The 60,948-nt window shown below is 36.9% G+C and overlaps 1 protein-coding gene across 2 annotated transcripts; it reads right to left on the bottom strand.

Moving 5' to 3' along the window:
• Positions 1-1,030: 1,030 nt before the first annotated feature.
• Positions 1,031-37,388, bottom strand: glra4a (glycine receptor, alpha 4a). 2 transcript variants are annotated; one of them, XM_026280889.1, is made up of 9 exons: positions 36,900-37,388; positions 16,462-16,595; positions 15,948-16,015; positions 15,076-15,299; positions 13,621-13,703; positions 6,418-6,555; positions 6,023-6,090; positions 5,433-5,582; positions 1,031-1,986 (listed from the first exon to the last, which is right to left on the bottom strand). In XM_026280889.1, the coding sequence occupies exons 1-9, from the start codon at positions 36,965-36,967 to the stop codon at positions 1,693-1,695; spliced, it is 1,227 nt and encodes a 408-aa protein (XP_026136674.1). In that variant the 5' UTR covers positions 36,968-37,388; the 3' UTR covers positions 1,031-1,692. The 2 variants fall into 2 exon arrangements, with proteins under 2 accessions (XP_026136674.1, XP_026136673.1); XM_026280888.1 differs by having other exon boundaries at positions 6,023-6,237; positions 36,900-37,387.
• Positions 37,389-60,948: the final 23,560 nt, after the last annotated feature.

Raw genomic sequence — 60,948 nt, 5'->3', positions numbered from 1 at the left:
AAATTCATTATCTTTTATTATAGGCTACGAAGTCTAATATCATAAGCCCCCCATCCCGTTAATAAAATAGGCTATAATAGAGTACCGGGCACCTCTTTTGGGCCACTTAAAGCACTGTATATATATATATATATATATATATATATATATATATATATATATATATATATATATATATATATATATATATATATATATATATATATATATGCATTTTAAAAAAATGGGATGAATGAAATAGGATTGAATTTCTATTTCATTTGGACTTTAACAAAAATATTAATTGTAATTCTGTTGGTTAGGTGTTACAAACCAAGGTAATGTTTTTACAAATGGGGTGGCATTAATCGGCATTTATCATTTCCTGCACAAAGCATTTTGTTTCCTTTTCCACTTGCTCGTCTGTACATACACTCACTCACCCATGGGACACTAGCATACAGAAGTCTAGATTAGTTACTCCTCAGACAAAGGGCTGTGCACCGAGGTTGATGACCTTAATTCATTGTCATTAGCAAAGAACGCAGAGTCCTTTTCAAACTCATTAGCTGATAAAAAACACCTTGTGATTCCCATTAAAATCCTCATCCATCCTTCTTCAGCACGAAGGCTTTTCTCCTTCACCCTGCATCTCTGCACACCCTCCAATGGCTCTTCGGACAGGAAAATAAACGATGGCTTTTATGTTTGACTGAGGGACACATTTGGGGCTAGCAGTAATAAAGAATGGCTGTGATGCGTGATACATGTCTCTGTTTGTTGACAATTAAAGCCTAGTGCTTGCACAGTGACAGTGCGTCACAAATCATCCGTTTCTTACTGCCATTAGTTTAAGCAATTTAACACATGATGGAATGATTTGGATTTTTGCATTTTCCGAATGGAATGATTAATGTTAATGAAAAACAACAGAAGAATCACTCTGAATAGGGTTCATCATACGCTAATCCTGAAATAAATCCAGACTGAATACTTTTTTTGTGCTTTTGTGTAACATTTTGCACCACGGTAGAAAACAGCTCCGAGATTCCTGGTAGAATATCCATTTATTCAAATTCAAAAGACAAAAAGAAACACACATTTGTGCTGTCTGCAGTCTGTGAACAACTCTGCATATGTACACTTTATACAGTCATATATATTTATAATCTCATTATTTAGTAAAACAGTACACCATTGCCCTGTAACTGTTCTCATGAATAATAAATCCCAATCCTCCCCTTCACAGCCCATTAGTTTGGCATTTTAGGATGTAAAAAACACATTTGTTTTGAGGTTTTCAAAAACATTCATTCAAGGATGCGCCTTGTGGTAAAATTCAAGTCAATATTTTCTATCCAACCGAGAATCTTTCAGCCAATAACTCAAATGGAGCCTACGAAGTGAGGACAATAGCACTGGCTATTAGTGCAATCCACTCGAATGAAGACGTGAAAGAGAGGAGAGCCAGGTCCCCAACAGCAGCATTTGCATCTACGAGCCCCCTTTGCTCTGAGTGAGCTCTTTAAAATATTTTTGAAATCCAGAAGTCACACCTGAGCACATGGTTTTAGCACTGACGGCAATTCTGGGGTGAATAAGCCTTTGAAATACACTTCTAGTGCGAGTATGACAGGCGGTTTTGGATCAAATGAAGAGATATAAGAAAAGAAAAGAAGCAGTAAGATGAGCCAGTGGTGTAACCAAGAGCGATTACAGGTTAGCGTGGATGTCCTCGTGTCGCAGCACTTTGTAGGTGATCCAGTAGAAGACGTTGAATATGAGGAAGCTGAGAGGAAACACGGCTCTGGATATGGTGTCGATTCGCTTGGCTCGGTCCACAAAACGCTTCCGGACGGCCTCTCCATCGTATAGCACTTGCACTGGGGGTGGTGGGGCGAATACGGTGGACCCCTCCACAGCTGTCCCGTCTTTTGTTTGTAAGCAATGGCCGAGTCCATACCCACGAAAGTAAAAGCCACGGCTCTCCCGAACAATCTCCTCCTCCTTTAACAGAAGAAAGGCATTATTAGAAGCAGGCAACAAAGAAAATTGGATAAATACTCCTCTCGCTGCACAATAAATAGTGGCAGTCCATCACAGAAATTGCGTGGCACTTTCGAATAAAAGCACTTAAAAAATTGCAATTGGTGGTGGGCTATACTTTACTTGTTTTAGAAAGCAAAAAACATTGGTAAAGATGGACACAAGAATAATTCCTGCATGGTTCACTTACAAACTTACAAACAGAAGGCTTTATTTAGAAAGTATTCCCCTTACCTTTCCACTTTGGCTTAGTTCATTGCCTCTAATGCCATATAAATTAGTCATTTGGATCAGTTTATCTGTCAATCTAAGACAAATTACCCCTTTCCTCGAGAGGATAAGAAGATTAAATTCTCGTTTAGTTCTTCATTAAATTCTCTGCTTGGACCCAAAAACAATCCAGTCAATCACATGCCTTGGAATAATGATGTGTTTGGTTTAAGATAAAGACACCCTTTAGAGTGAATGAATGTCACCTGTGAACACAGTTTAGGTCAGTGCTTACCTTATTAATCATGGCCAGGGCGTATCCAGACTCAGAGTCTGAGTCTAGCATGTAAAAAGAACTCTGCTGCACAAAACGATTAAGTATAAAACAAGTCAGTTCCCTTTGTATAAGGACTAAGGGCTACTGCATACTGGGGTCACTCAACAAACTCTGAAGGAAAGAAAGATTCTGGGTGGAGGTATGAATACTTTACTATAAGCACATACTTGAGAAATATTCATTGGTGCATTTGCTAAATATACACTGAGAAAAATATTGTAATTTTATTGGTAAAATTCTTTAAAAATGCTATGGTAAAAAGTGCATAATTGATTAACAGTACAGTTCATTCCCTCACTTATACATAAATCTAATTAATCATTTCAAGGAACATAGTGTTATATGTACAATTTCAGAATAAAAAATTCATCACAGAATTTACAGTGAAATTTGTAAATGACAATTTATGAATTCTTTGTGGCACCATTTACATTTGACAGTTTTCCTTTGAATTTTTTTCTTGTTTCAGTTATGCACATTATGGTGTAAGGTTATTTCTTAGTAACACAATATATTATCATAGTACATAGTATGTATATTAATATAGGCTACAGTCTACAAATTTAAGTTGAATTCATAAAACCTACAATGTTTCTAATGTATTTTTATTTACATTATATTTCTGGAAACAACAGCTGCAGGTTTATATATATATATATATATATATATATATATATATATATATATATATATATATATATATATATATATATATGTATATATATATATATATATATATATAAAACCATAAAGTTTACATATTTGTTTACAATGTTTATATTTACTTCAGCATGACCACATTTGCTCTGGAGTATGGGACAAGCATTTGTAATACATATGTGCTTAAAGTAAATGTGCTTATATAACTATATAATCCAAGCTGTTTTTGTGTTAACAATGTATGCAATTAATGGGTTTAATAGAAATGTGTGGACAATAATGCCCCATTTTACACCTGGCATTAACATTCATTTCTATATTCAATAACATGTGATCACAGGAGACGCATTACTTTCAGGAATAAACGACAATTGTAAGCGATCACTTGAGAAGTATGTTAATACCAGCTGTGAACTGGGCCAGTTTAGGACGGAGGGGCTTCTGGGCTTATGGGACTCAGTGTTTGCTAGTGGGCAAATAAGAAGGGGACACAGATGGTATTTTTACCCTGGCACAGGTGTTACAGTGCTGGTTGAATTTGCTGGCGCTGTTGCCAGGGAGCTTGTTCACTCTCCATAGTGAGTCGAAGATTCCTGGCTGCTTTGCTTGATCCTTCATGAGGAAGAATGACAGTGAGCATGGAGCATTGTGAAATGCTCCTGTTATATAACAGTTTGAAACATCTGTCTCGTTCTTTCTCTAAATTAACTTCTGGGGATCAATAGAGCACATCCATCCCTCCATCAAGCTGTCATTTTTACGTATCTTGCACAGTTCAGTGCATTTTCAAGCATCAAGTTGTGCATAACATTATATAGGCAGGCTGAGCAGAATTATTTTCATTAATATTGGTAACTGTGTAAATACTTCAACGAGAATTTAAGAGACAACAGCTATCAAGCTGCTGCTCTCCAGCACCATCCAAGTTGCTAGGCAACACTACTTGTGAGTGTACACTTCTTGCAGGTTTCTGAGGGACACTCCAATAAAGTGCACACTCAACCTAAATTCGACCATTCTTTCAAACTCTTTAGCAAAACTTGATCAAGTTTTAAGACAAGTGGACAATGGTCATGCTGATGTTTAAGACACATACTAATCAGCAGATTATAGAAATCAACTTCATTTAGATTTTTTATTTTATTTTTTATTTGAAATGAGTTCTAAAATGACTAAAGTAAAAATAAATGTAACCACCCCCAAAAAAAGGCATTACATGCATCTGGAACCAGTCGAATTATACATCTGATAAGTGAACAAGTCTTTCAGGCAACACAACTAGTTAATTCTGAAAATATATGGATTTGTGCATCCCTGAACTGGGCACGATCCTCTCAGCACCCATCTGTTTGTGTTTTCTTGAGCAGGAACATGTGGCCTAATTTGTCTATGGTGTTATTAAGGCAGGATAAAGCCAAGGATTTGTTGTATTGATTAATACTGGCCAGTAGTTGGTCCATCAGCCTAACAGCTCTCTCAGCCAGTGACCCGTGCATCGATACCACCCAGATTGATCATTCAGACCAGAGACTTTCTTGGCGGGAGAGAATAGGACGAAGAGTAATGCCGCCTAGATCTCCAAGGCAGGAGGGGAGGAGGACTCACTCATTCTTAATAGGGGTTATTCTTATTTTTCTCTCATTATTGATTCAGATACAAAGAACACACTCGTAAATCTCCAGCACTGTGAGTTTGGATGTCGTACAAGCCCAGAAAGTGCCCTAGCTGTTTTAGTCAATATAGTTTTACATGTGATTGCTGGGCTTTGATCTTTATTATAGTCCAACATTTCAGGATTTATAGAAATTACATTTAAATGTGTTTAGACTGATTTTACTCTCCAAAGCCTTGAGGGTATTTCCTTTTCGTTTAGAAGCCTCTTTAGAATTTCAGTCAGTGTCTGTGATCTCGGATCAGGAAGCAGGTTGTTGGCCTTTGGAAATTGGATGTGGCTAGGCTTTACAAGGTGGCACAAACAGTGGCTTCAACATAAGGTTCTGTTCACTATGGAAACAGGCTGATCTGAATTCCCGCACACGAGATGTGACAGCCAGCTGTAGCCTAGTGTGGCCGTTGCCAGTGTTTGGATATGTGGCTGAGCACAATAAGAAGAGATGCGAGTCAAAGTGTAATCCAGGGTGACAAGACAGCCTGTATTTGTTTGTGTGTGTGTGTTAGTGTGTACGTTTGTCGCACTTACGATTCTCTGCCTTCGCTGCTTCTTGCGCATCCTGATGAACTCCTTGTGTTGCCTTGAGACGAAGTTGACTGCTGCGTACTCCAGCAACGCAGCAAACACGAACAACAGACAAACAGCCATCCATATGTCAATGGCCTTAACGTAGGACACCTGGGAATCAAATTGTCAAACCAATTTCAATATTTCATCAATAAAGGCATTTATAGGTATAGAAAAACTGATAGTAGTCAGAAAAAACTGTAAGAATTTTTTTTTTCCTGTATGACTTTTTTAAGTGATATAAGAACTGTTTATGGAATGGTCAAGGAATTGGAATTGTTAAGAGGAATCAGTATTGCATTTGGAACATAATTTATAAAGCAAGTTTTTTTTACTAAATTAATTATGAAACAGAATCAACTGTGCTTTCATCATTTTCCTGCTAATTTAACAAATAGCACTTCTAGCTTATTCCCACCTCTCTCCTTCTCTTGTGTGTTTTTTTCTCATTTTTATTGATTGTCTCAATGCACTCATTATTTTATAACTGCACTTTCTGAAGTGTTTCTCTTTTTTTTCTCACAGGAGCAGGGTCATTTTGGTTATCTTACCTTGGGTAGAGAAGCTCGTGAACCGGAGCTCTGGGTGGTCATGGTGAGCACAGTGGTGATACCCAAGCCTACCCGAGCAGGGGCGGCATCCATGTTGATCCAGAAAGACACCCAAGACAAGATAACAATCAGCAGACTGGGGATGTACATCTGAATGAGATAGTAGCCCATCTGTCTCTCTAAGTGAAACTTCACCTCAATGCAGGTGAATTTACCTAGGACACCGCATAAACAGTGACATAATAGGTAAGTAATTATGCATAGTTTATGCATAACTTTTAATGCATTTTTTTAAGAGGTCCTTGAAATCAATTCTGTATACCACAGTGTATTTTACATTTTTTTTATAGATATTATTGGATGTGCGTGAACTAAGGTCATAGTGAAAAATGTACCTGTGTTGTAGTGCTTAGTACAGTAGCCAAGATCTTTTTCCTCCTTTAGTAAAAATTGTGGAAGAGTCAAGTCATCTGCCACCTGCACAGGGCTTTCAGAAAGCCACTCGAAGATCAGATCATTCATGGTGTAGCCAACTGTGAACAAAGAGAGCGAATGAGATAGAAAAATGCACATCTGTGCAAAAGAGTGTGAATTAGACCTGTCATGCTTCCTCTCTCATCCCATACTTTGTACACTGTGTAAAAGGTCATCTGCCAGACAACCAGAGCCGATCCTCCCTATATGCAAAATATGCAAGGTGCGTAGGGCCCCCGAAACACCAGGGGGCCCCCTTGCTCTCAAAGATGAATTAATTTTAAGTTTTGTTTTTGAATTTGGTGCAATAGGAGATCTTGGAAAATGCTAACATTTGCCTGATTTTACTGAAAGCGAATGTCCCACCCTCCTTGCAATCGCCGTTCAAAACCATGCGTCCTGAACGCATTTTTGTTTACAGACCAGAATAACAGATGACATTACTACAATAGGCTACATCAGCGGTTCCCAATTCCAATCCATGTTCCAAAGTGAAGTAAACCTCTGCTTAGGGAGTAGGGAGCAATGAATACAGTGTAGGGATAATTTTGATTGGAACACTTCACACTGAATCAGGTGTGTTAACTAAGCAAGACATGCACAATTTGTGTGTGAGGATTGGAATTGGGAACTGCTGGGCTATGTAGTGTGTAATTCATCAGCAAGAAAACTTTTAAAATACTACAATACCAGGATGGAAGACCGTGTTGATGTTTGTCTGCCATTCTCGCTCTGTCTGCACAGCGTGCATTAATGTGCTGATGACATATACTGTCTGCGCGAAAAAGGTGTGCAGAGGCAGGGCCGTAGCTGGGTTAGGGAGGCTAGGTTGTATCAGTGTGTCCTGTTTGAAAGTGTTTAATTTATATGTTCGTTCTATTTATTTATTTGTGCTATTTGCACAATGTTTAATTCTTTTCAAGTTAGTAGGTGTCCAGGTACGGAAACCGAATAATCAAATGTAAAATAGCACTGCATAGACTTCAATAAAATAAAATAAATAAGGTCAAACCAAAACGTATTCAGACACCTTCAAGATTTCTTACATTATCACATTTAAACTATTATTTGTTATAGTTTAAAATTAGTATTAAAATATATCAAGAACTCTTATGACAAGAGTTAAACTGTGTAAGAACAAATTCATCTTAATAATGTTCGCTAACTTTGATAGAAATATATGTAATGGATTACAATCAACCAAAACTTCAGACAACTGTTAGTGTGAAAATATTGACACAACTATCAATTCTTTGTTGAACAATTACCAAGCAATGCTTAAAAGCAATGCTTAAATTTGTTCAGTCTGTGTTGTAAAAAAGGTTGCATTAGCAATTAAAGAAAAAAAAAAACACGTAAGCAAAACATGGTGAGGTCAAAGTGTCTGAATAATTTTTTGTCCCAAATGTTTTATCAATTTTACTGGCAGTCTACAGTATGAAGAATTTTTGGGTATAATATGTCACAGTTTGCTTTATTTTGCTATACTTACATAAATTAACTATAGTGTCCTGCACCCACTAATAAAACACTATAAACAATTATATCTGGTGTCTGAATATTTTTTGGTTTTACTGTGGATTCATTCTTGTTAAAACTACAAAGTAATTCAGTGAAGAGCAGTGAGTGATTTTCTTTCTTTCATTTTATTGGATTAACATTAAAGACACCGACAGCAGAGCTAGTAAATTAGGCGTTTTGCATCCAAGAGACAATGCATCCATCATATTGATACACATCCAATTTCTTTCTCAACTGTTTACTTTTCACTTAAGACATAACCAACAGTTTTTTCAAACACACTTTCCAAGTTGGGTATTTTTACATATTTTGTATGTACAGGTGCTTCTCAATAAATTAGAATGATGAGGAAAAGTACATTTATTTCAGTAATTCAACTCAAATTGTAAAACTCATGTAGCAAATAAATTCAATGCACACATACTGAAGTTGTCTAAGTCTTTGGTTCAAAAACCCACCAATTCATGATCTAAATTAATTAAAATATGATGACATACCAATCAGCTAATCAACTCAAAACACCTGCAAAGGTTTCCTGAGCCTTCAAAATGGTCTCTGACAATCATTGACGCCCTTCACAAGGAGTGTAAATCACAAAAATTAATTTCCAACAAGCTGGCTGTTCACAGAGTGCTGTATCTAAGCATGTTAACAGAAAGTTAAGGGGAACAAAAATAGGGGAAGAAAAAGATGCACAACCAACCCAGAGAACCACAGCCTTATGAGGATTGTCAAGCAAACTGGATTCAAGGACTTTAGAGAACTTCACAAGGAATGCACTGAGGCTGGGGTCAAGGCATCAAGAGCCACCACACACAGAAGTGTCAAGGAATTTGGCTACAGTTGTCTTATTCCTTTCGTCAAACCACTCCTGAACAACAGACAACATCAGAGGCATCTTACCTGGGCTAAGGAGAAGAAGAAATGGACTGTTGCCATTGGTCCAAAGTCCTTTTTTCAGATGATAGCAAGTTTTGTATTTCATTTGGAAACTAAGGTCCTAGAATCTGGAGGAAGGGTGGAGAAGCTCATAGCCCAAGCTGCTTGAAGTCCAGTGTTAAGTTTCACAGTCTGTGATGATTTGGGGTGCAATGTCATCTGCTGGTGTTGGTCCAATGTGTTTTTTGAAAACCAAAGTCACTGCACCAGTTTACCAAGAAATCTTGGAGCACTTCATGCTTCCTTCTGCTGACCAGCTTTTTGAAGATACTGATTTCATTTTCCAGCAGGAGTTGGCACCTACCCACACTGCACCAAAAGTTGGTTCAATGACATTGGTATGCCTGACTGGCCAGCAAACTCACCAGACCTGAACCCCATAGAGAATCTATGGGCTATTGTCAAGAGGAAGATGAGAAACAAGAGACCAAAAAATGCAGAAGGGGCCATTGTCAAAGAAACCTGGGCTTCCATACCCCCTCAGCAGTGCCACAAACTGATCACCTCCATGCCACACTTTTGTTAAATGTGAGCCAAAATCATCACAATTAAAAGTACAAAAGACTTAAACTACTTCAGTCTGTGTGCACTGAATTTATTTAATACATGAGTTTCACAATTTGAGTTGAATTACTGAAATAAATGAACTTTCCCTTGACACTCTAATTTATTGAGAAGCATCTGTATTTGTCGGTACAAAAGCAAGAAAAGGCAGATTCGGTGTTTAAGCGCTTTGAGACATGTTAAATTGGCAAGGTTTAAAAGCACGTGCAAAAGATAAGGTTTCGTGACGACGCACAAGTAGTGGCCCGTCAACTGTCCTGAGTGTCTTTTTAGGCTGGCCTCAGCCAGTCGGTTGAGATCTCCAGGGGCCCCTCCCTCAGGCATTTCTATATTTATGTAGCCTACACAATAATAATTTTTCACATTGCAATCCTTTATTTTTGGCATGTTTGAGTGCGTCACTGTTTTGTGATAAGAAGAGTGTACGCACACTGTGGAACTGCCTATACTATGCACCATTGACTTTAGACCAGGTTTTTGTTGGTCAGTGGCACAGTCTATTTCAGTTGCCTCAAATTGCAATGCTCCTGAACATACCTTGTTTTCAGACCAGCATGCCCATGGGCACAAATGGAATTGCTATTTAAACAACGTGGTGCAGGACGTGAAAATGACAACTACGTTGGGCTGAAACTAGCAAAAAAACACCACACAATGCGCCAGGTGTATTAGGACCCACTGTTTCTCAAGGGCTTCCCACAAGCGCAATTTTAGATGGAGAGAAAGACGGACACATCTACACGGTGAGAATAGAGGTCTATTAAAAATGAATGAGGCATGCAATAACAGTGTAGAATACTTGACAAATCTGAATAATATTGATGTCTATCACCGACCCTCAGGGATTTACAAAGACATCTATCCATTCATCTTCAAAACAACAAACCCATGAAAAAAGGATGAAGACCGAAAGTCCTTGAATGTCTTAGTGTCTTTGAAAAGTCCGGTGTGGTTCCACACATTGTATTCAAACTGGTAGGAATATGAATGTTTTCCGAGATAAGAAAGGTTTTGTTTTGTCTACTGTTTCAAATGTCAATATATTTCAAAAATGCATTATAAGCTGTACTATTCCCATAATATTATTCTTTTAGAACTCACTTGTTGCAGTAAAAATTTAAATGAAGGCTCATATTATATCACCAAGGCTACATTTATCTGATTAAAAATACAGTAAAAACAGTAATGTTGTGATATACAATTGCAATTTAAACCGTTTTCTATTTTAATATTTTAATTTTTAAAATTTAATTATCCCTGTGGTGTCAAGGCTGATTTTTCAGTAGCCGTTACTCTAGACAGTATTCAGTGACATGATTCTTCAGAAATTATTCTAATATGCTGATGATGCTCAAGAAAGTTTGTTTAAGCACTGCTAAAAAAAACAGCTGTGATGCCTAATATTTTTGTGGAAAACGTTTTTTTTTCAGGAACTTTTTAAGGAAAAGAATATTCAAAGAACACCATGTATTTAAAATAGAAATATATAGTAATATTAAAAAAGTATTCCCTGTCTCTGATAAATTCAGTGCCTAATTAAAGTATCGGTTTCTTAAAAAAAATATACATATATACTGTATATATATATTTTGGTCAAAAAAATATGTTGTTGGTCTGTGCAGCCTGTTTGATTTGTGTGTTCCTTATAATCCACAAAAGCATATGTTCGCTAAATCTGTGTCAGTAATGCCTAAAATCATTTATTTTTGAAGCATTAATGCTTACATTTATTTAATTTGTCATGCTCCCACTTTTCCTCCATTTTCTTGCCTTTTTCATAATTTTACTTGAAATATTTGTTTCCTTGACAACACTTTTGCACACCCGATTCCCTAAAACGTTCTTCCCTCCTTTGTTTTACTATTCAAACCTTTGTTTTAATCTATACGTCCTGCCTTTAGCATCAGATTTCTCTACCAGGATTTCCAGACAAGGTGATCCCACCCCTCGGCTGCGTCCTAACACTTGTCAAAACAGTTTTCAGTGGGCCCTTTCAAAGCCCTAAAAAAGGTGCGCTTGTCTAATCAGAAATGATTATGCCCTCCATAACCACTTTGTTAGGCAGTAAACCTGCCTGTCTTCCTGTGTGTGTCTCTTTTTGTCTGACCCTGCTCCTTAGAGGAGGGCAGTTTTAACTGCAGCCACGAAGGAGGGATTTTCCACTCACTGAATAAATACTGTAGACGTACAGAGGACACAGAAAGGACAGTAAAACAACGCTGTCTGTGTGTAGTACGCCCTCTAAATCTTTTAAACCATATGAGTCACTGAATGTTGGTCACAACACATAAATTGGGATCAACTCAAATAATTCAACAGCCAAATCCAGGTGTCAAGCTAAGTGGCATCTGCAGTGCATTTCTGCTTTACACAGATTCCTCATTTGACTCTTTTGGTTGTTAGAAAGGAGTGTTCTTTTGTCTCAGGGAGGTGGAATTAAAAGCCTCTCGGGCAACTGAGGTGGGTCACATAATAATGGGGAAACAAAATGAAAGTTTCATTATTGATATCCTTTAAATTGGTTCCAGGAGTTAAGATGCTATCTGCTCCGAGGGCACTGGGGTGGTGAATAGTCTATTTCTTCGACTCCCTCTTTATTTTATCAAGGTAATAAGGAAGGACACTTTATGCACAATTTTAAAATGAGGATGCCATTTCTGATATGGAGATTCTACTTTATTTTGTGCAGTGAGACATAGAAAACTGTTTGGATTTATAGATTTTCTACAGATCTAATGCTCAAGGTTACCGGGTTTGCAAGTGGAAATAGACCAACAGTGCACTGTCATTACAATCTTAATAGTGTTTGTTAATGGTAGCAGTTATATACTAACATTCATAAGTTTTATTATTATTTTTTTCTCAGGAGGGATGCATTAAACTGGACAAAAGTGACAGTAAAGTTCAAATTTAGCTGTTTGAAAAACTCTCATTAAAGAAAATGTATTGTGGCTTCCATAAAGATGTTAAGCAGTAAAGCTGTAACCTTAACACCAATTCAACATATTAGAATGATTTCTGAAGTATCATGTGACACTGAAGACTGGAATAATGGGGGGAAAAATCATCACAGGAATAAGTTGCTTATAGATGTGATGCTGGACCAGAAAACCAGTCATAAGTGGCAATTTTTTGAAATTGAGATTTATATATCACATGAAAACTTTCCATTGTTTGTTTGGATAGGACATTATTTTGCTGAGATAAAACTATTTTAAAATCTGGAATCTGAGGGTCCCAAAAAATAAAAATATTGATTAAAAAAAAAAGCCTTTAAAGTTGTCCAAATTAAGTCCTTATAGCAATGCATATTACTAATGAAAAGTCTTTTGCATAAAAGTTTTGGCATAAAAGAAGAATCAATAATTTTGACCTGTACAGTGTATTGTTGGCTATTGCTACAAATATTCTTGTGCTACTTACGACTGGTTTTGTGGTCCAGGGTCATCATATTTGACTATTTTTGCTGTATTTTTTATCATATAAATGCAGGCTTGATGAGCATAAGAGACTGGTTTCAAAAATATTTCCATCCCTAAACCATGTAACATAAATATGTTCACCTCAAGCAACAATGCACACAAGAAAGTTTTGAAATATATTTGCTATAGACTTTTAATTCCATTGACGTCCATTCATACGATTGCGAATGCGTCAGACCAGAAGCGCAAGCCCATATGAAAAGTTTTCGCATTTCACTGCGTTCCAAAGTTCAAGCTACGAATTGGCATCACGTGACACCAATGTGGCCAACAGCAGATCGAAACATCACAGCATGAGCACGTATCTGAATTAAAAGAACATACATTTAAAACTGCAGTGCTGCAGGAATGTGAAGTAGTTGGTTTTTATATTTTAGGTGTATTATTATATGTTTTGAATTTAAGTTTTTAAAAAGATGCTGCAGAGCATGATGTCCTATCACGACTGTTACCTCGTCCGAGGGAATTTCAAATGTCTAGCGTGACCACGGCTTTATGGTGAATGCAATTAGTGCATACATTAAAACTCCATATCAGTGTCAAAAGAACTGAATGCAGTAAAGTGTGAAGAGGTGAAGGGCGAGGAGGGAAAGAGGAAGAGAAGAATAGAGTACTCACAGCTTTCTAGCTGCATGGTACATGTTTGAATGTCCATTGGGAAGTTCTTCAAGTCCATGGGACAAGACAGGATAAGTGTTAGCCTGAGACAAAGTGCAAAACAGGAAAGCAGAAAGTGGGGAAAGGTCAGAGTTAAACCACAAAGGGCAGAAAAGGGTGTTAAATAGAGGATAGAGAAAGACCCAAGGAGCTTACAAGGAAGACAAAATGAAAATTGTATTTAATCACCCACGTGTCCCTCTTTTTTAACAAAAATCTGACCAAGCTTTTTAATTTGACTTTGGGGCTATCACGCTTCAAAATGACACCAAAACAATATAAAAAATATCATAATAATGGTCAATATGACTCAGTGAATAACTTATCTTTTTGAGATAGATCCTTTGAAAGACAAAAAAAAAAAAAAAGATTTAAAAAAAAAATCAAGATGCTTTTGCATTGATTTAAGTTTGACCCCAGTAAATGAAATTGCATATAAACAACCTGTACATTGTTCATAATGTCTTAAGTTTTGTTCCAAGAAGGAAAGTCATATGTAAATGACTGAGCTTTGAGGCTTGTCAGGACAGCCATTTTATTTCAGAATGCACCATTATTTAAAATCCCTGTTTATACAGTCTCTGTACAAGATCTGATCTCTATGGCTGTACACTTCATCTCTTTGATTTGTGGTAACAGAGTGAATCCCCAAATGAGGCAGTGAATTGCTGTTTTTGTATCATGTGCCTTCTTGGTAAAAGCAAACTAACTGCCTGACGGTTGTTTTTCTTTTACATTTATTTATCATGCTGCTGACACATTAAGGTTTTAGCCGTGAGGAAGAGTCACCACTAATAGAAAGTTTAGATAGAGGAAACAGTGTAATTACCTCCTTTAATGCAGTGCCTCCGAGAAAGACAAAAGCTACCAGTGCTTTTTTGAAAAGCCAGATTCTTTTGTGCTGTGATAACCTTAAATTCAAACCCCAAAATATCCACTTACATTCATGTGGAGAACTTTTTATGCTCAACACGCAACATTTTTTTTTTCACTGTAGTTCCTAAAGAACAAGCTTGGCATGATTATTTTCTATTCCATCCACCCTTAGAATTAACTTTTCAAATCTTATATATATATTTCAAATCTTATATATATATAATATATATATATATATATATTTTTTTTTTTTAAAGAGTGAAATTAAAAAGTACTTACATAAAAGTACTAACTAAGGCCACATAGCTCTCATCTTATGTATTGTATGTTTCCTATGATTAATAATGGCTCAAATTGTGATCATTGTGATGCTATTAACCAGCCCTGTTTACTTTAGCTTGTGTCTTTAACATATAATCCTGAAGGAGAATTTTCATGCAAAAAATAAAAAATAAAAATAAAAAATAAATTGCACTTTTGCACTAATTCTTGTGAATTCCTCTGTGTTCTCTTAAATCTATGAGAGACTTCACTGCTTACCTAATACTGTATAGCACATTCCCATTCTGAAAGATCCTCAGCAGCTTGTTGTCTGTTGTGACTTCATGAAAGTTTGCGCCTTTTTCATTAGCAAAGAACAAGTCAGGTTTCCATATGGAGTCCAGCATAGAAGGGTCCAGGTCTAAAGAATTATCAGGATATTCACTATAAGCCAATCGAGGGTCATTCCACTGCTGACGTAGAAAGACATTGAGTCTATAATCCTGTAGGAAGAGGGAGAGAAAACCAAAAAATGTTAGGTCCTGAAACCTTATAGGTCGATTTCTGGATTTGATTATTATTAATGTTCCTTTTAGTTTTAATGTTTCGTTCTAGTTCTGCTTTTTTCTAACATTTTAATTGCAAACCTAACACAGTCTGAATAAGATATGCTCTCAACATGCCAGTAAATAACTTGTTCTCCCTTGACATTAATTTCTGTTGGAAGACCCGCATTTCCAATTATCAAATCCCAGGTTAACCAACTAACAGACCGTTAACAGTGGCAATCTGTATCGGTCAGCTGAAACATTCTGCTGACAGAGACATTTAGTGCTAAGCCTAGGCTTTAGAGGATGGGTATGTCACCTTTTCTACTTTTTCCCTCTAGATTCCGTCCGTTCTCTCAATTTTTAATTTTAATTGCATGGAAGACAGTTCATTATCAGCACATCAGCAGACCCAATGGACTCTAAACTAAGCGATGTGCTCCTTGAGACAAGAAGTCAGGTAAGTGACTAAAAACTCACTCAGCAGTTATATAATTGTAACAGGGCATACTGCCTGAAAGAATAGAGCAAAAGAGAAGGAATTCCCCTTTGCAATGCTGAATAGTTGATATTAAACAAAACTGAACCAGTGTGATTACATACCATAGTTGTCTCTGTAATGGAGCCAAAGCTGTTGATGAAAATATTACAGGTGACATTTACTGGTGGTCCTGTTGGAATAGAAGGGAGAAGTTTCTTATGTTTAGACTAACACTTAATTTTGGTCAGAGAAGTTTGGATAATGAATGAAGATTTTTGTAGAAAAAACCCCATAGTCACCATTTACTAGACCAGCATGAACATTCTGCCTAACATCTCCTTTTGTGGTTCACAGAAAAACAAAACGTATGGATATAAAATAACGGTAAGTAAATGATGACAGAATGTTTTCATTTTTTGGGTGAGCTATCCCTTTAATAATAACAACAACAGAACAGAAGATGAGCATTCCTGGTTCTTAATGTATTCGGGGTAATAGCACACAGTCAGTTCATTGGGTTCTTTCTACTGTCACCTCATTAGGTTTCCAGGAGCCACTATCATCAAGCTGCTACCACTTTCACAAGTTATGTTGCAAATATCCCGACAAATCCTGTTTGTTTACATTCTGTCACACCTTTGAAGTTGGGTCTGATGCGAGCGTCATAGCCGGAGGTTCTTCCCATCAGCTTGTCCAGAAAGTCCGATGGGGACATAGGCTTTGGGGCTGGCCTGCCGGAGGACTTTATCTCCTCTTTACAGGAGCCCAGTCTGCCAGAGATAGAGAAAGCGAAGAAGAAGGGGTTTAGGATAATGCAGCAAAAGAAAGATGAGGTAAAGGACAACAGATACAGTCAGTGATAATGACAAAGAAGTCTGTCATGAACCGCTTTAATGCATATTTTAAAAAGATTTGTTCAAAAGACCAGCATGCATTTTCCTAGCTGGTGGAACTAGCATACCAACATCCCAAACATATGCTTGTGTCCTGCAATACTGGTCTATTCATCAGGGAATACGGAGGCATAATGCAATAAACATACGTTCTACATGCAGGGTTTTTACTGAAACCTGTCACAGTGATCATGGCAAAGAAAAACAGAACCCACTAAATCCCTAGGAAGGGGGAGGCATTGTGTCTGACAGACTGATGGCTCAATTGAAATGCAGCGAATGTCACAGTTAAGGTAGACGACTTTGATTCCAGTTCCAGCGGGACTCAGTCTGTGCCTGACAGACCTGCCAGGCCGGAGCAAGTGGATCCCAGAGGCCAGAGTCTTGGATTCGACTGGAACTTTCTCCTTTTGATACTTCAGAAGAAGTGTTTCCTGCTTGCTTGCTTTTGATACAATTTTAAGCAGATCAGTCATGACCCCAGTCCCTAGCCCCTGAAGAGCGAAGGGCCATCAGACTCCCTGTCTCCTTCCAATGTCAAACTTTCTGATCGGTGAGTGTTTCTCAGTGCTTTTACTACAGAAAATGTGGAGTGAATTTTAGTGGGAGCTCACAGGTGAGTCTCTACTTAAATTGCATAGTGTTTGAAAAAAAAAGAGTGTAACCAGAGTCTGTGTTCTTTCCCAAAGCCCTGGAAGATACAAATATCTCTTGGAGTGAGAAAAAGTCCAATATGGGTTTATATTTGCCTCACAGGCTCCAGGGCTTCCTCATCATCCAGTTCAGATCTTGTTTATCCGAAACAGAAGAGAAAGGCTGCTAAATGAATCACCCCCACTTTTTTATGTGGTCCAACTGCCTTAGAAAATCAGGCTTTTCGCTCACATTCCCGCTTTGCTTTTCGCCAGGGTTTATGGCGAGACCGTGCTAGAACGGAACATGCATTTTTAAAGAGTCGCAGGAGAGCGAGGCAGCAATCAAGTTTGTTTCTCAGCCTTGAGTGTCTGACTCACGTTTGCATCCAAGTACCATCAGCATCAGATTTTGTTTATAAACCTCACGGCCCCACGGCTTATACGCCAACTATGCCAAATTCATATCGAAGTCTTTCTGAACTTGGGAAGCTTCATTCCACTGAGCTCTTGGTTGGTTTTCTTCTTTCTTGCCCTTTCTTTCACTAGGAGAGAAACCATATGTTTTTTCGTTCTCCCTCGTTCTCCCTCTTTCTCTGGCTCACCTAAACAATCAATGTTCTTCTTAACACCACAGTGTATTACGGACAGTCCGATTACATTCTAATCCTCAGTAAAATGGTTTATATAATATGGGGCTCAGGCACACAAAGAACTGCTATGGCAAAGGTCCATTGCGTGTGTTTGTGCTGAGTGTAATCCATGGTTTCTGTTGTTTTGGTTGTCTGGTATTCAGCACCACTTCAAACATTCCAAGGAGATTATACAGTCGCATTTGAAATGCACAAACTTGTCATTTCAGACCAGTGATAAGACTGTATACATGATTACAATATCCATTGTGAAGCTGTGGTGGGTGTAGTGGTATTATAGTATATGTGCTCTACATCTGTAATAATGACAAAATGAAAAGTTTTAATTATATAAAGTGGTAAAGTCCAGATCCATCATTGGAGGGTGCCAATATTTAATCTTATGTTTTGAAACATATTTGTCTTTAATAATGAGAGATTCCATAAAAAAATTGATAAGCATTATTAATATATATATATATATATATATATATATATATATATATATATATATATATATATATATATATATATATATATATATATATATTGCATTGACAAATTTGGTTAATCATATTTCTTATGGCCGTATGTTATATACTTTCTTCAGATTTTTGTATCTAATAGCCTATTTTTAACTATCTAATAGCCTTTATTTTTTTATCTTTACCCATCTCATTTTGGAAAATGCAAGTAAAAAGTGGAACTACACACTTAAACTATTTTCTAAAATAATTTTAGTATTAGTATTTCATCTGTATTTGAAAATTAACAATGTTTCAATTATTTTGTTGTATGATGTATAATTATAATTGTCTTTGAAATGATTGTTCTGAAATGTGATTTCCTCTGATTGCTTGGAAACATTATTTCAGGGCTGCATGTAGAGAAGACGTTGAAAGACTAATTCCTGTGACAGTTATGTCTTTAGTCTGCATGAAATGTTGACACATGAAACTCAGATCTGCTTTAATACAATTTCTTATTTTGGCAATTATTTCTTGCAATTTGTTACAGAAATGAACATTTAGCGGAACACGACTAGCTCAGAGAAAACGATAAAACAGAAAAAAGTGAATGTGAGTGGTGTAATAAATCTGTCAGACGGTCAAAAGAAAAGTCACAAAAAAGAATTATATGCATGCATTGAAAAGATTAAGTCACCCAGTCACGTGATTACCTGCCATCTCTTTCACAAAAGCAGTCTGTCAACAGCGTTCAATTAAAAACTCATTAATTAACTTCAGTGATTGACCTGCTGCCCTGTGAAACTATAATTGTCCGGAGATTTTACTGCACTTCATTATAGAGATGCACAGTGCCTGTGTGTTGAATCTTACATAGTTACTGTCTGTTTTTCTATATTTCTTCTTTTTATTTTTGTCAAGATTATGTGGAGCCCCCCTTGAGTTCTTAGTCATCAGATATGGTTTCAGATGTTGAATACATCAGCATAATGTATTAAAACATGCCTAATTTTTCAACGACAACGCAGAAAAGTTTAGAAGGTTGTTCAGTGAAGGATTAGAATAAAATTCCCCTCTCATAACCCCTCTCATTTCAGGGGATTCTGGGAAATAACTGGCGGGATGTTAAGGGAAGCAGATCTAAGCCTGTTTCATGCTGGGCTTCAACTAGGTGATGACCACAACATTTTTTTTTATTACTGTAAGCCTCGAGAGATGGCTGACCCCTTCATCAGCCGTCATGAATTTATAATAACTGCCTTATACCATTGCTAACTTCACAGAATCTCAGATCCATTCCCATAAGACAGAACTGTACCAGCGCAGCAATCCAGTCACGTAAATGTGCGAACATGAGAGCTAGTCATCAAAGTGTGAGTAGAGTGTCCCTGAGGTGTGGAAATGCTGGGATACAGTGAGAGGGAGTCGCTTAGGGGATTCCCAGGATGCCAGCTTATAAACAGATCCGCTGTGGTAGGGATGAAATGAGAAGCTAGAAACTTCAAGACAGAAACCAAAACAATTCCTCTGTCGTTCTGGCAAAAAATATATAAAACAGTGAAGTGTTTGCCTCTGGTCTAACAGGCACAGCATCTGTCGGCTGGTCATGAGGCCAGTGGGGTTACTGGTAATGGCTCCGCAGGAAGCATTACAGAGGCCTGTTTAATGAACGGTTGGGCTTTTCTTGAATCATTGAGATGCAAGTAAGGGACTTTTAATGAGCCTGACCTTTCAGGGCCCGATACTGCTGTCTGATCCCTGAGTCCCTGTCTGTGGAATGACAAGAATATCTTAACACTCATTCCTTGCTCAACACTATCTCTGATATGTTCTCGTTTTATCAGCATCCTGAAATTAATGACTGTGATGGCACTATCAAAGGCATACAAAAAAAATAAATAAAATAAAATAATAATAATACAAAAATGATGCTTGAAAATCTATTTTAAAAAGTTGTGACAGTCTTGCGATTTAAAAAAGATTTGATTGTTTTGTTCATGCTTTTAATAAAAATAAATAAATAATACAAATGAAACTGTTTTTGAGCAAATAAATTCAAGTTCAAAAACCCATGTTTAAACACCAAAAATGATCTATAGGTTCTTTTGATATTATAATATGAAATATGTCTATTACAGTCATTTATGCTTTAAAAAAAAAAAAAATGAGACTTGTAATATCACATGCCCCAGTTTTGTTTGTTGAAGTCATGATTTACACTGCCTTTCAAAAGTTTCTTATGTTCATCAAGGCTGTATCTATTTGATCAAAATTACAGAAAAAAAATAATTTTGTGAAATATTATTGCAATTTAAAATAACAGTTTTCTATTTTAATATACATTAAAATATAATTTGTTCCTATGAAGCAACGCTGAATTTTCAGAAGTCTTCGGTGTCATATGATCCTTAAGAAATCCTTCTAATATGCTGATTTATTACCAATGTTGGAAACAGTTGTGCTGTGTAATATTTTTTTTTTGAATACTTTTTTCATGATTCATTGATAAATAAAAAGTTTAAAGGAACAGTGTTTATTACAAATTGGAAAATTTTGTTATAATTTTATTTACACTATATTCAAAAGTTTGGGGTCAATACATTTTTTCTCATAAAAAAAGAAAAAAGAAATTAAAACTTTCATCAAGGATATGTTAAATGGTTAAGTGATATTAAAGGTCCCCTTCTTCGTGATCCCATGTTTTAAACTTTAGTTAGTGTGTAATGTTGTTGTTAGAGTATAAATAATATCTGTAAAATTCTAAAGCTCAAAGATCAATGCCAAGCGAGATATTTTATTTAACAGAATCCGCCTACAAAAAACGACCCGTTTGGACTACAGCCCTCTAATTCCTGCAGTAATGACGTCACTAAAACATTTTTTTTGACCAACCTCCACCCACATGAATTCACAAACAGGGGTGTGGCCTTGTTGCGCTCCGACGGAGAAGAAGGAAGAGCTGCGTTTGTGTTCGACATGTCGTTGAAACGCTGTTATTTTAATCTTGGAGTACAATCATCTTTGTTTGGGCTTCCCAGGGACGCTGTACTTGGAGATTAATGGCTACAATTTCTGTTTAACTCGGTTATCGAAAATTATAATCCACATGTAAAACTATGTGCAGCACATGTTGCTGAGTACAGCTTGCTGAGGACAATTTCCTCAATCTCAATCACTTTTAAGCCGGATTCGCAAAAAAGATTATTCTTGAAAGATGGAGCAGTTCCCTCTTTGTCTGGAGAAGGTGTTGTTTATGGACCACAACCGGTAAGTGTATTTTATTATTTAAGTTGGTGTGTTTAACAGTTTCTGTAACTTACTACACAAAGGGCAACGCTGTTTAGCTTTGTTAACTAGATGTTAGAGCTGTGCAAAAAAACGAATGCGATGTTCATGCGCATCTCGTCAGTAAAAACGCTCCTGTGATTATAAGTACACGTGCGTTCTAGCCCAATCACGTTTGCAGGAGGGCAGCGTGCTCTAAGCTGGTGTCGAATCACAACACAGGAACCGCTGGCCCAATCAGAACTCGTTAAGTATTTCTGAAGGAGGGACTTTAAAGAACAAGGAAGTTATCAGCCCGTTTTTGTGACAGTGAAAACAGCGGTATACAGATAGGTGAATTGTGTGAAAAATACTGTGTTTTTTTATACGCGAAACATGAACACATGTTATATTGCACACTGTAAACAATATCAAAGCTTCAAAAAAGCATCTGCATATTTGAATGATTTCTGAAGGATCATGTGACACCAAAGACTGGAGTAATGGCTCATGAAAATTCAGCGCTGCATAACAGAAACAAATTATATTTTAAAGTTTATAAATCTAAGAAAACAATATTAAAATTACAATAATATTTCACAATATTAAAGTTTTTCTGTATTTTTGATCTAATAAACACAGCATTGATGAGCATAAGAGACTCAATTAAAAAAACTTAAAAATCTTACTGATCCCAACATTTTGAATGGCAGTGTAGCTCATATTTAGATTTGTAATTTAGAAACATCTTTTTGCAGATTTGTTTTGACTGTTTCTTTCTTTCTTTATTAGAATGTGTTGTTGATAAAACTGTAATACAGTAAAGGTTAAACATTTTTCTAGCTGTTTTTTTTATTTGATATTTGTTATTTTCTGCTATTCAGATAACTTTCACATCTTTGGTACACTGTTCTTATTATCAGCTCTCTTATTTTTCTGTTGGCTAATTGTGAGGGGAGAGACTAGTCTCTGTATGCGTTATATATAGTGCTGTAATCTGCCAACTCTTTCAAAGGAAAGTAAATCTGGATAGATTTCAGCCCAGTCAGCTGCAATGTTATCAGACAGGCCTAGGGGCAACATGCTGGAATGAGAAGCTTCATAAGAAGTCTGACTCTGCTGATCCTTATGTTCTTCACATTAAAACCAGTGCCGCATGTGACCCTCAGCAAGTACTGGTTTCTCTCATAGGCTCTGAAACCACAATTACAGATGTTCAGATAATATTAATTCAGAGGTAAATGCTAAAAATACAGACTTTGTCAGAACCTACTAAGAATAGAGAATATCATTATTTAAAGGCTGATTTTCACTTAAAAAAATATATTCTTTGTTTTCCACAGAAGAAAGTCATGCAGATTTGGAATGGCATGAGGTTGAATACATTATGACAGATTATTCATTTTTGAGTGTATTAGATGTCTATTATAGAGCCCACTGGACACTTTGAGGTTATCCTGTCTCCATATGACTCATCATGGCCCCAGAGTCCTAAAAATATGGGGTGTGTAAATGCAGATAGAATTTGTATTTTTAGGTGAGCAATCCCTTTAAGAATTTGAGTATTTTTAAAACGGATAGTCATTGAAACAGAGTAACTTTTAGATGCTTATTTTAATTAGCAACAAGCTTCATCCCAGTTGCATTGCTACTGTATGCTGGTTCACCAGCCAAACCAGTGCTAACCACTATAGGAGTTCATCTCATTGAGCATGATAATTACAGTTACCACCCTGGTTTCATTTAGTCCCTGCATACACTTTGCACATGATTTGCAAACATATGCTTCTAATTGCTTTTCATTAGAGAGCCAGTGATCGGAAAGCATATTAATTTTCAAAGTGGCCACTTTTTACCAAAGGCACGGGAAATGATAGTCATTAGACACTCATGGATGGTTGTCCAGATTTTTAGGGCTATTAGCATAATATGAGATGGAGTTTTTGCAGGTCTTACAACCTGTCATTAAAATACATCTCTGATCATTTTACCCAAATCGCTTTCAGTCTGGCTACTTTTTCTATCCATGCTTTACTTTTGATTAACAGCATCATCAAAGGAATAGGATTTAGTTTTTGTTCTGCAGTTTTCTGAGGCGCACTTGTCTTGGCTGATGTGATCTATGTCCCTTCTGTTGTAATGTTCCTGTGTCCATGGAGACACTGGGGGATATAGTGGTAGTATGTGGACTCAATCACCCACTGCCCTTAAGCAGTGACTGGACAGATGCCTCGGTAGAAAAACATGTTTGGAATCTGACACGGCTCACACATACAGGTCAAAGCTGCCCTTTGTGAACATGGAAGTGAAAAAAAACATTTGTCAGCGATAATCTCACCAAGTCTTCAGTGTGATTTTTTTTCTAGGCAGTTTCTAGCAGGAACTACCAGAAGAAGTGGAATAGACAGACCATGCAGAAATCAGACCACTAAATAACTGCTGGCTGTATAATGGTGAAATTAGAGTATATTGCTAGAATTTTTTTTCAAGCTGTAGAGGTTTTTTCATCCGTCTGGTTTTAGAGTGAGCTTGAAAGCTCTAAAATCATTAGCGATGCTTCACAGCTCTTTCGTAAAAAGGTTTATTCCTCGCTGTTTACAAATCCGGCATCATTATAAGTGTCTGTAGAAAACTCATTGTTCTAAACTAGATCTATGATGTGGTGCAGAAGCAACTCAGTGGAAATGTACTGTATATTGCAAGTATAAAACTCAGCTCATAACTTTATTAAAAGTCGAGCTCAGCTGAAACTCCTCACAGGCCACAGATTACACATTTTAATTCATAATGCAGTCTTTAACCTTGGGGGAGGCTGTCTCTGACATCTCAGAAGACCCATTAGATTAGATCATGTTTCAATGCTAAATTTATTCTATGTTGCTGAAAACCTTGAAAAATGCATTTAATGCCGTGATGGTCTCATTTTTTAATCTGATCGTCCTCTTTGCCCCTAGCCACCGTTCTCCCCAGATTCACGATTTGTTTAAACTGTGGTTTAGCTGTAGCTTTTCTCAAGCTATCAGCGTAATGCTGTGGTGTGCCATAATTAAGACACAAGAGCTCTTTTTGAAGTTTCTACTGATTTGCAGGGATACATGATACTGTAAGCATTTTTTTCCCATTCTAATAAAGTGTACTTTTCTGTTGTAGCCTTTATTATTCTCTTTTAGATCACAAAAGGAATGGAATTATTTGCATAAATATTTGAATGTGAAACTGAATGCACGATTCATCTTCCAGCAACCGTCTTTTGAAAAGATAATTATGTAAATGGCGGTACAGTATGTAATAAAAAAAAAATGTAATTAGTGTTGCATGGTTACATAAAGCCCTATTGTGTCAATTAATAGAATAGGCTTTGTTGTGCGAGTCATTTTTGTAAAAACAACTCATCTGATTGTTTATTCATCAAGGCTGTTATTTATATTTATTGTAATCAAACTGTAGCATAGCTACTTCCTCCCACAAAAATGTACAACAAATGAGCCCACCTGCTTTTTCCACTTAATTCGTAGACAATCAATCAAACAAACAAAAGATATGAGTATCTTACCATTAAGATACAGCACCATTAAAAAAGTTAAATGTAAAAGAAATTTTCTCAATATACTATTGTCCTCTCAGCCTTCTTTTTATTCCCTTCCAGAGATAGACCTTGGGTCAGTCGGGAATACCTTTTGTCAGTCTAGGAGACAGCGCTCCAGCTTCTCTGATTACTTGTCTGATGGTGCCAGTGCTCTGACAGAGAGCTGTGATGGGTCTTTTTGTGACGTGATCTACTCTTTCAGAGCAATAAGCAGCGAAGCCTATCAGATTCACCCTCCCAAGAGGGTCCTACAGGTCCATCTTTCTCATCAGGGACCATAGATGACATTTCAGGGTCGTCAATCTGCCATGTTTTAGAACTTTCCTTTTTCATTGTGTTTATTACACGTTTTTGTGGTAACTGATGGGCCCGTTTAAAAAAAATCTAACCTTTCTGTAAAGGCCAGCATGTGTTAACTCTGTTTCAAAACTTGATTAGCAGCCTTGCTGCGTAATGCCATTTTTCATTTATTAATACTTTACAATATTAAGCAATTTAGGTATGTTTATGATTTTCTCTCCTCTCCTGCAATTTTTGGAAAATTAAACAAGTCTTTACCTTCTTAAACAAAATACACTATTGTTCAAAATGTGTGGGTCAATAAGATAAAAAAAAAATGCTTTTATCTCTTATGCTTAACATGGCTGTATTTATTTGAATCAGAAATACAGAAAAATTGTGATATTGAGAACTATTACCATTTACCTGTAAAATAACTTTTTAACTATTATAACTATTTTAATATATTTTGAAATGTTATTTATGTTATTCATGTCATTACTCCAGTCTGTCACATGGTCCTGTATAAATCATTCTAATGTGCTGATTTGCTCAAGAAACATTTCTAATTATTATCAGTGTTGAAAGGATTTGTGTTGCTTAATATTTTGTAGAAACTGATTTTTCAGTTTTCATTCTTTTGGAAATGGAAAGTTCAAAAGAACAGCATGGGAATATACAGTGTGAAAGTCGTCAGTTTTGATCAATTGAATGCATCCATGCTAAATAGTACTAATATTTGTATTAATTAATTCTGTATAGTACTGAAAAAAATATCCTGACAAGTTTTATTTAAAAAAGTATGTTTTAAACAAAATTTGATAGATTTTTACTGAATGAGAAAGAATCTAAAAAAAATGGAATGATAATTTTATTTTTTCTGAAGCCTAAATGGAAACTCTCTACTCCACTGTCTCTAATGCAAAGACGTCACCACACAGAGAAGAAAGATTCGCCTCCTGGCAGAGGAGTGCTGCCGTGATTTTTCTCTGTGTGCCTATTCAGGTTAATGAAATGAGAGTTCAGAGAAATTGGGCTGGAATTCAGGTGTTACAGAGAAATGAAGGCCAGGAAACAGAAGTTAAGCAGCAGCACAGAGTCACTCTCTGCTTCCCTTCTCAGTGACAAACAACGCTAATTCTTGCTTATAACCAGCAACACATCTCTCATGTGTACGTGTGTACAGTAAATGTCTAATTAGGACCTGCAGCATGCTACCACAGAATCATAAATGTGGTCCATTAAATGCCTGTGCTGTATGAATATGGATGGACGTGTCAGTTCTCATCAGGTTCTGGATTACTTCCACGGACTTGAACGAGTCTCTATACGCCATCCATCCACTCGGAGATCTGCTTCTTGTTGTTTCACACGTTTATCTGCTACACTCTGTAACTTGCTCAGGTAATGAGGCCCTCCCGTCTGCTCGCCTTAAGGGCTGTGGCGCTCTTGCAGTTGTGCTGGGTAGTTCACAGCTCTCCTCCCTGTTTTCACTAGCTCTGCCTGAGGTGGTCCTGACTCATTCTACCTTCACATGGCTTCAACAACGCTCCACCTGTCTGAGAAGCCTGTACTATGGTTCAGGAGCCGATATGGGCAGAAAAGTGTGCGGAGAGGTCGCTCACTGCGTTTTAGAGCCTCCAGCTGTTCCAGACTTCAATTTCAGTGTGTGTTTTGCTTCGCATGAAAGAGAGCGAGGACCCCAATGGCTTGTGTTTGTGTGCATGGTTTCCAGTCTTCCTGGGATTATGGGAAAGGAACTGTTTGAGGTCCTGTGCTGTGCTATGGCCTCTTAGCATATGTCTTAATTTTTTTCTGAACATACGCATTGTCATTTTTAATGTATCAATGCTTTTGATACCGTATTGTAATATGGTTTTTTATCGAAAAATAATTTAAAGGTTCAAATATTTAAAATATAACAAATTATTAAGTATTTTGGCTGGTATCACATTACCATAAATTTTCTTTCAGCTCATCTAAATGCAGACAGAGACATTGAAAAAGCAAGCGACCGTTTACAGATACATTGCAGTCCCCATTCAATTGAAGAACATTGCTTACCAGAGGTGATGACATACAGTGAAACATAATTTGCTGTTATTTCACACTATTATGACAGAGCTAAATGTGACATTTATTATAATGAGTTTGTGGGACACCTGTTATTTAAAGTTTGTGTACATTAAAAGTTGTTTATCATATTCTTTAACTGTTTATATAGATAGATAAATATAAACAGTCTAATAATTTACAATTTAGACTTGTTAAATGGCTTTAAAATATCATCCTAAATGGCTGTTACTATTTAATTTTCAGAAATCTAAAATTGTTCCAATATTATAATCAATATCTGTGGTATGGCCTTTGATAGATAGATACCCATCCTTACTCTGTGAAATAATGACTGGAAACAATATAATTTTTTGTAAGTAGTATTAATTTTATGAGACTGCTTATTCAGTTGATACTTTCACAGTAGCATGCTCCTGATAGTGTCAGAATGCTTTTTCAGTTTCTGAAATCTGCAGAGGAAGTTTAAAGGGGTCCCATTATGCTTTTTCACTTTTTCAACTTTAGTTAGTCTGTAATGTTGCTGCTTGAGCATAAAAAAGATCTGCAAAGTTACAAAGCTCACAGTCCAATTCAGAAGGAGATATTTCATATAACAGAAATCACTTTTCAAAAACTACAGTGAATGACTAATTTGGATTACAACGCATATTTTCCGGGATTTGTGATATCACAAATATCGACGAATGGGACGAGACTTGGTTGTTGACTGTTATCACTATGTCAGAGACACACTAGCTTTCCCAAGGCAGACGAACTTGTGGTTACAATCATCCGGGTTTAAATCGCGGATTCAATTTTTTTTTCCGAACAACCCAGTATGAGAGACTGTTCTAGTACACCCCCAAACAAAATCAAGACTTTGTAAAAGAGCATAATAGGACCCCTTTAAAACTTTGACGAATGCAGTCTTTTGTGCATATAAACAATTCGCATACAAGGAATCGCATGGATGATGCACATTATAATTTTTTTTAAAATGTAGTACGAGAAGTACATCTGTATGCGAATTTAAATACAGGTACTGTGATAAATAATAACAAATGGTCTGGATGCGCCGTCAGGGTTCTCATGCTAGCATAGTGAGGTCAGGATGTTCCTCTCATCTTTATGGAGTGATGCACATGGGACTTTAGATAGTCTGCTCAAGCACACTTGAAATAACCACTTTAATTGGAGCACTCTCCAATGCACCTCACTACTCTGAACACCGGCAGAGTTACACATTATTTTTTCAGGCACTGTTGACCCACTGCAAATGAGCAGATTTTTGGAGCTGGTTCGTACAGGAGGAGCTGTGATTAATCTTAATAAACAGAGAGGGGTACAGTTGTTTTCCCCTGAAGCGCTCAGTGTGGGTGGTATGTCATACACAAGAATCCTAGAGGCACTTAGTGGATGAAGTCCATACTTTGCTTAAGGGTGTAAAGGGATCCAGAGTCTAGACTAAGTTTGGCCTCACTCCCAGAAGCAAATCTGTATAAGTCTAAGTGACTATGTGCAGGACAGCACTGCTTCTTACTAAAAACAACTATAGAGAGTAAAATTCCTTCCCTTCTTGTTCATTTACCTCAAATATTATTTAGATGTTTGTGATTGTTCCATTTAAAGTGTGGTTTTCTTGTGAAATCTACTAAAGAGTAAAACCAGCAAATATCTATTCTCTTGTTATAAGCCTGTTTTCACACTTCTTGCTTTTCCCAAACTTTAATTCAACTACTGCTCTCTTTTAACATTGCACTTTTAGGTTTAAACCATGCTATGTCAGCATCACTAATGTCAGCTGTTTGCCACTGTAATACAGTGTTAATCAGTGGGTTAACAGTGAATCAGTTTGATTTGTGATTTACTGGCTTTTGATTGACTATTGAGTTTGATTTAAATAAAATATTACATTTAGTACGTTAAGTATTTTAGTATTTTATGTATTTAGTATTTAGTAAGATGTATTTATTGTTTTCTTTAAAGATGGCAATTGCAATGCTCACAATTCAGAATCCAGTCAACAGCCGATGGATAAAACAATGTTGTTTCTTTTCTATTTTATGGTAATACGTTACATTTGGATCTTGTGCTACTTGTTTCATTGCAACATTAAATTATTTCCTTACTGTATATTAATAATTTGATTTGTGTTTTTTATCAGCTATTAGCAAACGCAAATGATTCTCTTTCAAAAATCTTTCAAACCAACTAAACAACTGCAACTTTTAAAATGGCCTCAGATCACACCAAAAGCTGTAGCGTAAAAGTTCCCTGAAATGTTTGAACATAAAATCCTTACAGGGGTGTTTGGCAAACAGTCTTTCAGATGAAGTCACCATGCTGCATGACTTGAATTGCTCTGCACTGATTTAACTGCTAATAGCTCTGTGTTCTTTCATGCTGTGTTCAAGCAGGGAATGTAGTCTCCAATTTAGAAGGTACACTGACAACACAACAGTTACACAGACAGAAATGTTTCATTGTATGAATGCAAATATTCTCTCTGACCTCCAGGAATCCTGAACTGGTGCCATTAGAGCAAATATTGTCTGATGTAGTCTGGCTTGGGCCAGGAATATTGGTGGCCAGAAACCTTCTCTTTGGACATCAAGGTGAGGGTGAAAATAAAGACAGAGAAGAAAGGGAAAACAGGAAAGCAATGTGGGAAGACCCGATGAGCTGATAGTGGAGCTTTGGTCTTGCAGCTGGTTGTGCAGACAGAGAGAAAGAGAAAATCGGCATGGTCATGCATGTCTAATTCCATCTTTTGGCTCTAGCGCTAACCCCTTGCAAACAGAAGGGAGCATATACAGGTTGTATATGAGATATATTTCTTAATAATGTTCTGTTGTCTTAGCTGGTTAAATAAAACTCTAAACAGGCAAGACTGAGACTAAGTGTCACATAGAAATGTTGTGAAAAGGGGCTAATAAATAAGGTTTTGAGTAATTTTTATTTTCTAATGATTATTTTACTTTTTTTATGTAAAGGATTTTAAATTACCATTGTGTATGAGCAGTGACTTTGTATATTGGTTTCAAGCACCCATTTTATTTCATAATCCTCTTAAAAGTAAAAAGTATTTAATTATTATTTATTTATTTATTTTAAATTGCAGCTATATAATTGTTCATTTTATCTTCCAAACTAGAAATACAATATGATATTTTTTTTTACTGTAAAATTATTTATTTACTTAATAAATTAAACTTTTATATATTTATTTAATTAATTTGCATTAATTTTCGTAGTTTTACTTTAAATTCTACTGAAAAGCCTATGATGGGATGATTAATGGCAAGTCACATTGTGACAACTTACTGCACTATAGGGGGGGTCAACATGGGTTCCTTAAACTGTATTTGTATTTCCTATGTAATAATGGTAAAAATGTCAGTGCTTTTTTTTTATAGTACAAATCAAAAGTGATATGAGTATTACTCCGGTTACTCCTATAGCATATTTGATCGTTTTCAGAAGAAAAAAAAAGAGCTTCCTACATATATTAGGACCATAAGCATTTTATTGTTTATTAGACTGATGCCATACAGTCACAAGAACTGACAAAACTTTCTCTGTAATGGCCTTATATCTGTTTGTTTTAGAAATATAGCAATAGTATTTTAGGGTAAATACAATTAACCCAGACTCAGTGGCTCCATTCTCATGGCCTGTTGTACTTCCCTTGGCAGTCAGTCAGTCATGCTAATGATTCTGAACGTATTTCTGAATCCTGTGCCGTGACCTTAAGCTGTTTGCATCCTCCTTGACCACTGCTGCTATGCTATTAAAAAAACTGTAGCTGCTTCCATTTTTCCATTAGGAAAAAATCATGTGTCGTACAGGGTTAATGGATAAGGCCTTAAGCTTAGTAGATCAATAAACCAGAATTGTCATGGCAACAGACCGCCGCTAGCCTCGGTGCTCTCACAACTGCCTTGACACCAGAAATATCAATAAACCGAACACTGGGTCGGCGCGGCCCAGTTTCTGAGGCCCATCTGGAGGTCAGAGTGTTAGTCAGGCATTTACTGAAAAGCTGTGATTAGCACTGTTGAATTTAATTTGTTCCTACAATAGTGAGCCGGAGTCAAGGGGTGCCCTTACAGAGGGTAATAATTTATTCAGCGTTCAGTGGAATTACACAGCTCCAGCGTGCTTGTGTTCTCATTTCATGCCGGAAAAAGTGCCGCCTCGCTCCCTGACATTGTGTTATCTGACACGCACAGTTGTAATCCCCACTTCAACTTCCATCTCCCCCCACCCACCTCCAAAAACTGCTTCACCAGCCATGCGTGACATAGGCTAGTCAACAGGAAAGTGGAGCAAAAGATAAAGAGAGAGACTGAGAGACTGATGTGTCCTGGTGGGTGTTGTTACTTGTGTTTACTATCCATCCTTAAAGTAAATGACCTTGTGTCATGTAGCACAGTCTGGGGATGTGCTGTTTGCATGCTTCATTTTCCTGATCTGCAGGTATTGCACTCATTCGTTCCCAATGGCTATACGATTGTATTATTTTTTCATTAGAAACAGCACCTCCTGCCAAGACCTCTGTTTGTTTCCTATTATCTTTTTGAAAGATCTCCCCTCCGGATTAGATGAGTCAAAGCTGTCCAGCTGTTATGAGATCTTCTGCTTCAGCCAAACAACTATGTTGTACTATCATTGGATGTGACAAAGTGACCAGCATGCACAGTGGCAAGACCAATGCTCTGTTCCAAAACCTATAGTGAGCTAAATATAGAGGCAGAACTTGAAGGCATGGAGGTGCTACTTCCTAAGACACTATGTTTTGTAGATATGATATTTCAGTATTTCCCATTAAGTCTACACTTAAACTTCTCATAACTTCTCATAACAATATAAAAGATCTGTAGCATTGTGTTTTGCTGCATTTCATTGACAAAGCAGCTATCAATCAAACTAATCAAAACTGCGATATGACTTGATGCATTTATCAAATTGCTAAAGGTTGCAGTTTCATTATATATGTTAATAGTCTGTTGCATTGTGGTCATTTATATGCGAGCAGCACAGTAATGTTGTAGTATACCCCATTTCTCCATGTACTGTGAGTTTAATGTGCATTTGGGAACGCAGAGTGCTGTAGTTATGCTTTTTCACATCATTTTCAACAGTTTTGTAGACATGATTACAGCATTTTCTTGGTTTTGCAATGAAATGCCTTTCTTAAAGAAAATCTAGAGTCTCTCTGCATTTTTCTGCCGAAATTATTAAAGAGATCTTGCAAGGTTAGAAATGAAGACATTTAAGAATTATTGTAATTTTGCTACCTTTGTTTACCATTGCTACCAGTACTATCCTCTTATTACTATAGTGATGTATTTCTTAGTGATATAAAATTTATACATTTTCATCCCCTTGGAATTATAGGGTTCTATCTGCATTCTGAGTAGTTTTGATATATTGAGCTTTTACATTTTTTGTGTTCCATAGACTTCTGTAGATAGAAACTTTTTGTTTTTTCAGTAAAAAATCCCAAAATGTACACAACTTAAAATAAAACATCACATAATGTAAAAAAATTGTCACAGAATAAGAATATGTTAATAACTCAATTTTGACAAAAATGTCAGATAGAACCTTATAATTCCAAGGGGACGAAAATGTGAATGGAGACTCTATCACAACTAACTAGCGTAGCAACAGGCTAACATTAAAGCACCCCCATACAATATATGTGCAGAGCGGAGATTAATGTGGTTGTATTAATGCTTCCATAGAAGACAGGGTCCTATTTTTTTAGTTGCCTTTCATTATATTTTGGAATAGATCGATACATGCATTTCTATAGAGTATAGATTGCTTCAAGCATCAATATATATGATGCTCCATCTCCCCTCCTGCTAATTCGTTGGACGCTAACCTGTTTTGCCATCTCCGAATTAGTAACAACATAAAGACTCCTTTATGTGCTTTTAATTGCGCTGAAAGTAATAGCTCAATGTAGCAACCTCCAGTAGGGCTTTTCCAACAGGGCTTCAATCTGTCAAACCTCGAGCAGGAGGAGAATCCCACAGGCCCTTCATTTAAATGAGGTGCTGTGGCCCAACCGCATTAGTTACACTTCATGTTGTGCTTCTCTCGCTGTGGTGCTGTATGGGAGCTGGCAGTGGAAAGAAATTCATTTCACCACAGCCCACTGGCTATGCGCTCAGGCTCAAAATCATTTTTGCCAGGTTAAGAGTCAAGTACCAAAAACATAAGGGAATAGGTTATGTTTGTGACCATTTCTGAACAAATGTACTGGTTTCTCTATCACTGCTTAACTTTTAACAAGATCCCTCATCCTTTTAGACCTCTCAGAGTTTTGTGGGTGCCCCACATGTAGTACAACTTACACTTTGTAAAAAAAAAAAAAACAAGGGCACACAGTTTTCTCACACCACAGTGGTAAGAGAAATTGGTCAGGAACAATCTTTCAAGATGCTGTGCAGCAGTCTGTTACCTCTCTTCTGTATGTACATGCTCACATCACTGAACAACTTGTGCTGCTATCCCACAGTTTTGTTGCAAATCCTGGGTTAAATCTGCACCACCATCTACCGCTCTGCTTACTGTTGTATGCTCTCTTTGTTTTCACAGTAGGGCTGCTGAGGTAGACAGACAAATATTTGTGGGAGAGGTGCAAGCACTGGTTTGTTGGAGCAAAACGGGTGAATAACAATGTTGTATCAGAGGTGCATGTTGAATCCTGATTAGCAGTTTTTTTAAATAGTGGCTAAAATGAACTAAAAAATTATATATATTTTTTGTAATAGAATACAATGATTACAAATTATTTTACATTATTACGTAAAAGATTTTGGTTTAATAAAAATATTCTATTTTAAACTTTCTATTCATGAATCAAGAATCCTGAAAAAAATATATCACAGTTAACATAAAGATATTAAGCTGCATAATTGTTTTCAACATTGATAATTAGAAGAAACATTTACTGAGCACCAAATAAGCTTTTTTTTTTTTTTTTAAGCAAATAAGAAATGCAGCCTTGGTGCGTATAGGTTATATAAAATTATATGTGTTTAAATGTGAAATATTTATTGGAGTTTAAAATATTTATCATATAGACTGTGGATCACATGAGATACAATATTGCTGTGGACGACAGGCATTATTTAGAAATACTTCAGATTCAGTCAGCCAATCAGAATCAAGTATTCATTCTGTGTGTTCAGATAATCTTTATACTGTATAACAAGTGTTTTGCTCAGTGGCCCCTGACCTCTGCATTAGTATTGCTGCTGAGAGCTGTGCTGGTGTGACTTTGGGGTCAAATTTGGCACACCCTCCTGATTGGTGGAAATGGTGTTCTCGTGAAATTTGTACATAGCCCTGCGCTGAACACTGCGTACTGCTTCATTATTATTAGACACAAAGTTTGAGCTGTCGCAAAGCCCCCTTTTGTTTTCAATCTCAGCGTCTTTTATTTCCTTACAAATCCCACTGTTTGTGCCTTGACAGACGTCTTTATTTCACACAGCGCCAGATGCTCTTTCAAACTACGCCAGTCTTTTTTTCCCCGAGGTAATGTTCTTCCAATGTTTTCCTGAGGTTATAGTCTGTTCAAAACTTTCATTATGAAGCCGAAAGATGTCTGTGAAAACAGATAGTGACATTCTCATATTCATCTTCACTCAATCACCACACAGCTGACCTGTAGACTGCACACGCTGACGCAGTTCTGAATCACTCTGCCTCCCTGTATGTTTTGTGAGTTCCTGCCGATATCTGCGGCCGTGCTCGTGACCTGTCTACCTGCTAATCAGCCACCTGCTGGATTTCTACCCAGGTCTCTGCACAGCTCCTTCCACAGCCATTCTCGCCCCCTCACCTCAGAGTCGGACAGCTCAGCCCAAACAGCGCTCATCTCTGCCTCCATGTTCCGTCCGCTCTGAATCGCCCACACAGTGTCTGCAGGTTGACACACTGAGCTGGTGAGTGCCATTGCTAAGGGATGTCATCTCCCGCCTGTAAGTCACACCACAGGCCCTTCAGAGACACTGAAGCCTTTCTGTGCGCGTATGTACATGTAGCATGTGACATACCGCAACATCTACAACATGTTCCTCTGCCAGTCACCCTTTCCCTGGCTGTCTCATGCACTCCTTTCTCACACCTTCCTTAGTTGTACCTTTTATTACATCATCCTGACACCCAGCACTTCTCCTGTAATTTCATCTAGAATGACTTCACTCCATCTTCTCTTTATCCCTCACTCTGATTCTCGATGGAGTTCCCATCAGAGGTCTCGCTCTCTCAGAGCGGATGCTCGTCGGCAGACCCAGGCTTTGGGATTATGCAAATTGAACTCCAGCCTGTTCACACCTGGATGCAATGGGGCATGAAACAGGGAGTGCACTCACTGCAAAACTTTTCACGTTTTTTCATTTAGATAGAGAGGGAGGGAGAAAATCGTTTTCCTTTATTAACAGTTGCGGTATGTAGCTTCTTTAAATTGTTGGATGATTTTCTTTATTTAAAAAGCTTTAGTATGATTTAAATAGCACTGAGTTTCTCTATGTTTCAAATTCTTCAAAATCTTGCTTTGTGTATTAATAAAATATAGAGACAAAACCCTTACTGTGAGCTAATGAGTTTTGTGCTGTTGGATATTGTTTATGTGGTTTCTTAGGCACTCCAGCCTATAATATGTATATATATATATATATATATATATATATATATATATATATATATATATATATATATATATATATATATATATATATATATATATATATATATATATATATATATATATATATATATATATATAAAACAATAATACAATACAATACAATTTTTATTTCAGCAGCTTTCATCTCTCCTTTCAAAAATGCTCCATAGAATTTTAGAATTTGCTTGAATTGGGAGATTTTCTTATAAAAATGACCACATTTCCATAGACTGACTGTTCTCTGTGTTAAGAAAGTTTAAATTCACCAGTAATTATTTAGAAATGATAAAAATAAGAAAACTCTTCTCATCTAGTTTAAGCTTCAAATCAAGTTTCCAGATACAACATAGAGTTAGTTTACAGTCCAAGCAGAGTAATGCATTTTTTCTTTTTCTTTTTTGTTCTTTTTTTTTGCATGTTTGACCCCAAATCTCTCCCAACTATTACTCTTAAGAAAAGAAGAAAATACATCAATATGATATTTCTCACAATACACACTGTACAAAGAGCCACACAACAAATACATGCATGCTATGAAAAACACTGCTTGTCTTACCTGATAAAGCCCCCTTGGAAAAAGAAAAAAGACAAGATGTATAAAATCCTTATGACCTGAGGGAGCATTCTCTTGCTCAGTCTCTCTTTCTCTCTCAGACCGTTTGAAGAACTTAGAGTCTACAGAATTACCAAATCCAAAGAGGAGCAGGTAAAACTCGACAGGAATGCATTGTCTTGCAGAGTGATCCGAGCCTGTCTGTGAAGAAACTTCTTCTGCCTTCCTCCCTGCTCACTTCTGCTGGCTGGAAAATCCTCCACAGTGGCCCCCCCACCCTCAGATGTCAGGGAGAATAGGTGAGAGAGCAAGCATGTCTGCGTGTCTGGGTTTGTGTTTTGAAGAGACTATGTGCTTTTCCCTTTCTTTCTCGCTCTTTTTTTATGGCCAGCTGCTCGTTTCAGGAATTATAATAGAGAGGATTTAAAGGGCCAGCAATGCATTTGAAGGCAAGGAGATGGCGTGCGGTGAGCCCACTGAGAAGCGGAGCAAAAAGAGGAGGATCTAAGAGATCAGAGAGGGGGATGGAGGTTTTTTTCTGGCTTTGTTTATGTTAGTTATTTTTTTCTCTCTCTCTCTCTTTCTCAGTGTGGAGGACTAACCACTTTAAGGCTTTGCTTCAGCGCACGTGTGTGTGTGTGTGTGTGTGTGTGTGTACTTGAAGGAATGAAGGAGATCCAAAAACATGAGAGCAAGAGATGTGCTTTTAACATATTCTAGGTTTCATATTAATATTTTAAAGCTGGCTTATAATGGTAAATGCCATGTATGTACCTTAATGTGATAATGGAGAGTATAGCCTACAGTATGTACATTATAATCATAATGTCATAATCTAATTAAAGCACTTCGATATTTAAAACAATTTAAAACTGAAACAGTGTAATGGTTGTTGCTTTAGCATTACAAACAAGAATAAAATATGAAAATATTTTAAGAAAAGGTATTAAATAAATACATTTGAGAAAATTACATTTGAATTAAATCTAAACAATTCAGACCAGCACCAAACCTGTATAAACCATCTCAGACCAGTATGGAAATTTCATTCAGCAGGGTGCTGAAGAAAAGTATATTTTTTTGAAAGGGGCTGTTTTTGCCTTTGTAAACTCGAGATGAAAAGGCACCACATGAGAAATTTCAATCTGAATGAAAAATTACTTGTGGCTCCTGACCATCAAATTACCTCAGCTGGAGTCATTCATCTTCTCAGCGGATGACACTGCTGATACCACCGTCTCCTAAGGAGATAAAGGTCTCGCTCTTTTTAATCTTTTCAGGGGAAAACACGTGAGATAAAAAAAAAAAAAACCTCACATCTGCAATTATCTTTGTGCTTCTGGTGTACAGAGCCTGGCTTATGAAAGATGCATTAGAGCCTGTTAAAAGAATGAATCAGAAAACACAAGCAACCCTTCTTCATTTCTGTTCTTTGTTTTGGCTGTGAAATTCATTGCTTCAGAACAACCTAGAGTGAATCTATCTATCTATCTATCTATCTATCTATCTATCTATCTATCTATCTATCTATCTATCTATCTATCTATCTATCTATCTATCTATCTATCTATCTATCTATCTATCTATCTATCTATCTATATATCTATCTATCTTTCTTTCTTTCTTTCTTTCTTTCTTTCTTAGGGGTGCCAATACTACCGTAGCACTTTTATGCTGAGCTGACTTTCTGGTTTCTCTTGTGTATGGTGCTCACATGGCTGTAGGTTGACACAAAGAGCACTATAAGACTGCTGACATATGGAGCTGGAGATCCATCCATCACCCTGCTGGGACCAAACACCATGAAAGGACATACAGTAGAAGTGGAAACCAAATATAGTTGAATATCAATTGCTGTGACATATTTGCCCTATTGGCTGCTATGGCTTGGCAACAAATCAAGCCGTTAAGTCACCCGTTTGTACCCATTGTCTCTCACTGTTGTCCTTCACAGCTTCACGAGTCCTGTTGCCTTCTTGATTCACTCAGTGAATCCACCAGCAGGTATCATTGAGCATTTATGCACATTTATGAATTTATGCATTTATCCGTATAGGGTCAGAGTGATACTCTGATTAATGCATTAATGTAATGTCCCCGAATTATCTTCTTATGTGGGTTAATTATTGCAATATAATTAAAATGTATTGTGTACCAGTCTGGAGGAGTGATTAAATGTCTTGCTTTTTATCTTATTGTTTTATTAATAATTAATTGTACTATTTCAACATGTTAAATGACAGTTCATAAAAAATATAAAAATATTTGAATGAAACATAGTATGAAGCTCGAACATTCCCTTTTAGACTGCAGACAGACTGAGTTAAAACATAAAATAGTCTCAAAAGCATGCGACAGTCTAAATGCAGCAAAGAGATATTTAGACAGCTAATCACTTTTTTACATGGCTAAGGGGTGTTTTACATCTTCACTCATTTAGTTCTCTATGCATATCACTCCCTCATTTTGAGAATGTCTCTATTTGAATATGGTGCACATAACAATTAAGCTTGATTGTCTATTTTCATCCAGAGAAGACTGAATTACAGTCTCAAGTATCTGTGATGACCCTCATCCTGATCCACAATGACACACTAAAGAGCCAGCAACTTGCTTCAGTTAAAAGGTTTGCCGTTTGCGTTTTTTAAATGCTATAAGACTGTTTACAGCCTTAATATTTTATTAGTATGTCCTTGTTTGAACTATTTCAGAATGGCAGTTTAATTGGATTTTAAGTAGTTTTGATTGTTAATTGTCTGCTTTTACCTATGAAACCACGGATGACAAGAATGCCACAGTTAGTGATTTAGTTTGATGTCAAGAGTCAGTGCTCATATAGATCCATATGATTAGATTTAGATTAGAAAGTCTACTCTTCATAGATCCAAATCTTTAATGGTGTTTAAGAAAAGTGTTCAGATGAGTCTGAATGCTGTTTCGGATGTCAGAGGGGGTTGTGATGCTATTGAGAGAGCATGAATCTTCCCAGTATGTGCCTGCTCATATCTCAAGCCCTCATGCATAAAGATGCCTCTCTCCTCTTTAAATCTAATCCATGTGGCCTTTATCCGCTCTCACGCATGCATTTTCATACTTCTGTAGAACTTCTTTTCCTTTGTGATTAGACTTGCTCTATTTGAATTAGTTACTTCTACTTGATTGAGAAATGCTTTCATGAACATTAATGTTGAGAGCACTTAATTCCTTCAGTACCATATTAAGTCAGTTAAGGGCAAGCATCCGAACTAACTTACAGTAGTTACTTAAAAGGGTGTTAGATTGGGCTTTGGAATGAGTGTGGGAATGGAATTCTAAATACCACTAAAATTTGAGGGTAAAAATGTGGTTGTGCACCGCTAGTTCCAATCTGAATGGATGAAACATGTTAACACTTAAAATAGCTGCTATAAGATAGTATTTTTCATTTAACATGATGGATAAAATTCAATCACAGGGTGTTGGGGATAGAGAAGAATGGTCAGGCAGAGGCTTTTATATATAAAGATCAGCATACATGAATAATCACAATCATTTTCTAGCGTTCATGTTTGTTTATTATCAATTCAGTGGTTACTGATTTTGCGTATTATGTGCTGTTGTAGCCATATATCTATATTTACAATCACCCATACTGTTATTGATTCCAGCTTCTTATGGAAATGTCCAGAGTTCTTGTTTTGTCAGTCCGGTTCTGCTAAGTTGCTCAAAATCAGACAGCAACCCCTCCAGCTCCCCTCAATTCAAACAGTGGGGTTTTACATGCTATCTGGTCTATCTTAATAAACACTTGTGCAGGATAAGGCATCTCAGCACATTTCATTTGTCACTTCATGTCTTTGTTGTGTTTTTCCGTCTCTCTATTTTAAATAATGCTTCAAAGCTGCACATATTTCACGCTTTGTGGCTGATTTTTCTTCCCTTTAGCTGACACATAATTACATTGGAATATGTGAGATTCAAGGAGGATGGTAACCGATTGTAGAAAGCCATATCCACCAATCCCACAGTGAAGATAAAAACTGGGGTTTTTGGGGAATTCCTCCTCCAAATAGCTGAATCCACTTTATTTTAAATGTGAAAGTATGCTAATATATATATATATATATATATATATATATATATATATATATATATATACAGTATTGTTCAAAATAATAGCAGTACAATGTGACTAACCAGAATAATCAAGGTTTTTAGTATATTTTTTATTGCTACGAGGCAAACAAGTTACCAGTAGGTTCAGTAGATTGTCAGAAAACAAACAAGACCCAGCATTCATGATATGCACGCTCTTAAGGCTGTGCAATTGGGCAATTAGTTGAAAGGGGTGTGTTCAAAAAAATAGCAGTGTCTACCTTTGACTGTACAAACTCAAAACTATTTTGTACAAACATTTTTTTTTCCTGGGATTTAGCAATCCTGTGAATCACTAAACTAATATTTAGTTGTATGACCACAGTTTTTTAAAACTGCTTGACATCTGTGTGGCATGGAGTCAACCAACTTGTGGCACCTCTCAGCTGTTATTCCACTCCATGATTCTTTAACAACATTCCACAATTCATTCACATTTCTTGGTTTTGCTTCAGAAACAGCATTTTTGATATCACCCCACAAGTTCTCAATTGGATTAAGGTCTGGAGATTGGGCTGGCCACTCCATAACATTAATTTTGTTGGTTTGGAACCAAGACTTTGCCTGTTTACTAGTGTGTTTTGGGTCATTGTCTTGTTGAAACAACCATTTCAAGGGCATGTCCTCTTCAGCATAGGGCAACATGACCTCTTCAAGTATTTTAACATATGCAAACTGATCCATGATCCCTGGTATGCGATAAATAGGCCCAACACCATAGTAGGAGAAACATGCCCATATCATGATGCTTGCAGCTCCATGCTTCACTGTCTTCACTGTGTACTGTGGCTTGAATTCAGAGTTTGGGGGTCGTCTCACAAACTGCCTGTGGCCCTTGGACCCAAAAAGAACAATTTTACTCTCATCAGTCCACAAAATGTTCCTCCATTTCTCTTTAGGCCAGTTGATGTGTTCTTTGGCAAATTGTAACCTCTTCTGCACATGCCTTTTTTTTAACAGAGGGACTTTGCGGGGGATTCTTGAAAATAGATTAGCTTCACACAGACGTCTTCTAACTGTCACAGTACTTACAGGTAACTCCAGACTGTCTTTGATCATCCTGGAGGTGATCATTGGCTGAGCCTTTGCCATTCTGGTTATTCTTCTATCCATTTTGATGGTTGTCTTCCGTTTTCTTCCACGTCTCTCTGGTTTTGCTCTCCATTTTAAGGCATTGGAGATCATTTTAGCTGAACAGCCTATCATTTTTTGCACCTCTTTATAGGTTTTCCCCTCTCTAATCAACTTTTTAATCAAAGTACGCTGTTCTTCTGAACAATGTCTTGAACGACCCATTTTCCTCAGTTTTCAAATGCATGTTCAACAAGTGTTGGCTTCATCCTTAAATAGGGGCCACCTGATTCACACCTGTTTCTTCACAAAATTGATGACCTCAGTGATTGAATGCCACACTGCTATTTTTTTGAACACACCCCTTTCAACTAATTCAACTAATTGCCCAATTGCACAGCCTTAAGAGCGTGCATATCATGAATGCTGGGTCTCATTTGTTTTCTGAGAATCTACTGAACCTACTGGTAACTTGTTTGCCACGTAGCAATAAAAAAATATACGAAAAACCTTGATTATTCTGGTTAGTCACATTGTACTGCTATTATTTTGAACAATACTGTATATATACACAAATTTGAAACATAAAGTAGCATAACAGACTATTTGTACAGCTAAAATAACTGGAAGTGGCTGAGATTGGATTCTTTGCAAGGTAAAATCTGAAGCACATGTTTTTCGTTAAAAATAAGGTGTGTGACGTTACATATGGTCTTGGGCAGTCACAATGTCACATGTCCTCTTTTTTATCTTTATGTTGACCTTTCTGCCTCTGACCTCTTTGCCTCTTTCCTGCATGTCAGACTCTGATGGAGCCTAGCAGCTGTGGTGTATATGAATTCTGAGAGCTTTACCATTAAAATTAATAGCGGGACAAGCACAACATGACGTGCAAAGGTCACATTGTAATGATGAAATGAGTCGCTCTGGGTTGCAGGGTGGCAAAAGGCAGGAAGAGAACAGGCTGCCCACCTATAAAAAGTTAAGGCAGAATTTCCAACACTAAAATTGCTGTATTTTCATATCTGCATGAAAAGAACTACCATCTTGATGATTCATTGGAAATTTGTACACATTTGTGCACATTCCCACATAGCAGGACACAATCTCCCTGCTTGACAGTGGCATAAAGAAAGCCAATGACTTTTTCCATGGCTAACCGATAAGAAGTTCATAGAGACTAAATGTCTTTTCCTCACAGATGTTCCACTTTTCAGCATTCCTGTGGCTCATTTTGAGACTTGAGCATGTTCTACACCTGATAATGCCGTCTTTCAAGTACAACTAGGCCAAGTTAGCGTGCCAATTCTGATCTCTGGCCGTGTCACCCTGTTTAGTCCCTTTACATTCTCCCCTGCTTTCCCTTTGCTCAGCAGTGTCCATTGTCACATTTGATTGAAAATGTTTGAAGAAATCATTGTGTGGCTTAAATATAAAGATAACCATGTGCTCTTGTTTACCGGTAGATATTCCTCTCGCTCTCTGGCAGCTTGCTGGCAAAACTTCAAGCACTAGGTGTGAGCAACTTTGAGCTGTTGTCTAATTGCTTTGTTCTCAGCATGCGTTAATTCTTACAGCACTGGAAGACGAGTATAAATCAACCAGTGCTGTTCTCTTTAAAAGCCTATTTGTCTTTCTGCTCTCTATCTCTTTGTTGCCTCCTGTTCTGCTCAACATAATCTACAACTATAATAATAATAATAATACAGCTAATATTTATTCCTGTCAGCCATCTTCCAAAAATCCAAAGACACTGGATTTGTTTCATGATTTGTAAATTTCTTACTGTAAATATGTTCATTTTGTACTAGTAATATGCATTGCTAAGGACATAATTTGGAAATTTTAAAGAAAATTATCTGAATATTTAGATTTTTTTTTTTTTTTTTTTTTTTTGCACTCAGATTGCAGATTTTAAAATAGTTGTATATTGTCATATCCTAACAAACCATACATCATTGGAAAGCTTATTTATTTTCACATTTCAGACAATGTCTAAATCTCAATTTCAAAACACTGGCCCTTATGACTGGTTTTGTTGTCCAGGGTCACAATTCTGATAATGAACTTTATATTTCTATTATTTATTTAAGTAATTTAGTATTGCAGATGAAATAAAATGCGCACATTCCTTTTTTAAGCTTTGTAAACAAACATTGCAGAGAGTAGAATGGTTTTAAATATTCTAAATATAGATATATATGTTTTACATAAAATACACATACAACCTTACATATTTATATGATTCAGTATACTATTTTAAATATTTTAGGTATAATTTATATTGCATTTATAAATATTTTAACTATATTTTAACCATGCCCACATTAATATTATATTATAGTAACATACATTTGTCTATTATTGTTTTTATTAATAATAATAATAAATTTTAAAATTATCAAGTATTTTCTGGATAAAAGAACATGACATCTTTACTTTCAAGCAAATGTAAGCATCAATGGCTTTGAAGCTCTTTTGTTCTCTGCTGTAAAAATACTCCATAATTTGAGCCACATTGACTTGCTTGGATGCACCACACTGTCAAAGTGTCCAAGTGTTTAAGTAATTACTACATTGAACTTTAGTTTCTGGCTGTGAGGATGTCATAGTGTAACTATTACGTTTGAAGTAATAGTATGTTCTGGTTAATAGTATCCATTGTATTGCCTCATTTTTTTTTCTGAAGCTTTTGTTTGTTTGTTTTTCTCAGGTGTGTGGTACTGCATGTAAAATGTTTTAAAATTGATCTTTACAAACATTTTCATTAAGCGTATGTTTTTTTAAGCAATGTCTCCAGGGGAGAATATATAGTCGTATATAACAGCCAGTGTTTTCAAGGTTCCAGAGAATGACATAAAAGACCCTCCTGCCATCCTGTCTTGTAAGAGATGTTGACTTTCTCTCAGTGTTTATGCTGCTGTTGTTCTTTATCGGTTGCATCATCTAGGTTTGAATGAGTAGGGTCCATTGTGGAAAATAGCTGTCATGTTGTCATGTTTGTCAAGGAGTGATGATGTTCTTTTGCCATGTAAAGCATTTTAGATAAGTCCCCTAACGGCTGATATATGAAAACGGGATGAGAAATTGGTTTACCACACTATACTGAAAGTATAAGAGGGTCCAAATGAAATACAATGCAGTGAGTGACATAGCAGCCAAACTTAGAGTCCTGCTTTAATTCTTTGTGGACAAAGAGCAGAAAATTCTGAATCTCCTTCATTAAAACTTCATACTGATCAATTGTATTTGTGTTTCTCATGTCTTAGAAATGACATGCAGATTCCATAAATAAATCCAAATGCATAGAAACAATTTACCAAACAGATCAAGTGTGAAATTAATGCAGAAGAATGGGGCATGGTTAACATTGTGTTCATGGATTTTGCGTGGTCAGGAGCAATGAGGGGTTTAGAGTTCATTTGTTTTTCTCTGATTGTTATTGATGGAGGGAAAGAACAGCGGTGCACAAAAGTTGAAGATGGGCTTCTGTAGAGAAACATAACAGGCACATGTGGGAATTATATGTGAATTTACTTAAATTCATTCGAATCCTAATTCCCCCCGATGATAAATCTGTCATAACAACAAGACTAGAGCTGAGATGAAGCCAGATAATGAACTTCTGATAAAAGTGTTTATGTCATGACTTTTTTTTCTTTCTTTCTAATGAATGATTCTCACATAGCTTAAAGGGGGGGTGAAATGCTCGTTTTCACTCAATATCCTGTTAATCTTGAGTACCTATAGAGTAGTACTGCATCCTTCATAACTCCAAAAAGTCTTTAGTTTTATTATATTCATAAGAGAAAGATAGTCTGTACCGATTTTTCCCGGAAAAACACGACCGGCTGGAGGCGTGACGTGTGGGCGGAGCTAAAGAATCACGAGCGCAAGTAGGCTTTTGTGTTGAGCGCGTCTGGAAGCTGTGACACCATGAGGACAAAACAAACCACGGCTAACAGTCAGATTCAGCGTATATTTATGATCCAGAATCAGATCCAGAGGCTGAAATTGAACAAGAGCAGCATCAGCAATCAGTCTCTATGTGGTATGTACTGAAACTGTATATATTTGCTTAGCGGTTTTGGAAAATGACTAAGTTCCACTTTCTTTGTCGTCTTTTTTTTTTCTTTTAAGCTGTAGATGTGGAAAGTGCAGTTTGATGACAACATCGCATGTTGTTTACTTGATGTGCTTACGCACCGATAGCTAAGTTAATAACACAGAGATATTTGAAGCAGTTTTACTCACCGCATGCGGTTCCAACACACGATCGTGACCCTTTTTCGTTGGGACTGCATTATCCTTAAGAAATAAACGATGTGCAAATCCGGCGTCAAACTGGACCTTGTTGTAAAACAAGCATCTTCGAAATGCATGGAACAAACACAAACACTTGCACAACTCCGTCGATGCTCTGTAAAAATAAACTCCATCCACTGGTCCCTTAATGCTGTTTCTCTTTTGGTAATCTGTGCAGGGTTGTCTTGCCCTGGCAACCAAAAACACACTCCTTTTGTGACATTTCACGACGCTCTCGCTCTGATCAGTGAAGTGTGTTGTGCTCTCAGTGCTGTGCTATACGGGAGCGCGCGCTCTTCTTCTTCTCTAGTAAAGAGCGCGCGCCCTTCCGGCAGACGTGCCCTCATGACCCATATAAGGAAATTCCGCTCCATCTAACGTCACACAGAGCCATACTCGAAAAAAACTTTCCGAAACTTGTGACAAACCAGAAGTAGTATTTTTGGAACAGAAATACTCCTTCAAACGCACAACTTAATTTTTGAAACTTTGTCCATGTTTAGCATGGGAATCCAACTCTTTAACAGTGTAAAAAACTCAGTATGCATGAAATAGCATTTAACCCCCCCTTTAATATAATTCTAGGTTTTCTGCTTCAGTTTCAGAAATCTGAAGTCTATCATAGGGACACAGGCAAATATGACCTTTACTTGTCAAGACGAGATAACTTCCAGACCGGCATCATTTTAAGTTTTTAGTATTCTGTCATCATTTATTCAACCTCATGTCATTCCAAACCTGTATTATGTATTTTGTTCTTTTGTGGAAATTCAGTTCCTCACTTAAGCTTATGCTATGACTTTAGACAATGTTATGTATTGTCTTTGAAATGGACTACAGCTGTCCTTACAAAAGTACTTCTTTTTTGTGCCTCTTTTTATTTTCTTCCATCTAGGAATATTTACACTGTACATTGACTATTAAATGAGTCTGATTCTGATTATAATGCACTTCTTCTGGTTCTTATCTGAGCAGAGGTGGTTAGTCTGTACTCAGATGCCCCTTCTAAAGTTCAGATGCCATAAGCTATTGTCCTTACGAAGGTCTTTCTGAAAAAAAAAAGAAAAATGATCTGTCGAGGGACAAAGATTAGGGTTAATCCTTACACCGCTGCACTCTTTAGGCCACACTTAGGTTAGACTGGGGGGATTTCTTTCCTCAAACAGGTGGTTTCTAATCCTTTCAAGACCATTTTTCCCCCTCCCATCTGAGAAGTGGTTGCATTGGAAAATATACTTACTGCATGCTAAGCTTTCTCCTGGTTAGGTTTGCCCATCTTTGCTCATGTCAAGTCTGTTATGCTAACTAAGCCTGCATTAATTTGATCAAAAATACAGTAAAACTGTAATATTGTCAAATATAATTACAGTTTTCTGTTTTCTGTGCTATTTCCACACAATCAGTTTGCTCCAGTGTAGATATACTGCACAATATTCCATTTCATCACGCAGCGGAGAGTTAGTCAAATAGGTTGTATTGAAGAAAAAGATGCCAAACATTATAGCAAACACTCTTTCCTCTCTCTAGCCACAGTAAAGTGTTGAACTTTTAAACAAGCTACTGTTCAGAGGCCCAAACTGTGTCACATTCTGGTTGACTGGAGAAGCAAACAGTCTTGCATACTCTCTGACAGCTAGCAACACATTTCTAACTAATGTAGGTTAATTGCTTCCCACCTTAGCTGGATAATTCATTAAGCCCTTTGCCGTGCTCCTCCAACACAAGACGTCTGAGCTCCCAGGAGCGCACAACTCTTGGCATTGTGGAGTTTTAGTTTTAGTTAAAGCAGCTGAGGTTTCACTCCCACCCACATCACGATGCTTGGACCGCAGTGATGAAGAGAGGGTGCAAGGATTGTAATGCATTTGTCTGCTGGATCACTGGAGAGAGAAGTATCAAAGAGTGCTGCTAATTGCAGTGCTCCTTTCATACACCATTGAGTCAAGTGGAAATAATTCGACATTGCATTCAGATTTGTTTTGTTAAAAGATCCCCTGACACCTAGGAGGAAGAGGAAGGGAAGACATAGAGGAGGAGTGTGAGGGGAGAGATGCGTGTAGAGGAATTCTATGCAGAGCTGAGTGTTATGCTGATTTGGCTTTTGCACCAGACTGACTATATGTGCCGTGTTTTTGTCTGCAGATTCATGAGGGAGGAGAGATAAATGAAAGGAACGTATGGTTTACCTTCAAGGTGGCTTTGATATTTGCTACAGTATACATAAAGAGTGATTGCAAGAAGCATTCAGGCACTCTTTAAATGTCTGAATTTCACTGCATTTAAAAAAGAAAAAAAGAATCAAGTGGCATCTGCAAATAAATGATGCTTTTGTCATCGGCATTTTAAGCTTAAGCATTTTAACATCATTAGAGACATATAGCATGAATTCATTGCATTTTACTGATGCTGTATGTACATATGAAAACGTAAGTGTAAATGTTACAGTTTGAACCTGTGCTGTACAGTAACTTACTGATGTCGAATTGCCTTTGAGAGCTTTTGCTTGTCAAAATTACATTTGATGTGTCTAACATAACACACTGAGCAGTCATCTGTCTCAAGAGACTGTGTTTCTGAGGTGATTAATATTCAGAAATCAAAACCCTGAATTTTTCCTCCTTTGTTTAAGCAGATGTCGTACTCACAGTGGCATGTCAAAGTATCCACATAGAATTCCAGCGTTTCTCTGTCCTTTTCCAAGCGTTTCAAACTTTCCACTTTCATCTCACTTTCAGGCTGCTGAGATAGCCACTGGGACATCCTAGAAAAGTGGAAAACACCTCCAAAGACTTGCTTTCACACTTTCACTCACTTTACTCCCACAGCTGTCACAGCGTTGCCAGATCCCTCAACACACCACAAGCACTCCCTCTTGAGACACATTCTCACTTCACCTGAGCAAACTGTGTTCACCTCAGAGAGAATTTTTGAAACTGCCATTAAACCCTCTAGGTACCTAATGCCCTGTGGAGAAAATCCTGTGGAGCAGTTTTATTTGTTTATATATCTGTTGGCTAAAGAAGAGACAATGCCTGTTCACACCAAAGACGATAGCTACGGTTTTAAAATTGTTTTTTTTTGTAAAAGTATCCACACCACAACCATGACGATAATGGCACAGAAGATCAATACCAGTAGCAATCATATTTAGAATGTTTGCTGTTGTTGTTTTTATAAACATGACAGCTGATGAGATGCCAACCATGTGTTGCCAAGTCTGTTGTTTTCCTGCAGAATTGGGATACTTTAACGAATGACACATATTTACATCTTTGTGTCTGTTTATTGCCCATTTGTCTGTGTATCCTGGATGTTTTTTTCCACCTAGGAAAAAACTTGACCTTTCGAATGTTATTCTGGATGAGTTCTGGATGCACATTGCAGAACTAGTGCAAGACAACCATTTGTGGTTAAAAAGTATATAAATTTGTATTTATCACTAGATAAGACCCTTATTCATCGGCTGGGATCCTGCAGAGCCCTGCGCTGAAACTCCAGTTTGGACCTTCAGGCTGTTGGCTCCCATTGAAGTTCAATATATGGAGAAAAATCTTGGAACATTCATTTAATTTTGACTGAAGAAAGAAAGACATGAACATCTTGGATGACATTGGGTGAGTAAATTATCAAGAAATCTGAATTCTGGATTGAACTAATACTTAAAAGCAGGCACCAGACGACAGAGCTGCAACGTACGTTCATACTAAAAATAATGTTATTGTGCACTGGCATGTATTTATAGTTATTATTCTAGGTGTAAGGTAGAAATTGTATTTATTTGTTTGTTATGAAACTAACATTGAGAACTTACTAACATTTATTTATTTGAATATATATTTATACTATTTATAAAGTTCCTTGATGCTGATATATCCATGCCAAAAAAACACTGGTGTGTCTCTGTTTGTACTGGTTTACTCAACCTGTTAAATAATAAATACACTGTGGAATAAATTTGAATAAAACAGGAAAACAGCAAAGTGAAATTCAATAAGCAGAATAAAATGAGGTTTTCACAAGACTGGGCAGATGAATCTAAGCCTTTTAATTAGACAGAATGTCCACATTCCACCCGGCTCTGGCTGGAGGAATGTGGGATGCAGCGTCCAATCAGACGGCAGATAAACAACATGCAAATGATGGATCTGAAATGGACCTGAATGCAAGAATAAGGTACTACATGATCTGAATTGAAGTCACATAATCCTTTCACACAAGCATGAAATAACTGGGACATAGTTAAAGTATAAGATAAGATTTGGGAAACCTGTTATAAGAGTTATAAGACAAGAAGAGCAATTTAAAATAAGATCCCATTTACGAAAGTTTCTCTTAACCTAGCAATTAATACATACATACATATTAGATTATTGTAGTGAGTTTGCCACAGTTCCAAAGATTCCCAAAACCATTCATCACAAGCAAATGTGTTTGAACCATAAAGCACTTGTATGTGGCTGGCGATAATGACTTTTGTGTGAGCTCTACACATTTCTACAAACACATTTACACTAATGACCTGATTTCCTCAGGTCTCCAGAATGAAGTATTGCATCAATAAATATGGGTAATGGGCGAACATGCCAGGGCGACGTAAAACACTTCAATAAGAAGAAGACGGAGAATGACAGCTGAGGGAACCATCAGAAAAATGGAAACTGTTTAAGGATGATTAAATAGCTTATTATTCATACACCGACTTTGTATAATAATTATAATTGCTCATGTCTTGGTGGGAAGGACAAAGAACGGGAGAGAAGATGGAAACCATATATATATAGTAAAAGCTAATTTGGAGCACACTGTTTCCCATTTATTAACTTAGCTAACATGCTAAATCTAATAGCAACATAACTTCTCTCAACTTAAAAACTGTGCATGTAGTAAAACAATAATAAAAAAAGATCCATTGGCAATGATGCGACCCTTTGAGCGCTCATATTTTCACACGTTTGAACATTAAATGGCTGAGTACATAGTGTATACTGCAATCATGCAATGTATATAATTTAAGGCACAGCTTCAGATTTCTTTCTTTGCAACCGTTTTAGCTGTTCCCTGCCCTCTGTATCGCTATGGCAACTGCAACCGTAGCCTGCTCAGATGTTCATAAAGCGAGGAGTGGAATTTCACCCACAGCTGTGCGGGTGTTGAGGTGATGGACGTGTGTGGAGCAGATGAGGTTGGATGTAACTGACTGATTGATTTACAGTTGCTGGAGTGATGTGTGACACTGAAGGATGTGGGCCTCAGATGTGATCCTAAAGAAGCTGACCCTAAGGACTGACGGCTTTTTGTGGTTTATGAGGCTGTTAAATCTTACTTGGTGTTCCCCAAACTAGAGCTCTATATCTGTGACCCCACAGGCAATTTTCCCATTATCCTACTGCTTTATTATCGATCTTTTACTGAAGTGTGAAGGTAGAGAGACTGATGTTTTAATATTCGCCACTCTGTATCAAATATTTGATCATTTTTGTATTATTGTATTGTATTACAAAATTACATGCTAAAGATGTAATGTCTTAGTTGCCTGGTTTTCACATAATTTCATATAACGGTAGTTACGTAGTTGCATCTCTTGATGTTATGTTACTTCTGGGAATTTGCTTTTTCTAGAAATCTAAAAGGATATATTATGATATTTTTTATTAACAGTTATATCATTTATTAGCTAAACATGTTTTTACCTTACCATTTTCACACTCTATTCCTATTTGAATTCCAAGCATTATTTATAGTGCACTTGTTTATTTATTTATAGGATGCTTGTTTGCGCTGCAGTTCATTGTGATGTGAATCTGTGTGTATGAAGGTAGGTGGAGAGGCATTCTCCAAGCAACATTCTGGATGTCACACAGTGTTGACTTACAGTACCGCATTTGGCAAAAATGGAAATGAGTTTGACAGTTGGACTGTTTGTTTGATCTTAGCCTGGCTGACGTGTCAACAGCTGCACACAAACACACATACACACTTTTTCTTCAGAGCTCATGATTAAGGTCAAAACAGTTTCACACACATGCAGTGATCTTTGATCAGACAGAACAGAACGTATAGGCCCTCTTGACTTTCCATCTCTTAAACAACTTCCACTACTTTCAGCATGAGGGAAACTGCGGTCTTAAATCATGAAGAGCATTGAAATTCCAATTCAGTTTCAAAAAAGGATTTTACATTTGAATTTAAATACAAGAACTTAAAATAAATATTACACCTTATTTTTATTTTTATCATTATGGACAATAATTACATTTCAGAAATGTTTTTCGAAATTGCAACGTCTTTAAAATGTTGTCAACATGAAGCATGAAGATAGTTTGAATTAAGTTTTCTCTTTGTGCCCAAATCTTGGATGTGTGACTGTGAATTGCAATTCAGTAAATCCTCTAGCTGTCATTTCCATTCAAATCCCAATTCAGCATCCCGTCTGATGTGGCCACTTCAAGTCCCAGCTCATGAACTGAAAGGGAGCCAGTTCTTAAATTCAGATTTTTCCAACCCTGCAAAGAGTAAATAAATACTCGTGACTGCTTTTTGGAACAGAACTTCCACAAATGCTTGGAGAACCACGGAGAGAAGTGCCACCCATGTGGATTTGAGATCTTCATGTCAGGCTTTCCTTAGATTTATTAAGAGCAGAAGATAGGCGAGCTGTGTAGATCTGCCATTCTCAATCTCATCAGAACAGGAGAATTCTTGCCAGCAAATGAAAAAAAAAAAAAAAAAATGCAATCATAAGCCATATTTCAGCACTGCTTGTTCTTCTTCTGCTTCTTAGAAAGCAGGATGAAACCATCCCTGAGATGGATGTTTAATAAAACCATGCTATAAACCTTTACACATGGAAGGAAACTCTGCATATAATATATGTATGCGATAAGGCCAAATGGCATATTAATCTTAAATGATGCATGTACATTTATGTTCTTGTGACTAAAATTTAACTGCAGATCTGGTTAAATATCATGACTGAAATTGCTGAAACATGGTAATCTTACTTTTGTAAGGTTGGACAAATTTACTTAGAAATTAAATAAAATAATAAAAAGTAAGTAATGCGATTCATCTATAATATCACTCTAGATGATAAAATGAAGCTTGTATCATCCAACCTAAACTTGTGGGTTGTGGGAACTGCATATAAATGTTCTTGATAATTTAATGGAAGTTATAGTTTAGTATGAGCCGCTTCATTATGTATGCATTTTTACATTTACCATGCTTATGTGCAGCTGCAATTTTTGACTATTCTTTTGAAGATGACTTAATTTCAGGCAGGAGTGATATATTCAGTATGCAAAGTAGAACTTCAAAGTGCCACCTTGCGACTGGATGTATTTGTTTAGTGCATTTCATGTCACCTCAGGCCTAATTCACCCATTTCACACATTCTAAATTGTTGGATAGTTGCTACAATCTCCCTACAAGGCTCCTTCTGTCACAATTTATAGGTTCACCTAAAGAACCCATACCACTGGTTTTGTTGATATGCGGTGAGGAGAATGTAAACAATGTATCATCCCACATACAGTATGTCATGTGTGGCTTCACATAAAAAGTCTATAAGTGTGTAACGGAGTGTGGGGTTTTCAAAATGCATTCTCTTTTACAGTGCTAATGGTGTCAAGGTCTCAATGTCTAACGTGGTTCTGAGTGACATGGGTGACAGGGCTGGAATGGGCTATGAGGTCTGATAGAGGTGCGATTCCATTTCTATTGTCGGCATTGTGCCCGCAGCACTTCTTCCTTTGTGTGTATCCTCCACAGTCACCTCTCTCCCCTTCCCGTTCTTCTCTCCTTGACATGTTCCTTTTCCTCCACATTTAATTTAAAATCGGCTGGTCAGCACTGACCTGACCTCTCCATTACATAACTCATAATTGACTTCCTGGAGAATTTAAGTCATTTAAGTGTCTCTTTCTCAAATCAGCAGGTTAGCAGGCAGGTCTCAAGGAATCTGAGGCTGTGAACCAGCGTAGGTGTCTTTCTGGGTGCGAGAAAAGCCTTTAATGCAATTTTCTCTGCTTGCAAATTGACATATCTTTGCAGTGACACTTTATCCTGAAGTTATGCTTGTTGTAATCTTCATAAGCATGCATTTTCTGGAGAGGTGAATATCAGACTTCAAAGAAATGAAGATGACTATGTGTGCTTCCTAAATGGGCGACTTTTCCAGCTGCGAAAACCTGCCGCAGACCCTCACTGATTGGCTTTGTGGGTTGGCCAGGTATGATGGGCTTAGACAGGCTTATTTAGGATAATCTTTGACATTGCATGAGGGAATCGTCCTCACATGTTGGCAATCCAGACAGCCTGCACTCCTTCTAGCATACCAATCAGTGGCTTGAAAGGCTCTTGGTTTATTCTCCTTATGCGAATCATTGAAAGAGTAAATTGGGACGGTTATGTTTTTGTAGACTATTTAAATGTTGTTGTTTTATTCTGGTGTATTTTATATTTTGTAAATCCATTTTTAAATGATAAATGATGACAATATTAATATTTTCAGAATTCCATCTGATGGTGGTGATGTGTAAACTCTCAAGCATTCTGCTTTTGCTATAGTTAGGCTACTTCCTCGGGGTAAGACTTTCACTGTCATATGATAATCATGAACTGAAATAATTAGTATGTTTAAATATTGTTTACAGTATACAACTTTTGAGATCCTGACACCCCGAAAACCCACTTTTTTCACAACCTGGCATCAACACAATAGGAACAGTGTGTTTTAACCTGGTTTCCACTTCAGCAAGGTGACAGAAGACACGCAAGACCTCACAACCAAAGGACAGAGATTTTTATTTTTTATTTTTTATTCACAGAATACGGCAAGGAGTTAATCAACACCTCTTAATTCGGAATATTTTACTCAGTTTTGGAAATTCACATGCCATTCTCAATACCCCTGATGCCTTATGATTTCAATTAGGAAACAGATAATAATCTCCAGAGCCTGTACTTTTTTCATACATTGCTAGGATTGGGAGTCGAAGTCATTATTCCACCAGTAATAGGATGGAAAGCATATTTCTTGGATTTGCACTTTAAATGACTTTAAATGAATCGAAATCAGATTCAATATATATAAGGTGGGATATATATAAAGGTGGGATTGTCTGAATCCCACCTTTTCTTTTAATTGACTTTCTTCTTTATATTTAGGTAAATACCATGGGAGTGTGTATTTTTGTGCAATTACAGCTGCATAACAATCACAGAGTCGACACTGCAAATGAAGAGACCTTTTTCTTGACATGATGATGAGGTGTCGGCCAGCTCTGGTGCTAGTAAATGAAAGTGGCGTCTAGCTGGAGATTGGGGGCGATGGAGAAGTAAAAATGGGGTCTGACAGTGACAGATGGGGTGTGTCTTCAGCTATTGGCTTGAGCCCCGCCTCTACGCCACGTCGGACTGCCCTTTGAAGGGTGCCAGAAAGATGTGCCCTATAACTCAACAGCAGATTGGGGCATAAGTGGACAGAGTGGGAGAGCTGGCCGCTGCTGATAAAGCCTCATCCTTGAGAGGTGAGTAAGGGACGGGAAAGGTGAGGAGGGAACAGACATTCACTTGGACATGTACCAGCAGCTCCGAGGATTAATTCAACATGCACCTGCAATCCCATACATCCCAGAGCTCATCATGATTAGAGAGTGCTCCATTCACATGTGCCAGCAATTGAAATGAATGTAGTTTGGGAAATTACCATAGAATTGTTGTATTTAAATAATGATGAGGAAAGCCAAGCTGTGAGAGTCAGGAATAGACAAAAAGCAAAAGATGAAAATTTAATGAAGATCAAGAAATAAACTAGAGTTGAATGAATATGCTAGATTAATTTACCCCGATAAACCTGTTTGTCCCAACTGGAAGACCAGGCAAAACACCCTATACACACACACAATCAGTATATGACACAGTATGTTACCCATTTGATACGCAAAAAACTACTAATGGTACATACTAACATAGAATGTGTAACATTATACAAGAGTTATTGAATATGTGTCAATAACTGTCTGAAATGTGCAGACATGCAGGTAATTGTCCATAACATTTTCAATCACTTCAGGCAGCTCACTTTTTAGGTTTATATTTTTTTACCTCCACCCTGCAGGCCCTTCTAGTTTCCATTTTTATGTCTTCCCATTGTTTGATGGATGATGTTGTCATTTTTAGCCATGTTTCTTTTGTTCTATAGAGACCTTGGAATTGTTTGTAAATGAATTTCATGAATAGTCATTATGCACAGGAAATAATAACAAAATTATTTTTTTGTTTCTCGTTGGTCTCCTCATATGACATACAGATGTTTGTAACATCTATAGTGTAGTGGGTGCTAACAGCTCAATCTGTATGTCAGTTTAAATGGTTTAAATTTTATCTGGTGTAGCCCTAACAACATGAGCTTTTTTTTTCTTGAGTCAGATTTGACCCAAATAAGTACTATTGTAATGCAAACAGCTGCCCTAATGCTTAGGATTGAATTCAGGAAGGTTCACCAGGACTGGATATCTAACAGCTCATCAACTTCACTTCATTCACTGACTCTCTGAATAAATTCTATCAGGGGCATCTTAACAGATTAGTACAATCTTGTTGTCTCTCAGTCTCTTTCTCTGAGAAAAGCCACAGATAGATAGATAGATAGATAGATAGATAGATAGATAGATAGATAGATAGATAGATAGTTTGAAGGTTTCTAAGCCTTTCAGACCACTAAGATAGATAGATTGAGATAAATTTGTTAAAAGAGTGCAATGTTTGAGTAATTAAACATAAAGATATACATATGACTGATTTTATACATTGAAAAAAGAGAGACAAATTGTGTCAACTGTGTTTCTTTCTATGCACATAAACTGTGGAAAGTCACCGTTTTATTATTTGTTAGATTTTCATCTTGCTCTGAAGGGCAAACATTGATTTTCCTGCCTAGCGGAAAAAGATGTGCTTTGTCTTTGCCAGACGTGCAGTGAAAACAGTGAGTTATGTATCAGTTTATGTAACCAATTTATTACAAGCCATATTTTTTGTTTTAAGAAAATAATTTATCTGTTTTAGTTATTATCTGTGAAGCTGAAATGGTCGACAGGAAATAGGACACAATGTATCCATCACTGTATGCAGCCCAAGCATTCCCCTGGAGTGAAGCAGACCGATATAATGTTCATTGTAAAAGAAATGCTTAAATAAACATGACAATAAAGAGAATCAGTATACAGCAAGTAACTTTAAGACGTAAAGTTTATTCTAAAGATAGCATTAATAAACTTAGTATTACAGTAGGTGATCAAGATGAAAACAAACGTAATTTTTTTTTCGAAATTACACATCCAGTACCGGCCGATAATGATAAATTAATACAAACAAATCTCCAATATTGCCCTTTATCCAGTATGGTGAAAATATATCATCAATCCCTCATCATAACTTTTGCTTTGTTAGATTGGTCCTCTGAATTTGTTGCACTCTGCAATTCACTGCAGGCATGTAAACACTCAAATCCCTCCAATACTTTCTCACCCTAAGTTAGAGCTCTTGATTTCCCACGAGGCTCATCTTGAATGGTTTGAGAACATGTCCTTTTAATTAACACAGCTCTAATATCCATGGAGGACCTATAGCATAATGTAGAATTTTTTTATTCATTCTTTGTCTCTACTACTCAATTTATTTTGAGGTTTTGAGAAAAAGTAACTTGCTAATCTATAAGTTTATGATATAGTTTCTTCTCAGATCCAGTTAAATAAAGATTTTTATCAAGGTCCCATCTTGAACAGTGGTAACCCAACTTCAGTGACGTACAATGTGCCCTGCTGTCGGATCCATTTGTTGTTGTGACTTTCAAAATGACACCTTCATATAGACAGAGAAGGTGTGAAAAATACCAGGATCTAGCACACAATTAATATGGTGCGAAATAGTGAAGACTTTCTTTCTGTCTTTACTGTCTGGGATTGTTGTCTGCTGCAAGTGTAATACCAGTCCATGTGTTTAATATTCTGTCGAGTGAATCACATTTTTGAGGAAACCAAATCTGGAGGGGTCAATTTTAGATGTGATGATAAATATTCTATGTCTTCTTGCTCAGAATGCTGTGCACCATCTCTACATGAATGGCGAGGCAGGTTGCAGATATATGCTGTGCAAAATGTTGGTGTATTCCTTAAAACGTCAATGGCTTTGCAAGTTAAAGGGGATGATTAAAATACGAAAGTGTATGGTGTCGTGCAATTGTAGCAACTAGGGATGCACCGAATCCAGATTTTTGGGGTTCGGCCGAATCCGAATCCGAAACCGAATACCGAATCCTACTCACATCCTTATTCCATTAAAAAAAAAAAATAAAAAAAAAAAAAAATAAAAGATTAGGCAACATTATGCCAGGATTACAAGCGAGAAAACTTTTTTGACAATTACCAAGCTTATGCTTAACCAAGTAAACAACCAAAACCTTTCAATTAAAGTACAGCAATGCAAAGAAAAGTTTCTTTTTAAAAATCAGAATATGTTTGGTGACTTAACTGAAATTAATGTAATTGAACTTTAACTCAATAAACATGATATATGGATAGCAGGCTGTTTAGATTTCGTTTATAACAGTAGGATAGGCTACGATAGAACAGTAGCCAAATATTACGGAAGATCACACACATCTCCTGCATCATAATTAAATTAACGTAAAACCTCTAATCTTTCACATGAAATGAGAGTTTCATTTAAACAAAACAAGACGCTCTGCATTAACAGGTGACAGCCGGTTGCGAGTGTGGGAACGAATGTCCTGGATTCGGTGCATCCCTAGTAGCAACGTAACTCAGTTTTTTTTTTTTGTGAACAGAACACCAGTTTTCTAGCACAGACTGCTTGTTAGCAATGAAGGACATATAAATTTGGAGACAAGAAAAAGTGAGAAGTAATCAAAGGAGAGCCCATTGTAAAGCTGGATCTTATGAAAAATTTGTAGAGGATTACATAATGCACAATTCACCATACTTAATCTATATTTCTATCTTTATTTCTGGCAGGAAAAATATTAAAACAATCTTTATCTTTGTAGTTAATAGAAAAATGTAGATTCTGTCTTCATTTACTTGACGTCATGCTGTTTGTAATCCGTGACTTTCTTTTCTGAAGCATAGGGAAAGTTCTAAGAATTGCTTGGTCTTTTCTATGCAATCACAGTGAAACTTTAAAGGTTTCAGACAAAGCAACCTAAGTATCATACAACTTTTGCACTGTTTTCAAAGTCTTCTAAAACCACAATAAGTTTGTAGGATAATGAATGCTTGAATAAGCTAATTCAAATTAAAGTTCTTCGAAAAATTAAGTTTTTCACAAAAGGAAGAAAATCAGTTTGGAATGACATGGGGGTGAGAAAAAGTCATGTTTGGGTAAAACATCTGTGTAAAACTTGAAATGTTGAAAGATGTCAAAGAATCTTTCCAGAAAAAGATTTTTTAAGCCATTAAGCAAATGGTTTGTTTGTTTTTCAGCATGAATTTTGCTAAATTTATGCTTAAAATTGATTTGTAGCATATATATATAATGCAATGTTATGCAATCTTGTTTTAAGGATTTCTTTCATACTAACTGGAAACATACTAATTAAGAACACATTTGTAACAATGCAAAGTTGCTTGTTTGGTGCTGGGTGATTTTTAGTTGCTTGAATTATAGCTGAGGACAGGGCCACACATTTTCACAGCCAACACTGTGACAGATTCTTTTGTGGGCAGTGATGTTAACGAAAAGTAGAATATTTGACCTATTTCTGTCCTTACAAGTGACACTAATGGCGCTTTTCCTCTGCGTGGTACGACTCGGCTCGGTACGGCTCAGTATGGCACAGCTCGGCTCTGTTTGCATTCCCATTGCAGTGTAGTATAGCTTCAGAATGGATGGGATTATTTACATGTTGTTATAGTTGCATCGCCTCTACTGCCATGAGCCACGACTCACAGCCGTGAGCCACGATTCCACATCACCCCATTAAGCTTTCGCTGGATGCTCTCCTCTGCCATCAATGAAAAGAACATCTGTACTTCCTCAACAGACAACAAAAGATTTTTTGGTTGTTAAAAAAGGTGCGCTCCTTCAAAACATTTGCGTTCTATCCTTCGCTGGCTGTGCCTATTTAAATCTAGTGGTTCTTTTGTGTTTGTCTCGCAAGTTCAGTCACAGTGACGCAGCTACTGTTGCCTCTGTCTGGCCAATCCGTGATCAGCAGAGTTAACACGTCAAATTTTGGTAATGGTATGGCCCATTTGGAACCTAAACCGATGTGGTACTAAAAAAAAGTACCAGGAACTGTACTCAGTGGAAACCCCCCCAAAAGTGAACTGTACGGAGCCGTATCGTGCTATACCATGCAATGGAAAAGCGCCATAACTGAGATCCCCATTGTGTGTCCCTGGTAATAAAAAAACAAAGAGTAAAGTTGAAGACATTAATTAAGTTTATATCTTGGTCCTCTGCCATTTATCTGCTTTAGAAGCCCAAACTACAGTCAGTCAGCTGTAGGACTGAGAGCATA

This window comes from Carassius auratus, chromosome 14 (assembly GCF_003368295.1).
Source record: "Carassius auratus strain Wakin chromosome 14, ASM336829v1, whole genome shotgun sequence".
Taxonomy (NCBI): domain Eukaryota; kingdom Metazoa; phylum Chordata; class Actinopteri; order Cypriniformes; family Cyprinidae; genus Carassius; species Carassius auratus.
This window is presented reverse-complemented; position numbering and strand designations above follow the sequence as displayed.

Bases quoted from the DNA above. Each gene is read 5' to 3' on its own strand.
- glra4a (XM_026280888.1), bottom strand. From the start codon at position 36,967: ATGCTCCCTCAGGTCATAAGGATTTTATACATCTTGTCTTTTTTCTTT. The intron at 16,016-16,461 runs GTGTGACAGAAT...CTATTCCAACAG, and splicing joins CATCAGACCCAACTTCAAAG to GACCACCAGTAAATGTCACC. The intron at 13,704-15,075 runs GTAAGCAGTGAA...ACTTTGTCTCAG, and splicing joins AATGTGCTATACAGTATTAG to GCTAACACTTATCCTGTCTT.